The following is a 62106-nucleotide window of genomic DNA, read 5'->3' on the forward strand; positions in this document are numbered from 1 at the left end:
AAAAATCATTTTCAATATTAATTTTGCTAACATTTGAATATTGTTGTTGTAAAAAGAATTCAAATTGTTTTTTTTTGAGATTACCAAAAGCGGGGTTTTTTTTTTTGGTGAATCGCGATGATATTGTCAAGTATTGAAATGATCATTTGAGGTGATCCAAAATGTGGCATCAACTAATGACGTTAACGAAATGCCGAATGCTAATGGCGTTGCTCAGATAACTCGTTTGCCCGATTGGTAATTGCGGGCTGGGCGGGGCGGGACGGGGCGTGGCCGGGGGCGTCACATGCACATAACACTTCCGTAAACTTACGCGCTAAAATAAGCTGAAAAAAAAAAACAAACCCGTACAAGAATCAAACAATAATCGTGGCAGCATTTAATACAGACTTACGTGCGATCGGAGCCGAACGAGGTGTATATATAATTATTATTTAAACCAGTTTAAAACGGTCTGTTGACTGTTTGAATAATACTCAATGATTTTAACTGATTTTTAAAATCAATTTTTTTGTGTTTCTTTTTTTGCCAAGTCATGTGACAAAGCAAATTAAAAAATTTAATCAAATGCTTTTGTCAAAGAGACACAAATTCAAAATAGCCAGAGAGATGGGTAAAGTAATATTCCACAATTAGATGATGATTAGACTTAAGTTTTTGTCGCATCGCATCGCAACTTAAACTCAAATTCAAATTAAGAAAAATGTGTTAGTATATTGGTATTGGTATTTGTATCTGTAAGTGATTTTAGCCAGGCCAAGCCAAAGCCAAAGCCAAAGCCGGCGGGCTCCACGTTGGGTAATCAAATTAATAATGGCCCAAAAATTACATTCAAGTTGTTTGCATAAATTAACAATTATAATAAATAGTAGATGTGTGTATACATTTTGGGGATAAACTATTTTTCTATGTGAGCGACCATATTATGCTTATGCTGTTTATGTATGCATAAACAAGTAAATGTTAAAGATATTCCGGTGGAAACTGTATCCAAACACTCCGGCCACGATCATTAACGAGGGAAACGGCATTTTACTAATGCGTTTGCTAACGTTTAATTACTTGACTTGACTCCGGCTCGGGCACTTAAATGTATCTTTAATTTGGCCCGCAGACATCATTGTTGCCATACTGGTAACTGGTAACAGACAAAAACCAAAAAAATAAAAAAATACAATAATATTAGTCGTGCATATTTTACAAGTGTGTAATTCGAGGGTGTATCGAGTTCCTACTTAAAATTAAAGGCTTAACAGAAAACACAACACAAAACACAAAAAAAATGAACGAATAAGAATGTTATAGTCGAGAGAGCTCGACTGGAAAATACTCTGAACGAAGCTGTACTTTTTGTACACACTCAAATTTAATCAGGAAGCTATGCAAGTCCTATCAATTTAGTATTCCTACCGAAAAAAAACCAGAAACATAAATCAGCTATTTGCATTATTAGTTTGTGCCATATGAAAATCTGTAGTTCTTAGCCGATCTATATGTATCAATAGTGTATATCTATAATTAATCAACAATGTGTCATGGTATGTTATATATCTTTGTACAATTGTATCTTTTATTGCTATAGGTTAACAGTTTATATCGATTGGCAGTTATCGATCAAATTAAATCAACTCTGAGTTGATGATGAGTAGATGCTTTCTGCTTGCTGTTACATGATCTTACACAACTTCATTATACCCTTAAATTAACCATTTTTAATGGGTTCTGTGTACAAATAGGTAATTTATCATAACTTCGTTGGAAATGCCACAGAAGCCGAACAAACAAATTGCAGCAGTCCACAAATATTTAAATAAATTCCTAGAATTAACGAACTTCCGTCAGTTGCCGGGACACAAATAATTTTGAAAATTGCACATGAATTCAGTGACCCTGAAGCTGAAGCTGAAACTTGGTTTATATTTTTTTATATGTGTATATTTATTTATTTGTTTGTTTCCTTGCGGCACGCAGTTCAAGCTGGCAATTGAGTGAGCCCGTTAATTATAGAGCTCGATCAATTATTCATTTGCCAGATTACCTGAGAAGCGCATTAAAAAAAATAAAAATGAACTTCACTTCACTTAAAATGATTCTGCGAATTTCGCATTAAATTTCGACGACGCCGCCGCTGCCGCCAAAAAACCTCAGCGTTCATTTCAATATTTTTATTGTTTGATTGAAGTGTGACGTTGCTGGCTGGCTGCAGCTGCGGATTGAACTCAAACTGGACACCGGGTGATGGGTATTGGGTAGTGGGTACTCAGGGTACTCGGGGTACTGGGCGGCTTTTTTGCTCAAAGAGATTAATTGACCGGTTGGTTGGTTGGTTGCTTGGTTGGTTGGTCGGCTGCGTGCTTTCAAGCGATGATCAGCGCGGGGGAGTCGGCTTCAAGACTGACCCATCCAAGATCGACGTGATGTGGCAGAAACGGTAACTGCATGCCCCAGCAATTCCAATGCCAATACCAAATCCATTTCCGACTTAATTGTTTCGCCTGTACTCCAAGCTGGCATCATCCTTCTGCTTCATCATCAATCTTGCACCGCAACTTCACCTAGACGCAAGCCCAGCCACAGTCCTCAATTAGTCCAGGCAAAAACGCCAACCGCCAACCGCACGCAGCACAAAATTCAAATGAATTAACAACAGCAGATGGCATTTAAAAAGCAATCCAACTTAAGTGAAATATTAGCGCCGGCACACAACGAATATAATTTATTTATTTTATTTTATGTGGCGTAAAAACAATTAACTATTTTTAAAAGAAATATTTAAGAAAATACAAATTAAATTCAATTTTAATTTAAAGCCACCAATTAAATTATGCCAAACTTGGGGCAGTAATTAAAAAAATAAAATAAATGCTTTAATATTTAATATTTAATTAATACAATAAAGAACTATAAATAAATAAATAATAATCAAATATTACATAATTTCTAATTGATATTTTCGTATAGTTATTTTTATTCAATTTACAAGTTTTAATTTTCTTAGTAACTTTCTAAGGGTTGTAATTTCCTTAGAAGCTATAAAAAACTTATAATTGAGCTTTTTAAAATCCGTAAATATATAATAATAATAATAATTAATTTTGGTGACAAATGCTATTATATAATTAAATTAAATTTCCAAATTTTACTATTAATTGTTTGTTTAAATGTACAGTTTTATGCAGTTCATTTTACCAAATTTATTATGGCTTAAGAATCTTAACAGTTTGTGGAGACCGAAGTAGCTATAAGCGGAAGTATTTTGTACCCACCTTCGGGCAGATTTTGAAGGCTGTTACCAGTAATCTATCTACAAAATTGAATAACCTAAATCAAGAAACTTAGAATATATGGAGAACATCGCTAGAAAATCAACTTTTAAAAGGACAATCCACAAGACATTTGGTGACTCTACTTTTCACATTGTGGCAGTTATGTGGTTTTATCGATTTGGACTTATCAATGTTATCGATTTTTCAGCCACGCCAATTTCAACACATTGTCTAACCAAGGCAAAGACGAAAATGTATTCCAGATTTCTAATTTCGGTATCAGGTTAAATTATACAAATACCATTTGAAGAACAATAGACATAAAATTAAAGTTGCTATCGATTGGAATGTTAGCTGAATTGACTGATTTCGTTTGTTTTTTAATATTTGTACCTTTTCAAGTTGTACTCGGTTTGAATGTTATTTGGGCCAACCATGTAAATGGCCTTAAATTGGTCGCTTCGTTTGGCGGCATCTTTTCCAATCATTTCGATAGCTGGACACAAAGCAGAAGGCCGAATTCAGAAGGCAGAACACATTGCGTTGACGCTTTTCACCTGCTCGACTTTGAGCCAAGACAGCCAAATTCAGTGATGACGTCGCGGCCACCGGCGCAGGTGAAAATCAAGCGGCCTCCTCCCCCGTTCCCCGTTCCCCCCTCCACTCTGCCTGTCACTGTTCCCTCCACGGCGGTGCGTGTGAATTTTCAGTTGGACTCAAATGTCTGTGTTCAATTTTCGATTTTCCTGCTTTGCGTACACAGCAAAAAAAAAGGCACTATGATAAATTGGGTTTGTGGTACTTCAGTTATGGTTGTTAAATTTTTTATTTATTTATTTTTTAATTAAATACGCGATTCTTGAGTTGAGTTAAAAGTTATTGAGTTGTTAAAAAAAAAAACAAATATTTTGTGCAAAACAACGATTAAGCTTTGTAAGAATTGAATTAAGGATAAAAGTAAGACTAAAATTACGTGTTGTTAGAGTTTAATTAAGATGAAGAGGCTGATGTTAAGATTGAAGGAAAGCATGAGAGTCGAGCAATATACAATAATTTAAACTAAGACTGTAATGCTAACGAAAAGTTAATTAAAAATGAAGAGTGGATTGATTATTAATTTTTCGACTTATTCAAAGATTTTGTAGTGCTTTTAGTCAAGCTAACTTGAGATTAAACAATGAATTCCGCTCTTGAAAAAATCATATAATTATTAAATATTTAGAATGGAAATTAAAAATACTAAACAATTAAAGTAAGTAGGAATATTTTGATTGTTTTCAAGTGTATGTTAAAACACACACATACAATAGAGAGAGAGAGAGAGATAGAGAGGGAGAAAGAGAGGCGCACACGTGTTGACAGACACGCACGCAGATAGGCCTTTAGAAAACAGGTAGATAATATCCTGGCTGACCCAGTCCCCCCGTCACAGTGACTGCAAATGAAATCATCGAGCACGCCACACGAACCTAGAGCAGATACATGATGTGGACAGTGGTCACGGCCGGGTGACAAACAGCCACAGGTCTAGACCAGAACAGGACAGGACAGGACAGGACGGGCCAGGACAAGGCAGGAGAGTAGAGACCGCCAGCAAAGCAATTGAATAAAATCGATTTTCGTGGCAAACGGAACGCACGCCAAACAAAAGGTCAAATGCAGTGCACTTAGAGAAATTCGATACCGATAAGTGAACAGCAGCAGCAGCAGCAAAATCGAATCCAAGTCCGAGTCTTGTGCAAACATCCTGCAGACCTTCTCCTCTCTGTCAGTTTCTCGGGCATTGCAGCTGCAGAAGGACACACCAACAAGTTAAGAAGATAACACACACCCCCCCCCCCCCCACACACACACCCTCCCCACCCCCAACAATAGTGTGTGTGTGTGTGTGGGAATTGTAATTAGTGGCACTTTCCCAGTTCTTTTGTTTGCGCACACTTGACACAGCAACGATTGCGGTCAGCGAAAGCAGGAAGGACAAAAGACAAAGGACTCAGTGCCTACACTGGAATCATATATATATATATATAATCTATTATGTGTTTAAACTGCAAATATGCAAATAGTGTATATGGATTGAGTTTGCCCAGCCAAAGTGTTTACTTTGCCATTTAATCATCTGCCTTCAACTTTTATATAGAATTACATGGGTATATATATATATATATATATATATACTCTGCAGAGAAAAGTAAAATTTTATCGTATGTATATTCCTAATTAGCATAACTAGCAGACTCAATGTAGCCTGGTCTGCCTGTCTATTTATCCATTTTTTTGAATGAGTTCAAGTTAAGTATGAACCACATTTTAATTATACAAAATATGTGAAACAAACTCACCCAATATGAACATAATTTAGACTAAAAGTAATCAACATCATTATATAGATTTTACATAGGAACAATAGACGTTGACAAGAGTTCTTTTCTGGGCTTACTCTTATTATGATCTTCAGTTGAAATAGCTATTTTCATATTTAATCATTTGAATTCAGAATTAACTTTTATGTAAAACTTTAGTCTAATATTTATAAAGTCTGTATATAATACTACATATCTACTATTATATTCCACAGTAGCCAAATATGTATTTCTACTTCAAAACTTTTTATCCACACTTTCTTATGTTAATTATTTATAAAACTTTCATATTCATAATATAAATGAAAATTGTTTCTCTCTTGATCAAATCTTCGGCATAAATATGTCTTTGTATATATCCAAAATTGTTTATAACTCTAATTTCATTTATTTTTTATATACATATTATTATTTACCAGAAATACTTTTTTCTAATACTTAAACATACGACCTGACAAAGAATAACAAGTTTTTTAATTATAATATAAATAATTTAGTATAAATATTTAGTTATTTTTACTTTTAATCATTTGACATTCTGTCTGGGACGTGAAAAAAACTACTTTTAAAAACAACATAAATATTTTTGTAGTCTTTGAATACAATCTTTAGTGGATGCACATAAATAGTCTATGCTAACCGGAATATTTGGCAAGAGGTGTCGTGAGGGTCGTTTAACACTATCTTCACTTGTGTAGAATTGAAACTAGCTGCGATCTTCTATTGTCTAATATTTACTTTCCTAAAAATTTGTAATTCACTCGGCTCACATCCATCACAACTATATACAAAAATTATGCAAATTCAGTAGAGCTGCACTCAACCCGAAACTGGCAGGCACTTTCCAAAAAAAACTAGACCTTACTTGACCCTAAATCAACTGGCCAGTTCAAGCCAACGGAAAAGGAAAGAGCCCAAAAACGTAAATGAAACTGAGGCATATTTGGAAAATTATTTGCCATTGTTTGTCGCAATTGTTGTCATTGTTGTTGTTGTTGTTATTAGTGTAGTAGTTGTTGTTGTTGTTGCAGCCACTCGTTTCCACCATAATTCTTTTAATTATATGATCTATTACATTAGACATATACTGAATGCATAGCTCAGACATCTTTCTCGCACACTTGTAACACATTTTAGCATATTTTATTAATTTAAATAATTCAACTTGCCCGCTCGGACAGATCTGGGCAACCCGATAAAGCCATAGCTAAGCTGCAAGATCCCCGGGAAGACCCAGACGGCGGCGGGGTTGGGGGGAGGTGTGCGAGGGGAATACGCGTTTGCTCAGCGATGAGTGACGAAATGTCGGACAGCCGGTTGAAAGTCGCACAGAGCTGAAGACAACTCAGCCAGCGAAGCCAGCGAAGCGTCCAAGCGACCGCATCCACCTCCGTTTATTGTGTCGAGGTCGCTAATTAAATTCAGTGGAAAACAGGCGCATTTACCAACAACCTCCAACCCTACAATGAGTGCTCTTCCCCACCAAATATCAACCTTAAATAATAATAATAAACTACTACTGCATGTTTGTAATTTGTTTATTATTTACCGCTGCATCGACACTCGAAAAAAATATATATTCAATTGAAAGATAGAATTTTATAAAATAAAGAAATAAAATTCCCTTTTTTAATTTCTTTTTTTTATTTCTGCAGGCAATAATCGAATTTAGCCACATACAAATTAAAAATTAGAAATAATATTTTTTTTATTTATATTATTATCATTATTCTAAAAGTGTTTCAGAAAAAGATTCTTAAAATATGATCATTATTGCAAGTAACATTTTTCTAAAGTAAAGAAATACATGTTTAAAACTCCATTTCCTTTTATATATACTTAAATAAAATTCCTTAATTCTGCTCAGGTTATTCATATATTTAAAAGAAAGTTATTATTAATATCAAATAAGAGTTTACGCTCAGAAATTTGAGGAGCACATTTTTTTTTACATAGAATATAAATTATTCATATAGACGTTGACTAATTTTTAAATAAGTTTTTGTTGTTCTAAAAAAATCTTACGATAATTTCAATTTATTCCGGTTTTATTTTTATATATATCTATTTTTTCTGAGTGTAGCAAGTCGACGACGCTTTTTTTATCGTGCCCTTACGGAATCGCCCACATTTCGCTGTTTTCTCTTTTGGCTCAGTTTGGTTAATTGTTAATTGTTAATTGTTAATTGTGCTGATGGATTCGTCGACACATGAGTAATGAGTGTCTAAGTGACGATTACGCCCCCTGGCATATGCAAGACAGGAAGTTAAGCTTGTGAATAATACGAAATTTAAACTACACCTATTCACAAACAGTTTGCTGAGTGGAATTTAGACAAAATGATCTTAAACATTGTGTTTGTTTTACTCTTAAATTGAATCTACTGAAAGTGGCTTATGAAGTTGTGCAACAGTCAGAAGAAATCAGTTTCAGCATTAATAAACAATAATCCAGTCAATCTAGCCATGTTGTCAATCTCAAAAACCATGAGAGATATTCCATATTCCATATTTCAAATTTTATATTTTTTGTTAACCCGTTTCCCGAATATTGATCCAAATCGATTACCCATAAAAATAAATACCCCCATTTGAAATAGTTATATATTTTTAATTCTAAAAATTTCATCAAGATCGTTTGAAGAGCATTTTAGAAAATTGTATTTTTTGTTTAAGATTTATGAAAGGAAAATAATTTTGTTGCTGAATTGATTTCTAGTCGAACTCTCTCGAATGAAGCATTCTTACTTGCTGACATGGATTCGAAATGCAAAGCCGTTTCCAGGTTATCATAAAGAGTTGTCCCAAATTCTAATATTTTCATGCAATTTAATATAAACCAATGCAATCGAATAATCAAAAAAGGATTTCCAAAGTTTGTAGAAGGTAAGCCAGGTTTGCGTAAAGAATTATTCCAAATTGTAATATTATAAATATATACCTAAGGTTTTTGGATAACCCCCCTCCGTTCCCCTTGTCAACATGACTAAACAATCAACGGCCTATCAAAGGTCTAAGCCAATTTGTTGACTGTGTCAGAAAGTGTTGCTTCCTATTTGTCAAAGGCACACAAAGCGCAGTTAACCCAGGGGAATTTTTGTTGCAGCTCGGCTGCAGGTGGCAAAAGTCAACTTGTGGCTGGCGCTAAACGTCATTGTTTGCCCAGTGGCAGAGGCGCCACAAATCCCATTAGTGGCACAACAGCAGCAGGGTTATCAAATGGCCGCTAATCCTTCAATGATGCACCATCTGTGGGCGTGTCAAATGCTGCGATGTCAAGTGGTTTCCAGTCTGTGTGTTGCGGCTAATGGAGCGATCTGTGCGTGATGTGCTTTGAATAATGATAGCTGGCTACTGAATGAATGAATGAATGGAAAACCCCAAAAAACGAAACAAAGAAACAAAACACAAAACACAAACCAAATACAAACAAAACACAATGCAACAAGTGTCGCTCCTGACTCTGACTTTGGGTTGTGATCCTCACGCGCCGTCATCCGTCACTCAAACGTTGAGATGTTGATGTTTTGACATCACAACATCATTATCTACTCATACTCTAAGAGACTGTCTGCTGCGGCCTAGAGTCGCCCCAAAAAAACAAAAAAAAAACGCACGGGCAGCCAATCAAAAGTAGACGTCATTATAGACAGATGTGCCTCATCATCATCTTTGCCACAGAGGCAAGAGGCAAGAGGTCAAAACGTTGCCTGACTCTTGACTTGATACCGATCCAGTTGTAATTAGGGTGCTGAGCTAACGTTCTTTTTGTGAAACTCAATTGTTCTAGCTGCCACAGCCTGCATTTAGGCTCACTAAAACATACAACATAAAAACGCAGTCAGTAAAGATTTAATCATTGCACCCCACGCCAAGGAAGTTCGAGTACCCAAATAGAACCAGCCAAGAAACCCATTCGGAGCTGATGCGTATCTGGGCGAGAATACATCTTGTTTTACAGCCAAAAAGAAAGTGTGAATCAATTAGGCCCAAACTGTGGGCTCAATTGTTTGCCTTGCCAAAAACAGAGAACAAAAAACACAACACAACAACAACAAAAAAGAAACAAAAAAAGACAATTAGAGATTTTTATTGAGTTCGATTTAACTAGGAATATCGAATGTTCATGTTCATCATGTTCTTCAGCTTGTTGTTTGACTCGTTGTTGCTCGTTGCTTGTTGTCAATGTCGTAAAATTGTTTGCGGCCAAGTTGGGTGAAAGGCCGGGCTATAAAACCGTAAGTACACACAACACACACACACACAACACACACAACACACTCACACACAATACACACACACACAACACGCTCTGCGCTGACTACGATAAGCACATTAATTACTAGCTGTATCTGGGCAGACCTGTGTACATATTAATTTATTATTTTGTTAACGCAAAATTTGTCACAAAAAAAAAATAAGACAGAAACTGTTGTTTGCCAAACGCTGCGTCATTGTCCGCTACACAGATCGGTTCCGGATCGTCATAGTCATCGTCATCGGCATCGTCATCGGCATCGGCATCGTCATCGGCATCATCGTCACGGTTCTGGGATAAGTGAGAGGAACCACCTTAAAACTCAAATGTGTTTGGCACGCGTTCGCTGCAACAACAACAACAACAACAGCAACAACAACAATAGCAACAACAACAACATCAGCAGCAACAACAATAACAACAACAACAACAACAAGAACTGCGCCAGCGGCAGCACCAATTGAAATGATTAGTTTGAGTTGTCAGTTTTTGACAAGCGTTGTCATCTAGGCTGTCAAACATTTTGGTTGCGGCTGCTTTGCCAATGAAAAATTGACAAATTCCTCAAAATCTTCAATTTCTTGAACGCGTTTTTTATATGTAAAAAATTTACATTTTTCAAATCTTTTCGAATTTAATATGATCTCTAAATTAAATTAAAAATGTATAATCCAAACTGTAGAAATCAAACCAAGAACTAAACTTTGCTATTTAGTTTTTGTTTTTTGATTTCAAAGACAAACTTTTCAATTTACTATATATTATAATATATATTATTATAGTGCATTCAGTTAAAAAATTCATTATCAATTGCAATTGAAATCTTAAAAAAAAATGCCATATTTTTTAAACTTAAATTTAAATATTAAATTTACAATTTGTTGCAGATATGTTTTTTTATTTTTCAATATTCCTAAGTAAATCGATTTAATTTGCATTAACATAACACCAGAAATTTGAGCAAAAATGTCTTGTTTTAAATTGTTTAATTTAATTTAGTTTTTGTCCTTTTCTGGTCGACATTAAGTAAAGAAAAATCTACAATACAATCTCTCAGTGACTGTTGTTGTGTTTAAATATTTAGCAGGCTTAAATAACTTAATTATTTAATAACTAAATTATTTGGCAGCTATCCGTGGCTCATATCAGCTGGGTGCCATCTTACAATGTGCTTTTTTTTATAGGTGCAGCTGGCAACAATGGTATTTCTGCAGGGGGGAGGCCAGGGGTTGCAGCTGCCCCCTTACAACTCAACTTTACACAGAGAGAAAGATACAATTTGGTTGTCCCCTTTACGAAATTCGGCGCCCTCTTCACCAAAAGCTAGGCAATTCTGTCTAGACATACCCTAATATTGGGCTAAGTGAACTAGCCAGTTGAGCTTAGTTGACTGACTGAGATGCTTGGCAATATCGAGCTTCATATGCCTGGTTCAATTAAGAAGTTTGCCCAACAGAAGTTATGGATATATCCATAACAAAAATCATCTTCTGTGGAATAGTTAATCCCTTGAGGGTAAAATCCGACCAAGAAGTTAGATATTGATCTATGCCAGCTAATTTCCTTGTCAGATTTTCAAATACATTTAAAGTAATTTATCGATATCTTGTTCTATACAAACCTTTTATAATTAAGTTGGTTCTTTTTCTGATAGTATTATTCTCACAGCTTATAGGAAACTTATGCATATTTTTTATGATATTAAAGATAATTAAGCTGCCTTTCCAGGAAAATATTATATGTACTCGATGATAGGGTTGTATAACTAAAAATAATATAATATATAATATCATATAATACCAAAAATAGAAGGTCATCTTGAAAAATAATTTCTAGTTCTTGTTCAATTTGTTATTCAACTCACTTCGACTCATTGCAAAAGCTCTCTGTGAATGCGAATTGAGTTATTCCTGCTAAAGATTCCTCACCAAAAAAGTCCTGTATATTATTAATGAAGTGTATAATTAATTCGAAATGTGAGCAGGTGAATCGATTCGAACACGACGTGTATGTAAAGGCAGCTCTTCTTCGTGTTGCTTTTTGTTTCTAGAATTTTTGGGTTATTAAATATATGGGCATGTATGTAATTTCAAAGCTTGATTTGTGTCTAAGCCAACCATAACTGGACTTTGATCATAACTGAGCATAATTATAGTCCCCAGTCATAAAACTAAACACAGACAGACAGACAGATAAAAAGAGAGAGAGCTTGAAAAGTTGCTGTTGCTGTTGATGTTGCTGTTGTTGTTAGTACTATAAAAGTGCTTTATATAATTTTCCCATAGCTGACCGATGCACGGAACGAATCTTTATTTATGGCATAATGATCGCTGCTCTGTCTCCCAATACCAATACTAGTCGTACCCCCTCCCCAACCATGCCAACCAACTCTGATCTGAGATGGAAGGGGGAGAGTCGCCTCGGCTGTGCTGTGTCTCATCGCTTTACGATCAATGTATGTGTGTGTGTGTGTGTATTGAGCATCATCTGGACCCTGTCTGTGGCGAGCGCTTCGATAATTCTTTATTATTTCTTTAAAACTTCACCTTTAATTAAACACGAAACGAAATTATAAAATTGTACCTGCTTTAGCAGCCATACCAGCGCTGTCCAAGTCGGAGTTTCAACTTCTTCTTCTGCTCTGCTCTGCTCTGTGTTGTTTTTGTTTTGTTTTCTCGTTTTCTTCAAATTCAGCCCACGGGGGAATTTCTACCTGAATCGAAACTGTGGCTGCAACACACGGCAACCCCGCGCAACCCGCTCTCATCTCATGTGTATAGCGGCGGCTCATCTGCTCTCGTGCTCGCCCCGGTTTCTCATGTGTGTCCCCAAATTCGATCAATTTAGATACAAACACCCATTTATGCATCAGTACCTTTTATTAAACTACGAGCCACAAACACATGTATGCATATATGTGTGTGTGTGTGTGTGTGTGTGTGTGGGTCTCAGAGCTACGTGCTGCCTTAATAAGCCCGTTAATGGAATATTAGGCAATGGCAAAGAAGAGTTTCAATTCGGCTCGGGGAGACAATCAATATCAATACTATATACATTTTGAGTCGCACATGGCGACACACTGAGCAGAGACACACACACACACACACACACACACACATACACATATATATACTCTAAGCAACAACAACAACAACAGCAACGCGATAAAACAGAAGAAGAAGACGACAACCAAGAGCCAAGTTAAATTTGTCGGCTGCTGTTGCTGTTTGGCTTCTTTTTTTCTTTTGTTGTTGTTGCTGTTGCTTTTGCTGTTTTGTTGTTGTTTTATTTTTTAGAGCTAGTGGCCAGATTCGAGCATCACACGATCGAAAGATTTTAGTGCTGGAATGCAATAAAAATTTTATTTTTGTTTTGTTCGATTTGATACAAGTTTTATAGTTGGTCTGGTTATTGTGTGTAGGAGACACACACATACATATATATGTACATATCAATATATCTGAGTACACACACACACACACACACACACACACATGCACACATATGTATGTTAGTAGCAGTAAAACAAGTCTACAAACGAATAATAAAGTTACTTACGTATATTTTATTATTTGTACATATGCATACACTGAGCACATATTTGTTGAATAAACTCATAAAAACAAATTCAATTTATTTCGACTAAATCATTGCTATATTTGTTCACACTGAAATGCTGCTTGCACAATTTTGACCTACAATTGAAATATATACAAAATATCCACTTAGACAAATGAAGTATGTAGTTTTTCCAAGTTCTTATAAGTTGAAGTTTACAAGTCTTAAATTTTAGCTAATTTTAGTTTTGAATATTACAGAATATTCAAAATATTACACAGAATGAAGTAAATATATTTTTAACTTTATTTCGTAATTCTTATTTTTAATATATTCTGGTGCTATGCATAAATTACAAATATGAATATAAAATATTATTATATCCTATTAGCTTATTGTTTCTAATTTATTTCTAACTGATTGCGTTATTGTTGTTGAAATTGTTTAATGGAAAAAAGTGTTTAAAAAGAATTAAAAAGTCTCGAATTATATAATATATCTATATAATTGTGTGATACAAAAAAAAAAAAAAAACGGTTAGCAAGAAATGAGTCTCAAATTACCGAATATTTTGCGTATAAATATTAATGCATTTGTTTCCTATAATAAATAGATTTCTTTTATTACAGTTTAATCAAAATTGTATGATGCAATTATGGATATATTGATTACAATTAAATCCAAATTGCATAATAAAATAATGTATTTAATTATTATAATGTAAACAACATTTTATAATACTTTTTGCAGATATATTTATTTAAATAATTAATCTTTCCAAATTAACTGTAAGTTTTAGTTTTAAAAATTGTCATATAAAATTACTGGCGCTGTTGAATTGTAAAATTATCCAAAATATGATTGGCGAAAACCCAAAAACAAAAGATCCAATCACATGCCAACTATAAAGAATTATTATTTAATACAGCTATAATTGAACAAGTTTTGTGTATTTTATTGAATGTCATTTTAACTGGATAGTAAAGCTTCTGGGCAAGATATTGAAGCAATCAAAAATTAGTCCGGGATACAAAGTCTGATTCAATTTTCAGTTGCCTGAAAGACCAGGTTACTTAGACAAGTATAAATGGAAAATATGTCAAAAATTGTACATCTGCATCTGTGCTGTGAGCTTTAAGATGTTGCAGTGTATTCAAAGCTTCCGCCTGCATGTTTGTATGTATGTGTGTGTGTGTGTGTGTATGTAGGTAATTCATTGCACAAGGCATTAGTGGCTCTTCGTCCCGCTATCATCCGCTGCGCTGTTATGTCGCTGTAATAAATATTTGATACTCGCACTAAACCCGAATTAACATAATTTGATCGAGCGGTTTGCCGCTGAGCCTCAGCCACTGACAGCGGTGCATTTTTTATGCCCGCTGGACACATCGGAAAAATTATTACATGGAAAACGATACCTTTTATCCCCACCTCTCCCTCCTTCCCTCACTCTCTCTGTCTCTCTCTCTCTCTCTCTGACACACTCTATCTCATTTTTGGTAATAAAGAAGATGCTTTCTTTCTATCTATCGGCTAGGAGGATCTACGTATGTATTATGTACGCATTCCCTAATACTTACACACACACACGCACACATATGTACACGCCAACTAGACTAATGTTATTACCACAAAAGCAGAAGAGGAAGAAGCATAAGAAAGAAAGAAATGACAACGACAACGAAGAGATCTGTAACTAAATTTATTCAAAAGCGATTCAACCAAAAAAAAAAATAAAATAAAATAAACGTCGCCATCGCTCTCCCCTTTCTTCGTGGTGCTGCATACTACTTTAAGAATAGATTTTTTCTTCTTCTTTTTTTTTTTTGGATTCCTCTCTCTTCGTGGTAATGCGTGTGACTGCCATTAGAGTAAAGTACTTTGGATAGTCGCCGACGACGACTGTCCCCAGTTTCAGTTCTATTCCCATTCCCATTCCAATTCACATTCCCGTTCCCACTTCCATTTGTTGTTGTTGCTGTTGTTGTTGTTGTTAGTTACCGATCCAGCATCGGCATCATTTCACTTCTTCTCTTCTTCTTGTCTTTTGGCTTTCTTTCACCTACAAGATTTATCGCTTTATATTTGTATTATTTTTAGTTGTTTTATGTCATCTGCACTCCACTCGCGACCAACTGCTCGGCTTCTCCCCACTCCACTCTCTCTCTCTCTCTCTCTGTCTCTCCCATAGATACACAGTTAGCTTTCGAGGCATTGGCATTGAGTTTTAATTCACGCTGGTCGGCCTAAGGGGCGTGCAGGCAGGGTCGTGGGCGGGGTGGGGCCTAATATAATGCACAACAACACGGCGACATTTTATTTATGTTGCCCGTATAAGATTTGGTATTTTTTCTTTATATTTTCTTCCAATGCCAATGTACAACTTTATACCTAGTCTCGGCCCCGATTCACGTTCCCTAATTATGGCTGCATCTATTTTGGAGCTGATTTTCACATACCCAGGGGTGAATGGTAGAACAGATGCACATTATTTGGAAATATATTTGGAAAAATATTAACTAATTCCAATCAATTTTATGAGAACTTCTGCATAAATATTTTAGTATAATTGATTTTCTATTAAATTAAATACCGCTACTCAGACTGATCGTAATGGATAAGTCGCCCAGAATAACTGATTTATGAAGACATGAATTTTGGCCACAAATCACTTTCTTATGTCAAATAATATTGATTCTCGACGAATCGGGGTCATTCAATACGAATTTGTCAAAGGTCAGCTAGCTGTGAAGTTTTTTTTTATTTAAATATCAATATTAGCACAACATAAATCTAAATTTATCAGCTGACAGTTTTTCACCAACTAAACACAATAAAATAAATGCAAAAGAACGGAAGAAATCGAAGAAAGTTACACCGTGAGGCGAAGGAGGTTCCCATCTGTAGGATCTCAGGGAATATAATTGGAATATAAGTTCTCGAACACCATATAATTTCATCAATAAAATCTTCCGTTTCCAGAATATTGATATGAATCGATTATCGATTAGTATAAAAATAACAATTGTAAATATATATCTTTTCCATCTGGTATAGTATGGATCATCTGTAAAAATTTCATTAAGATCGATTGAAAAGCACTTGCATAAATACATTCTTCAGCTAATTAATGTTTTAAGTTCAGGGTATCTCCTAGTCGAGCTCTCTTGACTACAGCATTCTAACTCATTATTTTTATTTTGTTTTGTAATTTTTCTTATATTTATTTATTATAGCGTACCTTATTCCCCGCTTTGTCTCTGGGCGTCTCAAGTGTTTTTTGGCTAATAGTGCTCAGCGTTTGGAACAAAGAATAACACGTGGATAAATAATGTCTTTTCGCTAGTTTCAAAGAAATTATTAATTAATGTACGATTCAAAGCTGGGTTTCAGTTAGTTGCTTTGCCCCCCTTCTTCAGTGGATGCTGCAACCTATCCAACGTCCCGCCCCGCCCCTGATCTGTTGCCACTTGTTGCGGTCATTCCCATTTTGTATTCCAGTTCATGTTATGTTAATCGGCCAGAGAGTGACCAAAATGATGGAAGAAGCTGACTTTACGATGGCATTTTGGAGACATGTTCTCTGTATAAAATTAAGTATTATTTGATTGCTTTTGTGTAAATCGCCGCTAAGAAATTTTTTCTGTATTTTTTTTCTGTGGTTAGTTTTGTTTAGTTGTGTGTTACTTTGATTCTGTATTTCTTTCGCTTTAGTTAATACTCAAATTTAAATAGAAATTTCGGTCGCTGAAAGAGTTCATTGCACTGCCACCTAGTCATAAATATATATATTTATATATATATATATATTTAAAATGATATATGTTAAATTTATACAATATACAAGAACGACGAGAGCATTGTGCATGAATTTAACATTCCCCGGAACCTAAAGGATTTCAATTTGCTTGTCCATTGTCCAAAAAGAAAACTGTTCAGACGCAGGTGCTTGAGTGTCCTTAAAAAAAATGTATATAATTCCTTTGCAATTATTGCACTAGATTTCGAGGCAGACATGAAAATGGTACGTGATTTCACACTCAAGATAAATGTGGCCTTGTTCGATTCTGGGAATGGAAATGGGATTAGATTTTCAACTCGTTTTGTTGGCCGCACGTCTTTTGGCAAGTGAATCACAAAAAAAAACTGAACTGTTTTCAAATTGCACGTGTGGAATGCCCCAGCTGAACGTGAGAGCATGCCACAACATAGTTTCCCCTATATATACTCAGATTACTCAATAAATATCGTACCTATGTCATCTTAATGTTATTTAATTGAATCTGAAATATTCTTCTTTAATGATCAATTGTCCATTGCGATCTCCACTGTGATTTCCATCGAAAACATTTTCTTTCTTGTAGTGTTTGTCACGTAAAATTATAAATCTTGCTTGGGTTTTGGTTTATTACCTTGATTATGTAACTTCTAATTAAATTAGGCTAATCATTTTTATTGAGAAGTTAGTAAAGTAAAGGAGACATCTGTCACTCCATAAATTATACATATTGATAGCCAAGTAAATATAGAATTATCAGTCTCTCTACCTGGACATCTGTTCTATTCAAACGAGTCTTTTAGTTTTAATCAACAATTAAACTGTTAACATATCTGACATAATATTAATTATTTAACTCCAATTTTTGTTTTCAGAATTCCTCGCCTAAGCTGATTTTGGTCACTTCAAAAGTAAGTAACTAAAACTTAAACTTAAACTTAAACTGATTACTTTCATATTTGTTGCTTAGAGTCTTAGAATCGCCTCATCAACAAAACAAAGGCAAAACATTTAAATAAATCAATTATTTATTTAATTAGTTCAAGGCAAGAATTTTTGCACAAGGTTGTAAAAAATGAATAAATGTTTAATTCAAAATGTATTCTACACTTAAGAGGCCGACAGCCTATGGAAACTATTTGATCTACATAATATAATTGATAGAAAATATTTTTTTTTTTGCAATTAGTAGGTGTAAAATATTACAAGGATTCGGCAAACCCACAATTAAGTTAATTCAATATTCTCAAATTAACTTAATAATTAAGTTAATTCAATATTCTCAAATTAACTTAATAGTGCCAACAATTAATTTCAATTTTTTAAATTTTATTTAACCCACTTGTGACTAACGCAATTATGTTGAAGTATTATAAAAAAAAGTAATAAATAAATAAAGGTTTAACCACTTGCTCAGTTTTGAGTCATCGCTGGCAATGCATGAATTACACATTTAGTCAGAAGTTAAGTTATTGCTAAATTCCTAAATTCCTCGGTGCAATTAGGTTGACTCACGTTCGAGCTACTGGCGAATCAAAGGCGTAACTACTAGCCAGGACATCAAAAAATCAACCAAAAAAAAAAAACAAAATTCTTCAATGCTGCTGACTCAGCTCAAAAAGGGCAGCAACAACAACAGCATGAAAGGAAATGACCCATGTAGCAAGAATGGTGCCTGAGTCTGCAGCGCCAAATGTTGCACCAAGGCAGCATGAGAAATGCACACGCACACACACACACACACACATGAGGCACATTCATGCTGCAAGTTAAGAGGCAGACTCCAACTGAGTCGGTGTGTAAATAAATACATATCTTAGCGTTTTCAGTGTTCACTTTGCAGCATTCATTTCTGCACTCGTAAAAATTATACTTTATATGCTAAATTGGATGCACTGTCACCGCTCGTCGTTCTCCTTCTCCTTCTCCTACTCCTACTCCGTCTCCGTCTCCTTCTCGTCTGTTGTAATGAGCTGGATATGGGTTTTGGGTTAACAGAGATTACCTGGCAGCAGATTACAAATACATATACACACAGCTACGAGCAAAATTATAGCACCACCCTCACAATAAATGTTTACAAATGTGTCAAATTATGAATGCATTTATAGAAGTGGAGGAACTCTACAAAAAGAACAATAAAAGTAAAAAACATATTTTTATTAACCATTTTAAGATTAGCAAATACAAACTTAGCTACACTTTTTAAATGTTAAACAACTTCATCACTGACAGACTAAAGTTTACTTATTTATTTATTTTTATTTTATTTTAAATTTAAATTTAATCACATACTTCATTATTTATAATATATAAATTTAATAATAGATTTTAACATTTTTTACATTTTTGGATTTTCTTTAGTTTACATGAAATAAATTAAAGTATATTTCCTGACACATTATATTGCTCATTTCGGATTTAGCAAAAACTGTGGTTTTTGCATAAAATTAAAATTTAAAAATGAATGTTTTTTAAATTAATGCAAAATTTAATTGTTCTGTTTTTTTATGATCAAACTGGTACTATTTTCTTGTGCACAACTGAATGCATGTATTTAACTGGTAATTGCAAGTCGTCAAGTCGTTAGACCCCGCGAAATGGCCGCACACTCAGCGAAATTCTGCTGAAGATCAAGTCCAAGTCAAAGCCCAAGCGTGAGGCCGACAGCACGAACACGAACACGAACACGAGCACGAACACGAGCACGAACACGAACAGTGGAGTAGCAAAGGAAGAGCTGTTGAGCAGCAGTGGAGTAGTCCCAGCTTGGCGACCTTGAATGTTGGCAAACTATGCCGCGAGGGCGCTACACACACACAATCACACAGATGCCACACACACACACACACACAGACACTTGAGAACAGAAATCTTGAGAACGGGAACTTGAGCAAGGCAAACGAAGTGTGTAGTGTGTGTGTGTGTGTTGTCCTATCTTGAAGATACAGTGCCTAAAAACAAGTTTCGCTACCACTACAAACTGCATCAGTATCCGCATCTAACAGATACGCGAAAAAATACGCCACAAAAAAAAACGCGGAAAGCTGCTGCGAAACTGAAACTGACTTCATGCATTCGAACCGAATAAGAATAAGAAAGAGACCAAGAAGAAGAAGAAGCGGCGCAGAAGATCCCAGCGAGCAGAAGAAGAAGAAGATGCAAAAGTCGGTCTTTGTGCCAATAGAACTTAGAATGCGGTAGGACGACGAAGACGATCTTCTTATTTTTTTCTCTTATTTTTGTATTTTTGCCCTGATTTTTTTTTCTTTCTTTAATTTTTATTTTTATTTTTTTTATTGGGGCGCGCCACAGGAAACGGCAATATTGCCAGTTTCAGACTTTGATCTTCATTTTGACGGTGGCATAATATTGTTGTTGCCTTTGTGTAGTGTGGCAAAGCATCTAAACACAAATATACAAGACTCAACACACATGTCAATGCTGCCTCAGCTCTGTCCCAGTGCAAATCGCAGTCCCGGCGATATGCAAGATTTAATTTGCTCTCATAATTCTTTCGGTGGGTGTGCAAATTGTATTTATTTCATTAAATTTGACACATTTCACTTCAGTTCAATTTGGTTGGGGCATATTTAGATCTGTACTTTATAGCTTTAACTCCGAGCAAAGCGCTGTTCTAAATCGCAATAGAATTTCTACTATTAAATACAATAAAACAAACTATTTTTAAATAAAGCGTATTCTTAATAGAATAATACAATTTATTCTTGATTTTCAAATCAGTAATTTTGATATTACGACAATCAATATTCAAATCAACAACAACAAAATCATGATACAAATTTTTGTGCTACAGTTTTAAATGTTCAAGTGATTAAATTAGGAAGAACTTTTAAATAAAATCCACTTATTCTTGTTTCAAATAATTTGAAGCTTCGTTCTTTTATAAAGAGTATATTTATACTTATTATACTTATTCCTAATGAGTCTTATCCTTCGGGCTAACATAAACCATTCTTGAAACAGAAACCTTCTCAGCTGTACTTGGATTTTGACAGCTTGTTTACTCAACTATATGTTTTTGTCAAAAAGGTACAGATGTATAAATAACAGGTGTATTCTATTTAAGCTGTAACTCTTTTAAAACGGGAAATAATCCTATTTAACTTAAAAAATTCTTAAAATAGTTACAAAGTGTTTCTGATTTTTAGAACTAATTTCTAAAACATAAAAAAAAAAAAAAAAAAAATCTAAAAATTATAAATGCTTTTTCTACTTTTGAGAAATGCTTGCTATTATACAGAATGTTCCCATATATTTATTTATGAAAAAACACCCTTGAATTTAAACATATTAATTTCTACATTTTAGAAAAAGTTACTTTGGAATTAATAAATAACCCGCAAATCCAGAGCTGTACTATTATTTGTAGATATTTTTGTGATTGTGCCAAACTGAGTTAATCCACAAAGTGCTCGATTTGATATTTTTGTAGTAGTATAAATAGCTGAGTGCCAATAAATGCATGTTCAATTAGTTCACAGTGCGATCCATGCCGGCTTCCAGGAATACATAAAAACTACAATACTAAATGCCGGGCTGGATGTGCGCAGTGACAGAAATGCGTTGGAGTGCAATACATATAAAGATCAACGTTTTATGCATCCTTAACTTACACTCTATTTTAATTGCCGAGAAATCCACACAATCACAGTTGGTGTGCCTCGGTGCCTCGTTCTTATGTGCAATTAAACAGCAAAGGACAGGGGGGGCACCAGTTGCCAGCCAAGACACAGAGAGAGAGAGAGAGGGGCAGAGAGAGGGAGACAGGGGCAAAAGCAAAATTTACGTTCGCTGTCAAAAGGCAGCGACGTAGCGTATTTAATATTTTTCAGCGTGTTTTACCATTTCATGTTGTGTCATCATCATTGTCAGCCGCCGTCTCAGTTCTCAGCCTCAACAGAGAGCGAGAGAGAGGGAGTGTGAGAGATAGAGAGAGAGAGAGAAGTGATACAGTCGGTGTGTGTGTGGAGTGGTCAATCCTGTTCCTGTTTGGGGCTTCTGTGTCCGCAAAAGGGGCAAGCGTAGAAGGGGGGGTGGCACACAAATTTGTACGCCTCAACTACAAACTAAAAAGTCTTAAAGTCTTAAAAGCATTTGCAGAAACGAAGGCAAAGAGTAAACACAATAAAGGCATAAAAATTGCGAGTGAGCAAACAAATAAAAGGGAAACAAAACTGCGAGGACAGACGAGGACTGCACTGTATGTGTGTGTGTGTGTGTGTGTGCGTGTGTGTGTGGAGGGGTGTTGTTGTTGTTGTTCTGTATCTGTGCTGCTCATTTGCACTTGGAATACAAAAGATACATTTTCGTAAGACCATTTTGACATGACAAGATAACGACAAGCAATCCCCGACCAAGCGTCCACTCAGTGCAGGGGGTAGCTGGACGCGAAGCGGGTGGAGAGGGAACAGTGGGAAGAGTGGAGAAGGGGAGAAGGGGGGTGAGTTGTTGCTGCTGGGGTGCTGCGCCTGCTCATTGGCTCCTTTTTGGTCGACCTTTTGGGTAGAAGAGTGTTTCGTATTTTAATTTTCATTACGGCCACACCGCATATTGGCAAGGTTCTTGAGAAGCTGCGCGACGGCAGCGCATAAAGTCAGCGAGTATTTCTCAGAAATTGCAAATTATTTTTGAGCTGAGCGCCTGCGCCTGCGTCTGCGTCTCGCAAGCTGCCTCGTCACAGGTACAAAAGCAGGCAGCAGGCAGCAGGCAGCAAGCAGCCGCCAAAATGAGTTAGCATCCCAATCCTCAAGATTGTATGTGTGTGTGTGTGCATGACTTTTGCTGAGTGCCAGCGAGCGAAACAAATGTGCAGAGATACTTTTGCCTCATTGACGCACACTCCCGCACACCGCACACACCCCGCACCCACGCGTTGCGTTGCGACGCTCAACGGCCATCAAGTGCCCCGGCTTTGGGCGGCTTGCGTGCCCCCGCTCTCACCCCCCGACCAGCCTCCTCCGCTACACCTTGCCCCGCCTCTCCTCGCTTCGTGGAGTCGTCTTTATGCACTCTCATAAACATTTTTATTTTAATGATTTTTATTATTGCGCACATTCGTTACTTTTTATGCGACCGCGAGGATCATGGCTGAGGATCATGTGTGTGGCTCAGTCTCTGTGTGTGTCTGTGCGTGTGTGTGTTGACTTAAAGCATTGCATTGCCTTAATCTCAATCGTATCCTGATCTTCGTCGCACTGAGTGCTGTGAAAGCTGCCATTTGCCAAGTTGCAAGTTAAGCTATGCAACTTGTCCCACCAACAAGAACAAGCATAACTCGTATTATATATTATAATAGTGTACTATTATTACAACAATTTATTGTACCATTTTTTTTATTTTTTTAGTAGCTTCAGGTATAATTACTGATTTCTACAAGTAGTAGTTTTCTTCTCTTGTGTTTACAATTTATTTTTTTTATTACAACAACATTTAATTTAATTATTAGATCTTTGGTAAAATATCGTTCCTCAAATTGTGTATCATTCTAGGAAACAGGTAATCAGCTCCGATTTGTGCATTCATTTTAGTGGTAATGGAAGAGCCATAAGCTCAAAAGGAGTGTGAATGAAGAGTTGAATAATAATAACTATTCCCTTGATGTATTTCCGAGTCGACCAGGCACTTAACCCTCAAGACTCAAAACTCTTTACCCAATCAATCTCCTCTAGTTACAAAATCTTTGCCAGTCTAACCAACTTAACAATACCCAATCATTTCAGTACTTCAAAATATAAGAATCTCTCTTAATTACATTTTGGTATATTGAAAACCTCTCTTACCATCAACTCCAATGAAAATTCCACACTTTTTGCGATTTATGTTTAAATTTAAATTAAATTTAAATTATAATGTAAAATTAACTTATCTAAATTATTATTTTCTTTTTTGATTTGATTTCTTTTTTCGCATTATGTATATGTAATTTATTAACTTTATATCCATATTCACTTTCACTACTTTTATTATTTATATTTCTGATTGAATTATACACTTTTGCTTTATATGAAATTTACTTCATTATACATTTCAATTTATTATATTAAATTATAATTATTTTCCCCCAATCAGCAGTTAAACAAATCACAATCTTTTTATAAAGACGAATTATTATAAACCTATTATTAATTTTTGATTTTATTTGTTTTGTAAATAAACTATTACTTTACTTTACTCCATTACAATATCTATTTTGTAGAATAAAATTGATAAAATATTATATAATATTTGTGGCTTATTTTGCTATCATTTTCATGAAGCAAAATCAAGTATTTTTTCCTGTATGTGTTAAATGCAAAGAAATGCTACAAAATTAAGGTCCTTTTTATAATGATTAAATAAAAAATGTAATTTGCTATCTGTGTATTTCATTTGTGAGTTTTATATATCCATAGGTATACTTAAACATATCTGAGTCCTTCTTTGAGTGCAAATTGTTGTTGTTGCAGCTGTTGTTGTTGTTGTTGTTGGTGTGGTAAGTAGCTTTGGCATCGCCTCACCCGTCCTGGCCATAAAAATTAATTTACGTTCGATTGCAAAGTTTTCGCCTCGAAGTGGACAACTCCGAAGCCGTTGCCGTTGCCGTTGCCGCCTCAACGGATGACACATAAAATTCCACATTTACGACCCCTTAAGATACAACTGTGGTGAATCTGTTGCTGTGCGCGTGTCTGTGTGTGTCTGTATGTGTGTGATGTGGATGGCAAATCTGTGCGACCGTCACGACAGTTTATCCCTTGTCGGTTTCATTAAAAAGTTCAGCTCCATAAAATGACCAGTGTACAACACACGAAAGCAAGCCAAACTCTCATTTTTCTACCTCGAAAACCAGGCAGGCATTTTCAGCACAATACTCAGTAATAGTCCATTTAATTAACCCCAAATAGTTGCTAAGCTAAGCTAAAAGCTATTTTATTATTAAATCTAGCACATATTTTAGCAAAGGATTAAGCGTATTTGCTAACAATTATAAGTAAATTATTATCTATTGTTGGTTATTAAGTCCACTCCATTCAGGGAATCGGACGACCGCAGACACGTGCGACACTGCGTCGCGCATTGATAATCTTGGTTCGCAGCTGGTCAATGGAATTCTCTTCAGCTGGGGCTGGGTCTGAAACTGCAGCTTGAGTTGGAGTTGAAGCTGGTTGTGTTGGCGCTGGCGCTGATGCTGGAGTTGCAGCAGCGGCCAGCGGCAAAGCACCGGCCACACTAGCTATAGACAAGTTGGGATGTATCTGAGGTGTGGTTATGTTCACGCTGCTGCCCTCAGGCGTTGCAGCAAGAGAAGCTGGAGTAGGAGTGGGTGTAGGAGTAGCAGTAACAGTAGCTGCAGCAGCTGTTGCAGTAACGGAAGCTGAAGCTGGCGCTGTAGTTGTGACAGTGACTGCTGCTGTGTTCTGTGCAGTAGCCGGAGCAGCAGGCGCTGGGGCAGCTGCAGCCACTGCAAGACCTCGATGCGTTGCTATTAATTTCTGCAACTTAGCTATGGCACTGTCGCGCTGGGAGTCCAGCAGCACGCGCATAGCTTGGGGATCTTCTGACTTGGCCTTTTCCATGGAGTCGGAGCCCTCGTCTATGAACACATAGTTGATGACGTGCGCATGGGTGCCAGGCTTAATCCGATAGATGGGTTGTCCATTGCTGCCGGCACCGGCGCCGCTTGCCGCTGACAGGGCTGGGATGTCGCCCAATTTGGCCATTTCGCCGCCCACCTGGAATATCGATGTCTTGCCATTGATCACCAGCGGCTTGGGAATGATGTATGGGGCCGACACAAACTGCGAGCACTTGCGCTTCGTCACTTCCACATATTTGCTCACCTGGCAGCCGCTGATGCTGCAAGCCCGCAATGGCATTGCTATTGCATCTCCGGCGGCGCCGGTTGCGGCTGCTGCTGGTGCTGCATTTAAGCTCGTAGCTTGCATCTGCAATTGGTATTTAAAATATCACTTTAAAGTCTAAACAAAACACTGTCTCTAACTTACTGAATTTTGATTTATTTATTTATTTTTTTGTGTTTCGCTCAACGCGTCTTCGATTTTTAACACAGAACTACCAGTGCATTCTCTGGTCACATTGATTGTACTCTCAGAGAGTGCGGTTTGCTTTATTGTTCACAGTGAGTTAGTTCACAGTGTTCGCTTACAATATTGCTATTTATTCCCAACTATTGATTTCTTTATTTAGGCAAATTAGCGTAATGAACTGACTTATTATTTAATGAGCAGTGAAACTACTGTCAGTATAGTTCAGCATACTAGTTTTAAAGTTACACACTCATGAACCGAACCAAAGATACTTGTTCACTAATGAACTTTAGTTCCGCTCTCCGACAGGCAGAGAGACAGTGAGAGCAGCGCTAATGCGCATGACTGTTTATCGATTGCGAGTGTGCTCGATAACCTAGACACGTTTGGCGCCAAAGTAAATAATTCAAACTAAAACCGCATACAAAAATTAATTTTGTTTTAATTTAAAACCTATTTAAAATGAATACTTTAAATTATTTAGAATTACGATAAAATAATAATAAATATATGTCATGTGAATTGTGTGTGTAGCAATATTTAGCAACAAATAAATTGTGGCCAAGCGGTCAAGTGGCAAGTGGCAAGTTAGCTTATGGAGTGAGTGCAATGACCCAAAAGACCTCGAATTTAACATTAAGCAGCCGTTGTGAAGTGCAGCCGCTACAGACACCCGCTTCATTTACATTCCCGAGTACTTAAAAAATGAGCATTCAGGACAAGCCAGAGCAGGCCAGGCCCAGGCCAGGCCCAGGCGAGGCAACGCCAAAGTTGAGTCGTTAAAAGCACTGAAAATGGTTATCATGTGAGCCATGAAACATAAGGCGGACGCGGACGCGCATGCGGTCAATGCCTCGTCCTGATGCCGCTGCCAGCTTCTTTAATTTCCACGTCCATCTCAGCAGCAGTCGCTCAAAGCGTTGACCAGACTTTTGCAGCCTCATTGTTGGCTCAAATGAAATAATTACTTTAGCACACATTGACTGACGGACTGACGCTGAATAACTGCCCTGTTCTCGTTATATGTGTGTGTGTCTGTGTGTGTGCATCCTTAGTCATGACCAATATATTGACTCGCATTAAGCAACAGCAACAGCCTCAACAACAATGAGTATGAGGCCTGCAATAAAAATCGTCGGACATATCCACGTCGCGCCCAGTCCGACAATAATAAGAAATGAAATGCCATTTATTAAGCATTAATAAGTGCAAGCAGGCCTCCATCTTCTCATCCTCATCTCCGTTGCCATCTCCATCTCCATCTGCATCGCCAGCCATACATCCATTTGCGCTGCACTTGGCTTTGACCGGGACCGGCTTGCTGCAACTTCAACTTCGACTCCAACTCGGACTCGGACCAACACTGACTGCGAGTCTGACTCAGTCTGTGGCTCTGACGATGCCTGTGGCATTTGCAGCTCTTCACCTCCCCTTGTATGCCTTACTTTTGCCGGTTTATATGTGTACTATAAACTTTCGTGAGTTAACTCTACCTGTAATTATCATTAAGGCTTACTCTAAAATTCTATACTCCAAAGTGAACCAGTTGTTAAAAAATAAAAGTCTGTACTGAGACTACTTTCTGCCCATTTTTTAACTAATCAAAATTCACAACGAGTACCTGAGTAACAGCCCCCCAAAAAAAAAGAATGTTACTTTTAAGCAGCGGCGATCTGTTATTAATTAAATTCCATTGCGTTTTGGTCAAAAATACGCAATTATGAATTATGAACCGATTGATATTAAAATGCAGAATGCGGCGAAGATCGCAACGGAAATGTTTTAGCCCCCAAACATGTTTGAGCCATTCCATTCCGAATGCGAATACATTCAAGGTTAGGCAACCAATCGCAAAAACAATGACTCAAAGAGAAGATCTTTTCGACACTGTTGCCAAAAGTACCAAATGCTTGAAAGAGGTGTTTTCAACTTAATTTTTGCTCTGTTAGATTTAATTCACAAATGAAATAATAAATAAATATGCTAGTAAGTGAAGTGAATAAACAGATTTAGACAACTATATTTATTAATCCATTGATATTCTGCTGAACCTGGATTCATAAATTCAACTTAAACAAATTAGGCTTTTCTGAGATTAAGATATGAAGAGAAGTAGCAAAAACTTAAACTAGTTCTAATATATCCCTGTTTACAATTTTATCGTTATCAAACTTATCCAATATTATTATTATTAGGCTCCTCAGATTTGCACAAAAAATGATCAAAATTGAGCAAATATATCATATATATTTCATGGAAACCATTCTTCGATTTTTGTGATTTATAGTAAGAGTTAGACGCAGATAGGTTGGCTCCGGTCTTGAAGGGTACATAATCTTTCTGTAATAAAAGTTTAAATCGTTGAGCTTATTGTTAGTTATGTTTCAACCTATATATTTAACAATAAAAAGAACTCCTGGATATTCAAAAATCCCAACCACGTCATTTTTTTAATATCGCTTTGTTGTCGGTTGTATGAGTAACAGCTGCTGTTCGCTTGGGCCATTGAACTGATGACTTTTACAGACTGTAACTGTAACCATTGTGCAACTGCAACTTAAATAGCTGCATCTAATGAGTGTGGCATGCATGTCGATTTTTTGTCCTACGACATTTGAGCAAAACAGTTTTTTTGTGAATCACTCCTAAAAGTTTTGGGCTTAAAGAAAACAGCAAAATAAAAATCGAAATTGGAATTCCTTGTCGTGGCAGACACTGCACACTACACACACTACATGCCACATACTACAACACATGGCATTCATGGGATGGAGGACTTTGAGAATATGAACACAAAAAAGCAACAACAGCAGCAGCAGCAGAAGCAGCAGCAGCAGCAATAATGAACTGAAGGCCCTCGAGCGCAGTACTTGTGCTTGATCAAGTGAACAGCAGACAGCAAAAAGCAGACACAACAACAACAACAAATACAACAATAACAACAACAAATACAACAACTGCAACAACATCACTGCGCATGCTTAGCTGTTAGATATTCGTAACAGGCACAGACACAGCTGCAGATACAGCTACAGCCACAGCTAAAGATACAAATACAGATACAGATACAAAAGCACGTGCAGTCTTCGCTTCAGCAGACAAAGAAGCAAATGTTAAAAGGCAAACCAGAAATCTGCAAAAACAAGAAAAAAACAGAATTGGAAGTCGAAGCCAAAGTTTAGATACCCTTGCAGACTGCTGTCAAACTGCCAACAACCAAATTTTACTATATATTTAAAAAACCCGAATGTATTTTTCTTTGAATGTTATTTAATATATAGATAAAAATATAGGTGATTGTTTTTTTGAAATACTTATTGGTTAATTTTGGCTAAGATTACTTGGCAAACAAAAAAGTTTTTCTTAAAAGAACATATCCATCAACTGATACATATATGATTTAGTAGTCCGATATGGATTATATTTTGGGAAAATATTAATTAGAGTGTTTTAAAATTTTGGTAAGCATGTGCAAATTCCCTTCTTTCGACCAATGTGTTCCTATGGCAGCTATATTATATAGTACCCTGATCTCAATAGCTTTAGGACAACATTTAAAAAACACTGAAATGAGAATATTATTTTAGATAACTTTTGCATAGCTTAGTAAATGTATTTTATAAAAGAAATCAACGCACGATCTATTCATATTATATATATATATATTTATAGAATATAGTAAGAGCATAATAATAATCATATAGCTTAAGATTTTGCATAGCTTGCATCAACAAAAAACAACTCATCCTTCGAGCGATTTTTCCATCAAAGCGTCACAAACTTGACGACAAAATCAAATTACCCTCTACAAAGGCAATAAAAAAGGAAGCCAAATGTTTTACTTGACCTTGACTTTGAAATTCTCATTGCAAAAGCCAAAAATGTACACACTCTCACACACACAGATATATATATATATATATATATATATATATATATATATATATATATATATATATATATATTTATTACATTTTGCCTGCCTTTTTTACTTTACTCTTTTATTTGAAGCTTTATAAGAAAGTTGAAGTGCAAATGCCTGAATTCGCGATTTCGACTCGTAGTCTCCATATTTAGTAAACTCTTTTTGGACTATACCTATCAATAATATCCTATCCATTATCTGTTTGTTTGTTACCTTTTCAGATGAGTGCAGCTTCCAGCGCCAAACACTCAGCTGATAATACCCAATCTTAAGCTGAACACAGAAAGCAGTCAGTCAATAGTCTCCTACTTACACATACACACATATATATAAACCGATATGTGCACATAGAAGACCCCAAAAGATCTCTATGCAGCTATATGTACAGTAGATAATACGAGTACAACTGAGCAACTCAGCAGCAGTTTTGTACCACCAAGAGAATTGCGGAACCAACAGGTACGCCATGAAATATATCAAAATAGGTTTTAATCTTGTTTATACTTTTCTTGAATCAAATATAAAAAATTATAAGTTAAATAAATAAATTGCATAAACATCTAAAAAAAAAAAAAGACCCTTGAAAGAATCGCTGTTAGAAGTAGCCATTTATTTTGCGTATAAAATCTTTTGTTGACAAAAGATAATTAAAAAGTAAACAAACAATAACAACTCAAAAAATAACGAAAAAATTCCAAAAATAAAAACAAAAAATAAATTCGAATTAAATCTAAATTTAAATCCAGAATTTCAGAAATTCACAAAAAACTTATCTGATTATCAGACTTTTGAATGTTTATTTAGATTAATAATAATTTTGGAATTGGAAATAATAGAAGATTCAGAACAGGCAGAAAATTTAATTTATTGAGATCACCAATTGATCAATATATTGACATATCTGATTAGAAGTGAATATCTTTAAAAATGTTGCTTTCATTGCTATCGCTAATCGATTTGTATCGATATTAATTAAGGAACTTATCGAACACATGAAATAAATTTGATCTGCATTTGGGAATTGGAACTGTCCAAATGTCATAGTCTCTGAAATCGACTTGTTTTAAGAATATATATAAACTTTATTTGGGTCGGAGAAACTCCCGACTTCCATTAATTTTTGTATTTCTTTCTGGGATTACCAATTGACATACATCAAAAAGATTAAATATCAATTGACAATTTATAACGGTATCCAGCACACCCAAGACACAAAAGTGCCCCAATATGCGATCATGTTGCCTGTTTCCTGTGCCACAACGTAGGCGTTAGCTGCAATGTTGCAGCTGCCGCTTTGGCTGTGGCACACGACACAAGTCCTTAACGCTTGGCTGTTGTTGTTGCTGTTTTGTTGTTGTTGTTGTTGTTGTTGTTGTTCTCTGCTTGTTATTCAGTCAGTGAGCGGAAAGGTGTTGCCTCAGACAATAAACTAATTAAATTTAATTTAAAACAGTCCCTGGCATTTCATCAGCCATCCTGCGGCCAGCCAAACCTTCAATGCTTCACATTTAATTGGCCGGCTGCCGTTGCCGGTTGCTGTTGCCGTTCCTGTTGCTGTTGCAACAACAATGTTTTACGTTAAAAGCGAGTGGAAACGCCGCCAAATTAGAAGCAATAAAAAATTGTTAGACTCGCGGGGTTGCACCCGAACGGGGCTTAACGGGGGTGGGGGGGCAACACGGCTAAGTACCGCGACATGTTCGCTGCTGCCTCTTGTTGTGTATTGTGTTGTGTTCCCTTGCACAGGGTATTATTATTTTGTCGTGAGGGAGATATATCTGATCCCTCAAAGATATATATATATATATAGTTATTCATTAGCCTAATCGTTAGAAACTTGAATCTAAATTGTTCAACTATCTTGATGACTAAAAGTAATAATAATTAAAATAATAACGTAAAAGCTTTCAGTTTTCATTTTCAAATCGACAATCTAAATGCTCCAATTTGCGAGATTGGAAAAGTTTTCCGCAAACTGGAGCACTTCAAATTGAGCTTCTCTCTTGCCATCAAGCGTAAAATAAGTGCTTCTATGCACAATATTTTTTTCTTTCTCAAAAGAATCCCAACTAAAGAATCTCACTATAGACGAGAATAAATTATGCTCTTAACATTTTGGCAAATTTTAGCTGTCAAACCGGAAAGCAATTATAATTCAGGAGCGAAACTGGTATCTGAATCGAGATTCAATATTCCAAAGTACCAAAGTTCAAAGTACCAGTAACCGAAAGCGATGTTATTATTAGCCAAAACAACCGTACCGGAACCGGAACTTAAATTCGATTCGGTTTGACACACTTCAAATAAAGAATTACAAAATCAAGCAGTTTTCATATGAGAAAATATCATTTTAGCAGCATGTCTGCAGTCTGCAAAAGTATTCGAACTTCAATGTGCCTCAAATGGCTGCTGTTTCTTATTGCAACTTGCAACAACAGATGTTTGCCACATTGCAGTTTTGTGTGCCTCTAAGCACATGGCAGGTGCTAACTACAGTTGGAGCCTACCAAAAAAGGAAGGTAGCCAAAGTCAGTGGCCTCTGCAGACAGTACCGGCGGCAAGTCAAGAAAACTTTAAATTGGCTTTTCCTACAAATATGCAGGCATTTTCCTAAAGCGCACACATTCACACACACTCAATCAGAATCAAGCATTTGTTTACCGTTAGCAATCGAGGGCAATCAAAACGGCTGCACTACCGACTGCTACCTGTATCAGTGCCCTACTGCCAAGGCCAGCACGCACACACAACTGTATTGAACCCTATGATTATTTTTCAAAATTAAAGTCTCGAATTTGGAACGGAACGCTTGCCGCATGCCGCATGCCGCTTGTTGCTTAGTTGCTTGCCACTGGGATCTGCATGTGGATAATTGCGGGCTTTTGGCTGCCCGAATCCATCGATACATCGACCGAAATTAGAATTTTAGCCGCTGTCTTTGGCCCCTTTTTACCTGCCGACTGCTGCAGGCAGTTTATGTTTATGTAGATCAAGTCCAACAAAAAAAAATACACACACACACACAGATCATCAAACTGTGCTCCGGATTGAAATTTACGATCAATTGCTATAGTATGCATATAGTTTAAAGCAACCGAAGCAGACCAATTATGCCTGCAATATCCAAAAACTGTTCATTACTCCTCCAACTATTCAAATCAAATTGTCAATTATGACTGACAAATGTGAGTTTGTTTTCAAATCGATTTGCATTCTACGAATAAAATTTATATTTAGAGGGAAACCGTTAAATATCGAGGAATAAATATTGTTTGGCTTTTAAAAAGTTTTCTTTTGCTTTTTTGTTTAATAATATCTGTTTTCTTGAATTAAAAATTGTACACTTGGTCAGTTATTATAAATAAAGCTATCGTTAAAATGCAATAAGCTTGATTTTCCTTGGGTCTAAATTTGAAGGAGGATTTGAGGATTCCAAAGATTCTTGTTTAAATCTGGTGAAGGTTCATAGCATTCAATAACGACAAGCGAATGGTCCTTAAGTCCTTTTCCTTCTGATTAGAGTTGGTATAACCAACAGTTACAACTATTTTGACCCATGACTATTTTCACAAAATGTATCTGACTCACATTCCCCAATTAGAAAATCAAGGGCATGTCGTTATAGAAAAGACACTATATATATAAAGTTATTGGTTGGCAATCTTGACTAATTGTTTTGCATGTCACAAAACACAGTTTTTTAAAGCTTTACATAAATTATCGTTATATTTTTTGGCAGCATTTAAAGTATACAACTAATTCGGAACCATGACAAAAGCTGATTTCCTTTTGAAGCTAAAAATACTAAATATTACCGCCTAAAAGTATGCAGCTTAGAATAATGAAAGAGGCAAAAGTATGCTCTAAAATGTTGGCATAAATACAGATTCAAATAATTAAATATATACGTGCGTAAATTCGAATAAGAAAATCTATAGAAAAGTACAATGATAAACAGCCTGATTATTTATTTTTGTTTTTTTTTTCCTCAATTTTTTGCAATTTATAAGTGTTAACCTTAAATGTAGTATAACAATTTACATTTTGTGTTGAACTTTCCACTCAATTCTTAATGATTACCAAGCAGTTTTTTGAGCATAAAAAGAATGCAAAACTTATAAGTTTTTTGCTATAAAATTGCTTACAACTTAACAAATAAATGCGCATAAAAACTCACGCCCACACTTACAAACTTAAAAATGTACAAATATATATATTAATATATATATATATATTGAAAGCTGAACCGATTTTGCAATATATCCAATCAATATGCGTGCTTGCAATTTTGCAAATTGGGTATAAAATGTGGACAGTTCGTATTTAGGGTTATCAGTGTCTTATTGTGCGACTGATCATGAAGTCGATTGTGGTGTTCCGCATCACGATGTGTGCCACATTTGCTGGCATTTGTGGCAACTGTTCGAGCTATGGAGGAGATGCTGAAGATGGTGTCCCCCCTCCCACTCCTGATGGATCTGCTGGCGCCCATTCGCAGCTTTTAACCTGAATAGACTGGGCTATAAGTGTAGTCAGCACTAATATGGATTATCGGATGACAAAACGTGGACGACCCGGATTAAATGCATATCGGCTTCATATTCAACATATTCTATATACACATACATACATATATATAATCATAATCTCTCATTTACATGTATATACACATATAATGTAATTTCACTTAGGTAGGCTGATGACACTAGATGAATAGGAATATACTTGATTTTATTTTACTTCTGACTTATGCAAAATACATATAAAGTATACGACTGGTTGTCCTTTCTAAAGGGGATCTTGATGCGAAGCGGATTTGTGTTGCGATCATAAAGAGAGGGGAATCTTCCCTCTTTGTCTGGCAGCCCGCTAAATGCGTCGGCTGCCAAAAATAATGTCGCCTCCAATTCGGCATCAACTCGACAGCGACAACATCATCAGGCAACATACAGTCGGAATTGATGTCTTTGCGTTTGTGGTCGATCGCAGTTCGTTTGCCGCTCATCCACAAAAAAAAATTGAATTATTATTAAGAATTTCCCGCTTTCGATCGCCGAGTTTCACCCACGCGAAAATTTGAAAATTGCTCATAACATTCCAATCAGTGTTTGTGTCCCGCTTGTGACCCAGTTCGTTAAACTTGAAATCGCCGCCGTTGAGTTGATTATAGTTTATGTGCCGTTCAATTTAATGATGGCCATTAACTCATTTGGCCATTTCGCCCGAGTGTTTGTTTATGTTTGATTTGCGATCTATTTGCGGTAAATGATATCGAAAAACGATTGCATAATTTGTATGTGATTAATCTGCCGCTGGCTCTACAAATATCCATTCACACCTACCACAAACAAACAAACACACACACACACACACACACAGCCACACGCACAGAGAAAGAGAAAAGAATCCAAAATGAAGAAGCTGCATCTGGGCGCCAAGCACAAGGCGAAACAATACAAACCCTTTAGGAATAACAATAAAAACCGTCGGGTAAGTTTGTCTAAAGTACGAACCCCAGATACGACATACATACATAGGTAGACCCACTCCCCCCTTACGCATCCACACTCGACCCGGTTCGTTTATTTTTATACACTTGCGCTCTCAACGATCTGAGAGCACTCTCTCTCTCTCTCTTCTTCTCTTTACATTTCCCAGCAGCGAAAAGACCACATTATACTTTGTAAGCGGTGTAGCTTCGAATCCATACCACGACACATATAACGTTTGTGTAAAGTAAGCAATTTACACACTACATTACTTATTACTAATAATATATATATTAAAAAAGAAATTAATATATTGGATTATGTATATTATGACCTATTCTATGGTAACACTTGCTAATATAAACACAAATATTTATATTTAATTTTTCATTAAGCAAATTATAATCAGCAAAGTTGCACCAGCGCAATAGTTAAAAGAGATACTAAATCAGATTAGAAACCAAGTGCTTAGAAGCAAGAGCATTTCTAGGTAAAGAATTACATTGTATGCATATAGAAGGCATTCGGTATTGACAGGGTCATTCACCAGTTCGCTGCTGGGTTCTCTCGTGCTTTTTCTCAGTACTTGTTGCTTGGGCATGTTGAAGATCTCTTCACTCTTTGTATTTATTTTTGTTTGTGCTCATTTGAATAAAAAAAACATGCGAATTTATAGCACAAATAATGCTGAACTATTTTATATGACTGTGCAGATTAGCACATTCCGGTTTTTCCAAGAATTTCAAATTTATGCAAAATCAAGTGTAATTGTAAAAATCCTTTTCCAGTCTTAAATGCTCAATTTTGCATTGTAATCATGTCAATGTTATCCACTAGTTGCCAGGCACTGACAAATGTAGATCAGCTGATAGCTGTAGTAACGGTTACACACACACACATACACAGTTGTAAATAGTGAGTGCATTGGCAACACAATGGGACACACTTTTAGAAGAAGCGGAAAAGGTAAACAATAATTTGCCACAAGTACTTTGACCAGCGAAAGTGACCCAAGCATGGAATTGGGGTAGAGGCGGAAGAGGTGGCAGAAGAGTTGGCCAACGCACTAGCAAATGACATTCGCATTTCTCTCTGTGGCATTGGGTTTACACACCACAAAACAATGGGACAAAGTGGCAAGAAGAAGCATTAGTGGGAGAGCGCACTCTCCACGGCACAAATAACATTTAAAATTGATCAACGCCTGCGCATACCAAAAGTGGAGACTTTTTTCATTACAGTTGTCTCGCCTTCGCCTCACTCACAGTGCCTCGGTGCTCATCTGGAAATGTTCCTTCTCTTATGCCCTGCCTGCGCCTGCCAGCCTGTGGAGATGAACAACATAATGTTTACGTTATAGCGCACATTGTGTGTTGCATTCAATGGTTCAAAATTCCACAACAAAACTGCTGTCTTGGGCATATAATGAAATTCACAACATTTCATTTATTTATGTATAAGAGTTTTCGTGACTCTTGTATTGGATTTAATATTTGGAGTTAACGACTCGTACACAATATTTACTATTCATAGATTATTTAGAATTGAGAAATTTAAAAATCTACCCAATATTTTAAAATATCACAAGAAAATCTCATATACATATATATATAGCATGGAATAAATATTATGGAATGTATTATTCTGAAACCTATATAAAACCCAAAATGTATTTACTGCAATATCTACAAGCATATAATTAAATAGAAAATTCCTTTCTGTGAAATCTACATTTAATATTTCTGTGATTCTAAAATCAGCTCTAGTTTAATAACCCCAATTGTGAACTCACATACGCATACACATGCATACGTGTGTCTGGGTGTGTGGACAATAAGCGTGGCTTGCCCAACAGGTGGACGACCCTTTTGCTTAATATAGACAGATATCGATTTTTCACACATCAACAGAACTCTTGGCAATGGAACTGTTTACTTAAAATTACAAGCACAAAATAACAACATTTGATAAACATATATATGTATATACCTATATATTTAAATATATATGTATATATCAATACGTATTTATGTAAATTCCCCCTGCACACTGAGGCAAATGGCATTGCACTTGAATTTCCAATGAGCCTAAAAAAAGTATTTTGTTTACATTTCAATTTGGCAAAGTGTGTTGTGCAGTTGTATTGGAATTGAACCCACATAGTAAGTAGTACTCGTGTACTCATACTCATTCAATCTTTGTAATCACTTACACACACATCCACATTGTGGAAGAGCGCGCATTGTGTGTGTGTGTGTGGGTGGGAGGGAGAGGGGCAGTGAGGGGCTACGCGCGAAGCGTACTCCCAACAACATTTACGCACTGGAAATGAGGGAAACTCTACACAAAAGTTTTCCCGAAACGAACGAATCATGAACAAAAAATTTTTTGTATATTCCAAATACAGAAACGGTTCAGTTTGCGTGCGGAATTGAGTTCGAGTGAGTGTTGAATGCGAATATGCGAATGCGAAACTGAATGTCGTGGCAAATTGGGGGACGACGCGGTATCTAAATCGAAATATGAATCGAATGTGGCCAAACTGTAATAAAATTAAATAAAAAATTAGATAAAATCACAGCACAAGTTCACACACAAAAAGCAACCAAACAGGATAACAGGATAACAATCAGAAGTGATATAGCAAAAAGCAAAAATAGCCACGCAAGCTAAAAAAAAAAAGCAGTAACCAGAAAGAAAAAAAAAACAAAAATAAAGAAGAAAACTCTCTCAACAACTACACTCTCCGGAAAGCAATCGACAGCCTTTTTTTTTTACTTTTTTTGATTTTCCAGCAAATACTAAAAAATTGAAATGAGCCGCGGTTCAACTTGACATGCTAAATACCTATTTTTAGCACACAACAAAGGAAAACTTGGGAGGCGTCAATACGGTCTCGATTCGATTCGGCAGCAATAAGGCGTCAAACGCGTTGCAAAAAAAAAAAAACAGAAAAAAAAGATTTCCGAGATTCGCCTCCTAAACGTAAGAGTCGAGAGAGAGAAGGGCAAGCAGTCAGCGGCGGAAGTCTAAACAGCGTGTGTGCCTTTCCAGTTACATTTACCATTTGCCATTTACCATTCACCGTTTACATTAACTGTGCCTCTGGTTTCCAGAGTTCGTTATCTCTCTCTCTCTCTCTCTCTCTCTCTCTCTCACGCACTCGTTGTTGTTGTTTGTTTCGGGACACGCCAATTGTCTAATGCGAATTGTGAATTGTGAATTGCAGCAGCAGCAGCAGCACCAGCTGCAGTGACAGCAACCAGTGTGAGGAAGGTGCTCGCGGCAATTGTGCTTATCTTACGTCTCTCTTACGCTACGTAAACGTAGTGTCCACTGACGTTATCAGTAATCAGCTGTGCAGCGTTTTGATTGTTGTTGTTGTTGTTGTTGTGTCGCTGTGTCGGTAACATTATCAAAATATCTTCATTCGAAGAAGATTATCGGGCTGACAGGCCCATGGTGCAGCGTGCATCATCCTCAGATGCTCCCTCAATCCAGGGCGGCCAACATCGAGAATCTCGATTTGGCCTTGGATATACAACATATCAAAGCGGATACAATAAGCTATTCACACAGGTGCAACAAACAAGTCAAATAATAATACATTCCACAAGATTACAAAATGTACAAAGATACAATTTAGTTTTGCCTATGTGAAAATTACAGTAATTAATATATTATTACAAGACAGTAAAATGAATAAGAATAGTACCAATTAAAAATAGAAAAAAATATAAAAACACAATTCAGTTTTGTCTTAACACCAGAAATAATAATAATAAGAGTAATAACTATTTTATTACCAAAAAAAAAGAAAATAAACAGAAACACAATTAAAATTTCGTGTTTGTGAAAATAATAGTAATAAACGTATTATTCATCAAAAAATAAAATGCATTCTATAACAATAGAAACAATTAAAAATAGCAAAAATGTTCAAAAATACAATTCAGTTTAGTGTTAACAGCAGTAATAAATATTTTATCACCAAAAAATAAATCAAGAATGCATTTTATAAGTCTTGGCTTTGCGGAAATAACAGTAACAAATATATTATTACAAATTTACATATACAGTAATAATAGTATTATTTATTGCATTCTTGAATAATGCCTTTTGATACTGTATTTAATAAACAGATGTATTTTAATGGCGTTTTTATGGCATTGTTTGTTTGACCCAGAGACTCTGGCCAGCAGCCAAAATATTTAATTACTTCTAAGCAGAACAATGCATTGTGGTATTACTCACGTACATACTTAACATATTTGCCTCGAAAAAACTAGAGCACATGATTTATTTATCTTTTGTTCCTTTTATTTTCTAGGGTTCTGCCGACTCGAACTACTCACAACCGTCATCCGATCTGTCGCTAGACGAGGAAAAGGAATCGCTTCGGCGAGAAAAGGAACGTCAGGCCTTAAGCCAGTTGGATAAAGCGAGGGTAAGTTTGTAACAGCAGATTGCATACATCGATAATAATCGATTACACCGTAAACACTTGGATTCACACAGAGCGTCATAACGCATCAATTATCAGTTTTAATGATGCTCCACAAGGATTTGCTTTGCCGAAAATTCAGCATTTTTTCGAGTCAGTAGGGGATGTTCCTAAATCAATACTGACAGTGTATTTTGTCCATCACTAATAATAATTGGCATTCACTGCGAATATGTAAGCAAACCCAGCGCAAAAAATTGAAATTAAAATATCAAAATGGTCGATAATCAAGATAAATTAAAATAAAATCTAATTTTCAAGATTATTATATTTATTACATGTATTTTAAATGCATATGTATCTTAAATAAATTAACGGTATTTGAGGCAACAAGGAGTCGCATTGACTAGACTGGCTTAGAAGGTATTTAAGCAGCATAGTTGATGTGAGATATATTCAATTAATTTCTTAAATAAAACCCTTTATAGAATGGCTTAAAATGTGCTTAATTATTTATTTGAATTGAAAAATTGCCCACAAAGGCATTTTACATAATGCGTCTGGTATCGTTACTGTGCATACCTTTTTGATCCATCCCTTCTTTCTACATTGACAAACAGACCTTGCAAAGCAGTGTAGAGCATTCAAAATAGAAACTACAGCTTCTAATTTTTTTTAAAAAATTCAAATGTCATTCAAATTGTAAGCAAACTAACAGCTGTGGCTGATGCTGATAATGATGCTGATGTTGCCTGTGTGAACAGTGTTTCATATCCTTGAAAAATTCCCATTCATTCCACAAGATGGAACACACCGTAGATATGTGTGCTTATTGGTACAATCAAGTTCGCTCACGAATCAGGCTCGTGTTCGGGTTCGTTCATTGATCGAACTAACGAATCGAAACGAACGATCGAATTGAAACGATTAATCGCCATCGAATAATCGAACACACGTTCGCTTTATCGTTACAACTCTCTCTATGTTTCTATATTAAAAATCTGTTTACATTCTAATTGCATTTGAATTTGCAGAGCAAACCAGTAGCGTTCGCAGTGCGAACCAACGTAGCATACGATGGCGCCATCGATGACGATTCGCCCGTGCAGGGTGGTGCGGTTTCATTCGAGATGCGGGAGTTCTTGCACATCAAGGAGAAGTACGACAATAACTGGTGGATCGGCAGACTGGTTAGGGAGGGCTGTGATGTGGGCTTCATACCCAGCCCCGCTAAGCTAGACAACATTCGCATGCAGGTGAACAGCACATCAACATTTCTTCCACACGATTTCGATTTTCTCTAAATGTTCTTTAACAAATTTACAGAATCAAACTAGACCCTCAAGACTGTACGGCACAAAGGGCTCCTCCAGCGGCAATTTAGGTGCGGGACAAGCAGGTGCGGAGCCATCACGAGGTAGCACACCCCCCACACCTGGTATGACACACATTTCATTCTCCTGATTTCTTTTTGGTCGAGGTTTTATTTCGTATATCGTATAATCAAATTTGATTTCTAATCAAAAATTCTTTTCTTTGTTTTGTGCGACTCTTTCAAATGTAATATTTACTATTTTTGTTGTTTGTTTTTTTTTTTTTTGGTATTAATGTCGTCTATATAATTTAACGTCGTTCTCGACGTCGTCGTTGTCGACCGTCTCGTTACTCATAACGAGCTACCATTTTACATAACTTAAATTACTATTTCTACATACTACTACTACTTCTACAACTATTACTACTACTACTACTACTACTACTGTATACACGTGAGTTCGTCTGTCGATAGTCAAGGGTTCTTCCCAGAGGATGCAAATCGAAAAGACCTCTTTCTTTTTTTAGCTGAGAACTTCATCAGTTGATCGACAAGCAGCTGTGTAAGGTCGTCCGATTTCAGAGTCACAGATATTCTCAATCAAAAATAATTTTCATTTCTAGAAACCTCGAATCTGGCAAAAACACTGGGCTATAAAAAGTGAATCGTAGATTTCGTACATTTTGTGTTATTCAATTATATATCATGCTACATCCCACACAATGAAACTGCAATCAGGAAATATATTTTGTATATAAAAAACATTTGTCAAATGTTTGTCCACTGGTCTACTACGGACATAGATATCTCTTTCTCTTTTCCCTGCATGACAACCACTCAGCGAATTGGTCCAGAACGCATCTCTCTCGCTCTATCACACACATACATATACACACATTTGTATACACCCCGCTTTCTTATAGAGATACAATTAATAAGCACGTTTTTAAACCATTTGCTAGAATTCTCTCCTAATGAAAGTGTGAAAATCCTATTAACTGCACTCAACTCTCTTTTACCACCCAACACAAATGTTACATTTTCAAATATGCAACAACAACAACAATAATAACTACAATCACTTACAACAACAACAACAACTACAACAACAACAATAATATATATGTTCCTAATACCAACTGTGTGTGATATAAACGTGTTCCAAAGACCCCTATAGTACAACACCGCGCAAGAAAAAACAAGGTTTGTCAATGACACTCATCTGGTACTCAGAATACTCATTTTCAATTCCACGTACGCTTGCGCTCGGAAAATTCTGTAACTTTAACCGTTAATCCGTTAACATTTCCCATCTAGAGATGAGCAATATTGGCATTCCAAATACTCCATTTATTCATTTGTTTTCTATCTATCCAAAAGCTATATAGTTTGAGCTTATTTTCGAATGTACCCTGAACCCATTAAGTATAAGTTGTACAAAAGTATGTATAACAGGCAAAAGGAAGCATCTCCGAACCAACAATCGATACAAACTCTTGATTAGCATCAAAAGTCGAGTCGATGTCGATGATAGTTTGTCTATCTATCTGTCTGTCTGGAAGATACTTGAAATTTGCCATATAAGATTTCGTATACTGTACGCAGATCAAGTTTATTTATTTTACTCACAATTTTAATGATGGGTCTTTCTAATCGGGTATGTATATACCCTGACATTATATTTGTCAACTCTAAAAAGTTCATTAATATCGTAGAAAATTGTACTTTCCCAGATCATGTCTTGGGTTCAGGGTAACTCCAAGGCGAGCTCTCCCGACTAGCGCAACAATCGTTTAGATTCTGTCTTGTACACACTAGATCTGTCTCTGTCTTCATCTGTCTCTCTCTCGATCTCTGAATGTGCATCTGTCTCTGTCGTAGCTCTGTCTCTAGATGGGTCAGTCAGTCATTTCAGTCACACACTTCACACACCCTTTAGTTTTAAGGTATGCTCTAGATGAAACCGCATCCTCGATTTGGCCATTTCATGCAGCATTTGAAATCGCGTGGTACGGTTGCAATTTAAATTTAAAATCCTTTCCAAGCACACGCACACACAACGCACAGAGATACACAGACATAAATATAGAGCAATATACAGCTAAAAATTGTGTGTGTAAAATGTATATATATATATATATATATACTATATATTTGTAAATATAATTTAGTTGTAAATTGGCTTTGTGGCAACGCCGTAGCGCTCGATCGTCGCTGATAGCATAAATCATAAATCATAAACTCGCTCATCCGTTGCCATTATTATTATCTCTTTCGCAATGATACTAACGAATCAGGTGACGAATCAGATTCCATGGGACCAGGACGACATGGCAAAACACCATTGGCAACGCCACCCAACAAGGAGAAGCGCATACCGTTCTTCAAGAAACAGGAAACGGCCAGCCCCTACGATGTGGTGCCATCGATGCGTCCCGTCGTCGTAGTGGGTCCAAGCCTTAAGGGTTACGAGGTAACCGACATGATGCAGAAGGCACTATTCGATTTCCTCAAGCATCGCTTCGAGGGTCGCATCATTATAACGCGCGTCATGGCCGATATATCGCTGGCGAAACGATCGATTCTCAACAATCCATCGAAGCGGGCGATCATGGAGCGTTCCAGCAGTCGTTCCGATTGCATGGGCAAAGTGCAAGAGGAGATCGAGCGCATCTTTGAGCTGTCCCGTTCACTGCAGCTGGTCGTACTCGATTGTGATACAATCAATCATCCGTCACAATTAGCAAAAACTTCATTAGCGCCAACAATAGTTTACTTAAAGATTAGTAGTAGTAAGGTAAGTAACTACAAACCATATCTCAACTACTAAATATAACAACAAGTTTTATTTATTTGTACAGGTCTTACAGCGTTTAATCAAATCACGGGGCAAGTCGCAAGCTAAAAACTTAAACGTACAAATGGTTGCCGCTGAGAAACTCACCCAATGCCCACCCGAAATGTTCGATGTCATTTTAGATGAGAACCAATTGGAAGACGCATGCGAGCACATCGCCGAATATTTGGAGGTAGGGCAACTTAAAAAAACGGTGTGTCAAACCAAAACGAATTAAAATTCAAGTGGAAAACCAACGGCGAAGACAGTGAAATGTTTTCAAATCTATTTCGGAATTCAGTTTATGTGTCTTGAAAAAATGAAAGATTTCTAAATTTCAATCGGTTATTTTGAGTTAACGCTGTTAACGGTTAATAGTTCTTAAAAATAAGTTGGAATTTCAATCGGTTACTTTGAGTTAACGGTTTCGTTTTCGGTTTGACACCCTGCTTCATATACATATCTACAAACTTATATCTAATGCTTACTCGCACTCCACACGTAGACGTACTGGAAGGCAACGCATCCGGATATTCGAAGCGGCACAGTGCCGGCCATTGCCAGGCCGATACCGTCTCAGGAGGTGTCCGCCTCACCGTCTGCAGACCAGACGCACATGGGTCCAACACCACCAGGTAAAGTCGATGTTTCTGTAAATTGTGTTCATATTTCAATGAGCGCATTTGTCATCTTCATACCCGTGCGTATCGTATTCCACCCACCCACCCCCTACCCTATAGCCCCAAACACCCCTTCGGATCGCTGAAAGTCGTCAAATTCTCAAGAATTTTCCAGTCCAATTGCCCACTATATATCTGTCTCTCTTTCTCTCATCCACAATTCGTTTGGCAAATTCAAAAAAAAACAAAAAGTCAAAAAAAACCTATCGAAAGATAATCGGTTCAAGAGCCCCATTACCATATTAAGAAGTCACAAAAGCGACACTTTTATCAGATGATATTTGATCAGTTAAACTAGTTATGCATTTATTTCGTTAACTCGACATAAAATACAGTAAATTACTTACATATATACATATACATTCTCACAACTATATTCACATAATACTACTACTACTATACTCGTACAAATACAAATACAATTCTAAAAAATTTGTCTTTCTCAAATTCAAATTCCCATGACTGTACCGAAATAAACCAAAAAAAAAAAAAAAAAAAACAAACAAACCAATCGATGCTTCTTCTTGCTCTCTCTCCGCATTCGCACGTGTCTGTCTGTCTGTGTGTGTGTGTGTGTGTGTGTGTGTACGCGTGCGCAGTCGATGGCGAGGAGTTTGACGAACACGAGCCACGAATGGCGAGTGCCGAACGCGAAGGTAGTCGGGAAAGGGATCGGGAGAGGGAACGGGATCGTGGCAGTAGGGAAAGAGAGCGAGAGAATGAGCGCGACTACTGGGATAGGGAGTTCAACAGAGATCGCAGTTCGAAAGACAGAGAGAGAGATTTGGAGTGGGAGCGCGAGAGAGCACGCGAATGGGAAAGAGAGCGAGAAAGGGATTGGGATAGAGAGTTCGATTGGGACCAAGGTAAATTCAAATGTTACTTTTAATTTGATTATGTAATCGCATAATTTCAACAGCAATTTTTATAACTACTTAACTCTGTACTCCCAACTAGTTTGTCATAATCATATTTCCCAAAACAAACCCCCCTTCCCCTATCCAAGTAATTCTTTTTTGATAGCACACAAAGTTTATAGATTTCAATTAAACCAGTAAAAACTTAGAGCTATAGAGTCTTAAATGTAGCACCTAGTTCCAGGTCAGCTTTTCTCACACAGTTCTACAGTAATTTTTGATTTTCTAACTTATTAAATAGTTCATAGATTAATCACTCAATTTGCTTTTCAATTATTTCCCAGGGAGGAGTAAAAAGTTAAGCTTTGGTTTATTGTATTTTAGCCCTAGATTTGGTAGTAGATATTATAATCATTTATTAACAAATCATCATCGAGGTAAAAAACCTTCTATGTTTTCCTCTTCTCGGAGGATTTACCATATTTTAATTAGATTAAGTTCTTTACCTTTTATGTTTTTTGTTTTTGGTTTTCTGTTTATTTATTTTTTCTTTTATGCAAACACTTCACAGCATTCACAGCACGAGACATACCCGGTTCCTTTACAACAATGCTATAATTCAAATTACCAATTGCCAAGATCAACACAATATCGATATATATCAACAAAGTACAAAGCAAAAGACAAACTATATATCCAAATGTCCAAATCGTAACAATAATCAGAAGTCGGTGTCGGTTCCAGTTTAGGTATCTAAAAAATACTCCTCAACCTCGACGAACAACAAATGCAACACGAGATATAGACACACATATATATGTAAATATGTATATATATGTTATATATATTTCAAGTTGTCCAGAATTCGAATGAGGTGCTCATCCATATCAATGGAAACTTTCTGTTCCTTTCGCCTGTTGCCTGCTCCGCAAGGGAGCATATTAACCCTAACAATTAAGATTCTATTTCAATAATAATATTTTCTGCTTGAGTTCTAATAACAACACTAACCTGAACAACCTTAAACTCTATGCTTTACCATATTCATAATGACCATTAGATTAGGATACAAAAAAAAAAAAATGAAAAACCAAACCACAAACATATTATTGTCTAAATGTGTTTTGTACTCGTTTCTAGTTACTGCTGGCGTCGTGCGCCTCTAGTGTCCTACTCGTCATACTTCTACTCGTTATACTCGTTCTACTCGTGCTACTCGTTCTACTTGTTCTACTCGATTTACACATTGTTTGGGTCCTCCCGACCCAGGCTCAGCAACAGCAACTCAGTTCAGTCAAATTGTTGAATATCTTGCGTTCTTTAATTAATAACATTTCAAGTTAGCAAAAAATCCAACTCATTCAAATTGTAATCGTTACTTAGAACACACCCAAACATATACACCCGCACACACATGTTGGCTTAGTGAGTATGCACTCGCCAAAAATGTTCGCATTTATTTGTTTCGTGCTGTTTCAAATAATCTCCCTTGATTTTTAATTGTTTAATTATTGATTCATTATCAGAGCGGATATTTGCGTTTTGCACAATTCCATTAATTTGCATGCTGAGGCATAGTTCTTTATTTCCTTAAATCCCCATTTCGTTTGCAGTAACGATTTCGTAATTAATTTAAATATTTTCTTCATGCTGGCAACGAAGTCAGGCTTCATTGGTGCTAAATTGTTAACAGCTCCTAATTGGGTTGCTTTATTTTGCTAGACAAAAGAGTTCACAACAAAGTGTTCGGTTGTCAGAAATTATATCACATTAAATGTAATTGGACAAATTATTTGTATACCTAAAAATAATCTGTACAAATGCAAAAAATTCACATGAAAAATATAAAATTTTTAACGAAATATAAATATATTATAAAAGGAATTAAATTTGTTTAATCTTTGCTGAGCTCTCTATTTAAAGTAATTCCAGGAATTAAGTTGAGGCCTAAATTCATCAAACCGAAGCGAAATTCTCTGTACCGAAGCGAAATTCTCTGTACGATAAAAGAAAAACATTTATTTATTTTAAGCTTATATATTATTGCTCTAGTTAGAGGAGGAAGTTAAATAAATGAAGTACAATTTTAAGTATAAAACTATTTGCTTCAATTCTAATTAATTCTTAAATTTTGAAGAAGTCTTTTATATTTAATTGTGTATTTTTAATTGTAATTATGCACTTTTGCATACAAATATTCGCTCTGCTCATTTAAATTATTCCAACGACCCAATTTTGGTTATAAGTTATTTGCATTTATCCTATTTTCCACTTCTGCAATCGAAAGAGAAAAGATACGTTTGCATATTTAATACGCTCATTTGATTCTCCTGTGTTTAATCTTTATCCAAGTGCAGCTAGTAAGACTCTTAGCATTCTTTACTTTACAAATGTTTTTCACTTGCCTTAAATATCAGATTGAATACAAACAAACATATGAAACTGATATGAAATGGAATTCAAGTGAAAATTGAACTTAAATATCAATTTTTTCTTTATTTGTTTTCACATGACTAATACAAAGGAACAATTTGATGTGTATAGGCTTACACAACTATTGATTTAACATTATTGTTAGCTGTTGCTTTTGCGTTACCAAAATCCTAACCCCAATTCCCAAAATTGTTAGTACTAATCGTTATGGGCGCGCCCCTATTATAAGATGGCTCAATTGCAATACGAATAGCTAGAAAAACCACTCAAACAAAAATATATGCACTCCCGTGTTACTAAAAATAAAAACAAATTAAAAACGATTGTTTAGTTTATTACTTTTGTCAAATGGCTTCAGGGAATTGTTTACCTGCTGTCATTTGATGCGTTCGAATGCTTTTGCTTTTAGTTTGGTTTACGTTTTCGTTTCAGTTTGAGTTTATTTCTTAACGCTTGAACACTTTATGTAATTTGCGACTAATGCGAAAGTGTGTGTTGACCAATATTGCAGGAGGTGCCTCTTACCATCACAGCCGTCGGCCGGCCACTGGACGTCACCAGGAGCGGAGCGGGGGCAGCGGCGGCCCGGCGTCCCATGCCGCCACCTACGAACGTGAACGGGAGCGCTACGAGCGAAAGGCGCAGGAAAGAGAACGACTGCATGCCCGTGATCGTGATCTCATGCACTACGATCTCAACAGCGATGAGATGCTCGACGAGCGCAACTTTGAGTATCCGGCGATGCGTAGCGGCCCCAGTGGCGCCTCCCATCACGGCCATCTGTCACGCGGCGGCCGTCTGCTCGACTCCGACACCGATTTTGAGCGCGACGATCGACTGTTGGGCGCCAGTTCGAGGACACGCTACGGACCGGGACCATCGACACGCATCGATGATCCGCGCATGGATGTGTCGCGGGCGGCCGCTGTTGTCGATCGCGATCGCGATGAATACAGTCCGCACAGAGGTGGTGGAAGTAGTAGGAGAATGCTGAATGCCATGTAGGAATCGTGGATATAGGGGTGGGATCAGATCGATTCGAAAGCGCCAGGTTTGATGGAAGCACGTGACAATAGTTTTGATCTTGCCACAATACACAAACCCAGACAACAACAACAACAACAACACCCGCTGACAGGACAGCACACACTCACACAACAAGAACCCCAACTCTTTCATCCTTCGGCACCCTCATTTCTGGCCCGTCAACGCAGCGGCCAACGGTGGCTGTCATCGTCGTCGTCGTCATCGTTCTCTATGTCGACAACGGCACCGCCACCACGCGAACATTATCCGTTGCGGCACCAGCCAATGTCCTATCCACAGGCACGACCACACACCCAGCACCCACACACGTACACCCATTCCTTTGCGCCTGCCACACGCTCCCATCATCACGAACATCAGCGCAGCACATCATTTGTGAATCCGGCGTACAGCAAAGGCGGCGACAACCGAAACAGAATCCGAGCCACTGGCTCGGCACTGGACGACCACGACGATTGGTCATCGTCATCCTTCTCGAAGATCGAGGCAGTCACGCATGGCATACGTAATAAGATCATTGTTGAGGAGGACGAGGAGGATATACAGAGCACGGATCGGTTTTATTGAAGAGATTTCAGCGAGACAACAAAACACGGGGCACAAAAAATAACAACAAAAAAAGAGCAGCTTTCATTTATGCATACATCTATATATATATACTTTGAGAAAGGGAGATAAAGATGCACAATATATGTTTATGTAGATTCTTTTCTTGAAATTAGACGAATGATGGTAAAACTCAAACAGTATAATATATACACATATATACATATATATATATATGTGTGTATGTAAATATGTTTATAAGGCTAGTCATTCAAGCGTAGAATACTTACTAATTTCAGTGCCAAAACACATTTGTACATTTCCATTGCGGAGAGAGAGAGAGAAAGTAGTAGCAGCCCCAGTGGGAAAGTATGTACTTACATATATACACACATACATACATACTTACTACTTACATACATAGTTAATGAGAATAGCACAATGCTAATAAGTACAGCCTTATGTGTCTTAATTACTATATATGTAGCTAAGTGTAATGAGATTTTATTTAACTAAAAACCAAAAACAGAATAAAATATATATACATACATACATACATACATAGATGAATTTAATGAGAAAGTAAGCATAAGATTTACACCTAATGCATTTTGGCCCAAAGCCTTCCGGGTTGGCTAATCCCATTAATGTATGTAGTTACGGTAAGCCGTATATATATATATATATGTGTATATATATATACGTATATATATATGTATATATATATAAATATTTTTATGCAATCGGTAAACTAAGTGGCAGCTTTAATAATTTAGTGAACGTATAACATAATCTAAGTAAATGCAGCAAAGAGGCAAACACACACACACCCATCACACACACAGACAGAATCTCTCGCTTGAAATCTCTTGCAATAAAGCCATCTGTTATCAGTTAATGTCTATTGCTGAAAAGTCGATGAAAACTCCTCTTTAAATACTAACAAATATGCTTAGCTTTCCCATGAAATTGTGTATATTGTTATGCTACCATTCGAATCTTGACGCATTTGATTCACTTGATCCTGTAAGTGCTATGATAAATTGTCTTCACATAATGTTGCTAACAAATCGTAGTTGATTTATGCTGTGAGCTATGTTTATAATTTGTATACCCTCAACCCATTGAAAATGAGTAGAAAGTGTATAATGAAGCCGTGTATACCAATCCTATACAGTATATGTGTTCTTGATCCCCTTCAAAAGACGTGTCAATCTAGCCACGTTCCTGTCTGTCCGTGTGATCTCAGAGTCTATAAGAGAGAGGGAAATCAAATTTCGAATATTCAAATTGTATCAAGATCGCAAGAGGAACATCAAAGTTTGTAGCCAAAACAGAAACCTGGCAAAATATGTGTATTTATATTCTGCAGTGTTCCGAGATCAATGCGTGAATTATATATATCTATATATAGATATATTTTCAATATATTTAACAGCTGGCTTCCTGGCTGGGCATCTCCTAAGCGAGCTCTCTCGACCAGAGCATTCTAATTCATTTCTTATCTCTTTTGGTATGTCTTTGTACTCTTAACTGTTTCCTGCTAAGTTGGTTGCTTCAGTACAGCAATTAATACTACCAGTGCCTTAACAAAAAGAAAAACCACAACAAGAAGTACACACACACACACACATATATATATAATTATTGTACTTATTAAAATTGTATCCTCGTTGCCCTCAAAGATGATCACGTTTTTTGTGCGCCTGCGTTCGATTCAATCATAATCCATCAAATTATGGAGAAACTATTGTAAGTATGTTTGTTGATCTGGCCCATTCCAAACGAGCACTCTTTTTACAATTCCAACCACCTGTATATGAATTGATTCAATGGTTTTTTTTTTTCAAAAAATTCCAAACACAAACAAAACGCACTGAATTCAAATCGATCGCGACTCCAAATTGGGTAAATCGGGGGAAAAAATATGGGGAGTTTTGAAAACTGCCTGCACTTCCAGCATTGATTGATTAGCGCTAGCAAGTAGCCCTTACTTCCACACCTTAAATGAAAATCAAGGCTAACTACTTAATACATATATACCATACAATAGTATATACATCTATGTGCTAACTAACAACATATATTGTGACTAATTGATTGATCACTGCACTCCCTATAATTACATAAAACATTTCGATTAAGAACCAAAGGGCGATCCATTAAGGACTGTTGTTTGAAATAAAACCAATTTCTTTTTGGTTTTTGGCTTACGGTTTTCGTTTTTGTTTTCTTAACAACATTATATAACTATAAAAATTGTGATATTTTTCAATTTCAAAATGTCTTTGTACACAACGGTACTTTCTGGATTGCCCTTATCGAATTTAAACAAACTTTAACCAAATCCAAGTGGATGATCATAGCACACAAAGAGCAGCATTCTGAACTATATAAAAACAAAAACAAAAACAATTTAATTACGTACTGGCTGAGGGAATATGTATTGTAAACGACGCGAATATTAGTTAGTAATAATATTGGGAAAAATGCCTCTAAATACGTGACATTTTGATAAGAATTATGTATTTAGCTAAATGCATATTTAACATGCAAACTATGGGAAAAATTGTCAAGTGTTCAACCCCCCCATACACAACTTGTAGGCAAATATGAGCAAAAAATGTATAAACACAAAGTATGTAAGTAAAAAAAACACTATACTATGATGAACAAAATGTTAGATTTTAATATTGGTTTTATAATTGATCCGAACAAATCATAATACATAAGTATCCTGGCAAATCGTAGAGCTACAGGATAATGCTCATTTGCATTCGGTGCAGCTTATAAATAAATCAATGCTACACACATACATGCATATACCCACATACATACAAACATACCAAAGAGCTACCGAACATAAGTTCGTAATGATCGTTTGATCGGTTCCTTTCGTGAACAATCAGAAAACGAGCTCCAACCCGAATGCGATTCGAGCTTGAACAGTCAAAGAACTGCAGATCTATGAGGGTGTTATCGATTATGATCGATCATGATCGAGGCAGCTCTCAGCTCTCTTTGCATACATACCTAACAGATTTGCACGTCGAAGCATTTTTCATGACTTTGAAAAGGATAAAAACGATTACGATTTACACCCTGTTGCTAAGGGAAGAACGTGGACAATGCTGGAGCCATATAATAAAATTAATAAACCAAAATACTAAAGATGCAATACACAAACAGTTCTTGTATAAAGTGGCAACAAATTTATTTCTTAGCTATAATTAAATATATATTGAGAATTACTTTTAAATATTAGCTTGAAGTTAATGGCAACCATGACAGATGGGGAAACTAATTAAGTAAATCATTGTTAAACCAAAAAAAAAAAAAAAAAAACAACAAAAAAACAAAACAAAACAAAAATACACATATACAAAACAATAAAATATACATATACTAAATATGGTTATACATAGTACATACATATGTAAATTATACAAATTTGATTCATATGAATACATATGAGTGTATTGTATTTAATTCACAGAACTGGTAACTCACAATAACAAAATATATAATAACTATGTAAATGTATCCTGCTATAAATAACAAAATTTAAATACAACCGTCAACTGGCAAAAAAAAAAGAGAAATGCAAATAATAATAATAATTGAAAAACTTTACCAATAGTACTCTTATGAACAGAAAATTACCTTGAAAAAATTGAGAAAATATTTCAAAATACAAAATCAAATAAATAATAATTTCTAATGTTAAAATGATTTATTTTCAATATTGCAATTATTTCAATCTAATCCAAACAAAAAACAAAATTGACAAAAAGTAACATTACATAAATTAATAACAACAATACAAATATTAAACTTTGTTGACTTACTAACACTATCACACACAAGCAATTTTATAGCGAAAACAATTTCAAATACAAAATGCATATTTCATCAAACCAAAAAAAAATTTCAAATTTCAATTACATTTACATTTACTAAAGAAGACTCCTTTTGATTTTAAGAAGACACTTTAATAAAACGAATGCAAGCATTATTTTTTTATCAACAATAAGTACTATATGCAAAAATTAAAAAACAAAATAAATTAAATAAATAAATAAAGAAAAAGAAGTAAAGAAATGGCAATTATTTAAGCACGCCTGAAAATTCGAATTCAAACTATTATTAAAGCAAAATGGGTGAAATATAAACCGCAACCAAAAAAAAAACAGAATATGAAAACTATTTGTGCAAATATCAATCCAAATTTATATAGAATATTTTTTACGCATATATATTATATTGTAAAAACCGATAACTTTACCATAATCGTATGTAAATAGTTAACTATATTTCAATTTGTTTCAAAATGTTTGATTTTCAATTCCAAAAAGGGGGACAAATGTTGCAATCTTCCCTAGTTTTATATGGTTTCCGTTGTTTTGTTTGATACATTTTGAATAGTATGATTAAAAAATAAAAAACAAATACGAGTATGTAGTTAAATGAACGCTAAATTGCAAATAAAACCAATTAAAATAAATGAAATTTGAACATTACTAAATTTTGTTTTTACTCTAACAAATATAGTTTGAAATATTCCATTATACATATTTTAACGATTTAATGGGTATAAACACTAGGCAGAAATTCTTATCAAAGCTCAAGTGCTTACTTGAATAAATGAAATTTGATGATAATAGTCAATAATAGTTTACTTAGCATTCGTATCAATATGATGACCTTTCTATACATAGACTGCATTTGAAATTGTTGATCAGCAAAATAGCTGTGACTTCTTGAAACCCTTGTGGCGATTGATGGGTTAAGCTTGTTTTCGCACAGTCCGGCTTTGTTCGCACATGTACATGTACACACACACTTATACTAGTATGTGTGCCTGTTTATTTGATTACACTCGGCTTTTGAATGCGGGGTTACCTTGTCTGAGCAACATGACTGAGCGTGCTCTCGTTCTCCACTTCACCACCAGTGTGGCCAGTGTTGCCAGTACTGCCAGTACTGCCAGTACTGCTGATCATCCGATCGGAATTCGCTCAGCTCAGCTCGTTAAAGTTGTTTGCTGTCCAGTTGGTTCGTTGGTTCGTTGCCCGTTGGCTCTCGCTCTCGCAATCAGTTGAATTATTACAGCCAGCGCGACAAGTGCGTTCTCTCCATCTCTCACTCTGTGTGTGTGTACTCGAGTAAAGCCCTTCAACAACAATTTTCAGTAATTGCATTTAAATTTGATTAACAATTGAAAAGATGCCTCTGAATATTAAGAATGTTTTAGTCTGCGATGCAGTCGATAAGTCGTGTGTAGAGCTCCTCGAAGAGCACGGCATCAATGTAAGTTCATCTACAGCTATGCATAAATATACATACACATATGTATATGATAAGCATACAAAGTATACACACATATGCATATGTATGTGTGCATGTACTTACAAGTAAGATAAAGGTGGACAATACAATCACACATTGTGCTTCTATTTACTTAGGTTACATACAAGCTTAAGCTGCCGGTTGATGAGCTCTGCCAGGAAGTAAAAGTGAGTAGATAATTCAGATAATATAAATATATATATATATATCGATGTACATATGTATGTAGTTACTTGCATGCATAAGTATCAAATATATCAGGTGTATAAATATGCATATTGTTGTCAACTGAGAACACGTGCATGCAATATTATTAACCCATTGACACGCTTGTTGTGAATTTGTGCATTTGCAGCTACATTCACTGAATAATTAAAGTACATTATTTGTTAAATTAAATTTTTAAAAATACATAAACATTTTCCATTATTAAATAATTGTCGTGTAAAAGAAAAAATGAAGATTTCTAATCAATTAGATAGTATCTGTAATTTTTTAGATAAATGCCTTAAGTTTTTGTCATTTATTCGTATTTTTTAAACACATGCAAAGTTTTTGATTAAGAAAAGAAGCAATTAATTCATATATATATACATATATGTATATATATATGAATATGTATTTATTATTGATAAGTTCCATTTAAAAAATATTAAATTTAAATTTAAAAATAAAACATTTTAGATTAAATTTTGTTATAAATTCGATTTTATTTTCAAGTTTTAAAAGTTTAAAACATAAAAGGAACATTTCGTATTCAAGTAGACAGCAGCTATAATTTTTGACATAAATATAGCCATTTATACGAATTTTTTAAAAATTCGCAAACGTTTGAATTCAAATTTTTCTTTATATATGTATGCACATATGTAATTATTACTGATAAGTTACCATCTGACTACGTCATCTGGCATAATCTTATTTTGATTTATCAAAAGAAAAACAAAAACATAAAATACTGAAATGGTTTCTTAATATCATTTGCAAGTGCAAAATGTGATTCGAAAAAGGTCTTTAGTGAATTGTTATTTACGGTTGGTCAACTTTTTGGGCGTCCATTTCAAGCATTTGGGGTCGATGCGTATTTTGCGTTTCTCCATCGCAACGCGATGCTTGGCGATGGTGTCCGCGTTGATGCACAGCCTATTATTACCGTTCAGGTAGTTGATGATCTTAAGCGAATCCATTGCAAAGGTAACATCCTCCTTTCGAATTGACGTCCGCTCCGATATATCATTGATGGACACAGAGGGCCTCTCGCCATTCTTATTGCTGCTCGTGCCGATCAGCAACTCGAGTATGGTCTCCGACCAATACGAACGATACGATAGCAAACCCAAATCGGAGAGCGGCTTTTCTGGACAGCCCGTTTTGCCCTCGATTTTAGAGAGTTGGTAACTGAAATCAATAAGTAGCTTGCCATAGCCTTTGCGCTGATAGGGTGGCAATGTCAAGATGCAGGACAAATTGTAGTCATTGTCACTGTGCTTCTCCTTGGAAAAGTAGCCGACAATGTGAAAGCCACGTGAATCGCTCTCAGTCATCACATAGAACAAAAATCGACTCAATTTCACATCAACCGATTTGTGGTCCAGAAACAACTTGGTTAACAGGCATAATTTCCGTGCATACAGCTCGTCACGACTTCCGTCAAACTCGAAAAAGGATATAGTGTCTTTGCGATAGATCTCATTGCCAGGTGGATGCCGCAAATTGCATTTCTTCAGGTGCCGTCCAAGACAGAATTGGCTTGGGCAATACTTGAGACAGAACTCGCACAAGTAGATGCAATCCATTTTGCACAACTGCTCGGGATATGGGGAGAAGTACCAGGGTTTGATGCGATGGCGACCCAACTCAATCATTTTCACATTCTTCATCTCTTCGGCATCCGGTTCGTCCTGCTCTCGTTTTTTATTGTCCATCGAAAATTGCACACTGCTCAAATCGAGATCATCATCGTCGACCCATTCATCCAGCCGGCGGTTAACGTTCACGTAGTGCACATAGAACTGACGTTTCCCCTTTAACTCCCGAATGCTAATAATATCCGCCAGTTGCCATTCTTTGGTCTCCCGCATGCGTACTTGCAACAGGCAGCCGACTTTGAGTGCCTCACTCGATTCACATTTAACCGCAAAGCTCATGTCCCGAATCTTATCTCTCAGTTGATAATCTGCGATTTATCTAATTGATGATTTAAATCTAAATAGCTTATACTTTAAGCCACTTACGCAATAAGAACCCGATCAGGCGTTATTCGGTTCAAACCGGAAACAGGACGCCATCTGCAAATAATGCAAAAGGTATGCTGTGACTTCCATTCACAGTCAACAATATTTATCCTACCAGGATGACATTAAGCAATTTCAAATTGTCTTCAATATACACATAAATACCGCTCAAGTCCCAATAATAAGAGTTTTAATAGTATTGAAACCAACTTTTGGTGATCATCCTGTAACTGATTGTACTATGTGATTGTTTAAAGTTATTGTTTAAGAAATTGTTATTATGTTTACAATCGTCAATTGCTTACAAGTCAGTCTTATAGGGCAGAAAAAAAGTTATCGCAATGAGTTATCGATAACAAAAGGACGGTAGCCCAAATTAAAAAAGAAAATTGAATGGGATGAGTTGGTTTTCAATACAATGCAGATTGTATCCAAGTCACTGGCATCTCTGAATGATTAACATATTTTAATAATAAAAAACACGATATTAAATCGATAAATAAAGTCGATCGCAATCGAATAGCTACAAATAAATGTATAAATAGAAATAATATCAATTATCGATTACAAAATTCAGATAAATCGATCAGGAAATCAATGTTTTTCTTTTGAGAAAATAAGATAAAATAATTGAAGGACAAAGCAAATCTTCAGCTAATTAAAATTAGAAAGAGGCCAAAATGCCAACACTAGTTGACAGTTTCTTACAATAAAGCGAATATTCTGGAAAGCACAACTTGAACCGCCCCCATTCAAAAACACGAATTAAATTAGTTTTTTTTGTTTTGTAAGTTATTTTTTAATCTATATGGCTTTAGATAATGTGAACATATTTCGGGATTTGCAGCCATATCGAGATCATGCTCATGATTATATATACATGTCAATATTGTTCTATATATATATCACTTTAAAGATACTTATGCAATTAATGTTTTTCCCACCTTTATACAGAAATATGATGCTGCCATTGTCCGTTCGGATACGAAGATAACAGCGGAGGTGTTAGCAGCAGGAGCGGGCAGCCTGAAGGTTGTGGGTCGGGCGGGTGCCGGAGTGGACAACATCGATGTGGCTGCAGCGACGACGCACAATGTCGTTGTACTCAAGTAAGTAAACAACATTAGGCAATTACCTGTCATCCGGAGAGAACGAAGGATGGGGCATAATCAAACGACTGACATTGTCCCTTGAAATGGTGGAAAGTGGAAAAAGTGGGGAGGGTTTGGGGCACTTTATGGCCTTTGAGCCTTGTGGACCGCCAATAATAATTATATACTCACCATTTCCATAACGCTGTCTACACTCAGAAAAAAATCAAAATCAAAAATTTGAGAAGTCATCTTTTTGGCACCAAAATTAACTCACTTTATTATTATTTTCTAAATTGCAGTGTTTTTCTTAAACTTAGAAAAAATTTATAGAATTTTCAAAGTGTTCTTTCACATATTTACAAACAACTATCAAAAAATTCAATTTGTTTGCTTAATATTTATAGTTGTTATTATTATAGACATTGGTTTTTAAAGATATCACATACAAAAATATTTGAGATACTTTCTAAAATTAATATTTTCATATTTCATTACTGGTTTTTTTGAGTTTTAAAAAGAATTTTTCAAAGTTTGCATTTATTCTTTTTATAAATTTATTTCTGAATGATAGAAAATATTTTTAACAAATGAAAAATACCTTTCCAGTTTTTAGGCAATTTTGTGCATTTTTTATTCTGAGTGTAGTCACAACAAGTGCACCCCATTCCCCTTACTCCTCCCTGTTTGTGGTGTATGCATAACTACATCAAATTTGCTTTTTACCTTCAGCACACCCGGCGGGAATTCCATTTCGGCTTGTGAACTGACATGCATCCTAATTGGAGCTCTGGCGCGTCCCGTCGTGCCAGCCGGCCAGAGCATGAAGGAGGGTCGTTGGGATCGAAAGCTATATAGCGGATCGGAGCTCTATGGCAAGACGCTGGCGGTGCTCGGGCTGGGTCGCATTGGGCGCGAAGTGGCCATACGCATGAAGACCTGGGGAATGAAGGTAAATAAATATTAGTTGACACTCTCACACTCTCCAATTAATGTTCAATATCTAATATCCCAGGTAATTGGCTATGATCCCATTACGACGGAGGCCGAGGCGAAGGCCGTTGGCATAGAAAAGCTATCCCTGGAGCAGATTTGGCCATTGGCGGACTACATAACAGTGCACACACCACTGATACCAGCGACCAGAAGTAAATACCCATAGCTCATCATAATGTTATATCAAATCTAAACTTAAGCGCTTTCTTTCACACAGATCTCATATCTACGGAGTCGCTGGCCAAGTGCAAGCAGGGTGTTAAGGTTATCAATGTGGCACGTGGCGGCATCATCGATGAGCAGGCTGTTCTCGATGCCCTCAAGAGTGGCAAATGCGCTGGCGCAGCCTTCGATGTGTATGCCGAGGAGCCACCCAAATCGGAGGTTACCAAGGCACTCATCAATCATCCCAAAGTGGTGGCCACTCCCCATTTGGGTGCTAGCACCGCAGAGGCACAGGTTCGTGTTGCCGTTGAGGTTGCCGAGCAGTTCATTGCGTTGAATGCCACCTCGTCGAAATATACCAGCTACGTCGGCGTTATCAACAAGGAAGCACTTGCCTACTATCAGTAATGCATAGTAATGTCTCTATGCTGCATTTTGAACTGACATTTTGACTTGATTTTGTTATTCATACAACATACAGCCCACATATTAATTAATAAATACTAAACGTCTATAACCCAGAGTGTGTAATTGACTGATAAGATAAGCAAAGCGTCTGCGAATAATGGCAAACAATATTTGTGTACACATAGCAAATCAATTCAGGTAGCATGTTTGTAACTATTTATTTAAAATATATACATAAATATGTTTTTTTATACATATACAGCGTCCATTAAGTAAGAATATATATAGTAGAAATGAATACACAAATTCCCATTATACAATCAAAACTTGTAATTCTTAAAAATATTAATTAACATAATGGCAGTTAAGCATTTGAAAGTCCACAGAGCTAAAAGGAGCTATATAATTTGGCTCCCTTTCGTATTGTTTGGGCCAACATGCACTACAAAGCTGTAACCAATTGCTAATATTAATTTAATCTTGACCCGCTTTAGTCAACTGCTTAACTATTTGACAAGAAGCTGAAGTTGGCAAACAGCATATAGCTTAAATAGATGAGGATTATAGCCTCAATTAGGCGAGTAGTAGAGTAGTAGAAAATAAATAGACCACATCCTTTTCCATAGTCAATTCGCATTTTGGTTTTTATTCAAGATTTACACAAAGCTCTCGGAAGTGTATATAATCACTAAGCGGACAACATTTTGGAAGGAAATCATCGCACTTTCCTCATCAAACATCAGTATTTTGAAGCGACTATTCCAGCTGTATATAATCCATATTTGATGGAAGATTAAAATGTGCATAACAACCATAATGAAATTAAAGCAATTAATTAATAAATTAATTTATATAATATTATTAGGCGAACAATATCTAGAAATCGAATCATCCATTTATCATTATTTTCATAATAATCTATATAATCGTACAATCGCTAATATATCTGTTACATATGTGTGCCAATTCGGCGCTTGTTACAATTAACTTAAAGTTTAAAATTTGTAATAAGCTTCACTTCAAAAAAAATTAAGATTATTATTATTAAGCGAACATATAAAGTTCTTATACACTGAGACAAATTTCTAAATAAATATACATATTCCAAAACAATTGCAAAAAAATTAATGGCCTTTTTTATAAATTATATAAAATTTGCTTAGCTAAAATCTGTTGCTGACTATAAATATTTGTATAGTATTTATATATAATACTGATTACTCTTCCTCTATCGATCATATGTATGTGTATGTATATATATATATTTTACTGATTACTCGTCCTCTTTCGATCATTTAAAAATATATTTTGTCTGATTTAAAAGGTAATTAAAAAGTGAAGTATATTTTTGCTATCTCTTAAGAACTTATTTACAGCAGTTGTCTTTTTCCCAGATTGTTAATTCACACACTATAATTTCATTTATTTTCATTTTTATAAATAAATCAATATTAATGTAAAAAACCTACTATTTTTTTTAGTTTGTATCTTATATTCTCTAACTGATATATGTAAATAATTAAATTAATATAGCGCTGCTACCATTTACCTGGTATATACATTGATTTGTTTTACTTGATGATACCCTTTAATCCCATTTTAATGGGTGTAGAATATATTACAGTCAGACAATCAAAACGCAGACAGTTCAGCCTGCCTTAAGGCTGACACATTGATAAGCATTTGATAAGAAGGCATTGCCCGAGATTTTTGAACCATGGATTTGTCGACCGATTAAATAGCGTATTTCTTGATTTCGCACTTATTCGACTGGTGTGTCCGAAGAATTATGTCGCGATGCCTCAAATTAAATAATAGATTAAATACACATTAATTAAAATAGGTAGGGCAACGAACACACAAAACCTTATCAGTGTCGATAAGCCACAGCAGGCGGCTTCCATTACGGCTAAGACATATTTTTTGGAAATTTTTGACAGGTCTGTTAGTTGACGAAAGCCGTGCGTTCGATTTGGATGACTCGACTACACATATACTACACATCGACTCGTATATAT

At 36.0% G+C, this 62106-nt stretch overlaps 5 protein-coding genes across 24 annotated transcripts; 3 read left to right on the forward strand and 2 right to left on the reverse strand.

Moving 5' to 3' along the window:
* Positions 1–25096: 25096 nt before the first annotated feature.
* On the reverse strand, positions 25097–26364 carry LOC6566763 (translation initiation factor IF-2). The gene is made up of 2 exons (XM_001992866.2): positions 26232–26364; positions 25097–26171 (listed from the first exon to the last, which is right to left on the reverse strand). Exon 2 carries the CDS (start codon positions 26169–26171, stop codon positions 25257–25259), a length of 915 nt encoding a protein of 304 aa, XP_001992902.1. The 5' UTR covers positions 26232–26364; the 3' UTR covers positions 25097–25256.
* Positions 26365–35191: 8827 nt separating this feature from the next.
* On the forward strand, positions 35192–49269 carry LOC6566764 (voltage-dependent L-type calcium channel subunit beta-2). Of its 20 annotated transcripts, none has more exons than XM_032739098.2 (10): positions 35192–35688; positions 40018–40134; positions 41166–41387; positions 41458–41569; positions 42614–42649; positions 43744–44243; positions 44308–44475; positions 44788–44917; positions 45562–45828; positions 48764–49269. In XM_032739098.2, the coding sequence occupies exons 1-10, from the start codon at positions 35611–35613 to the stop codon at positions 49255–49257; spliced, it is 2124 nt and encodes a 707-aa protein (XP_032594989.1). In that variant the 5' UTR covers positions 35192–35610; the 3' UTR covers positions 49258–49269. The 20 variants fall into 20 exon arrangements, with proteins under 20 accessions (XP_032594989.1, XP_032594996.1, XP_001992903.1 ...); XM_032739094.2 differs by lacking the exon at positions 35192–35688 and adding an exon at positions 38118–39266; XM_032739095.2 differs by lacking the exon at positions 35192–35688 and adding an exon at positions 38118–39266 and having other exon boundaries at positions 43756–44243.
* Positions 49270–49308: 39 nt separating this feature from the next.
* LOC6566765 lies at positions 49309–49866 on the forward strand. Its single transcript, XM_032739113.2, has one exon. The coding sequence runs from the start codon at positions 49309–49311 to the stop codon at positions 49864–49866; it is 558 nt and encodes a 185-aa protein (XP_032595004.1).
* A 4940-nt stretch (positions 49867–54806) lies between these two features.
* LOC6566900 (D-3-phosphoglycerate dehydrogenase) lies at positions 54807–60197 on the forward strand. The gene is made up of 6 exons (XM_001992869.2): positions 54807–55155; positions 55311–55361; positions 58383–58537; positions 59252–59471; positions 59535–59667; positions 59733–60197. Exons 1-6 carry the CDS (start codon positions 55072–55074, stop codon positions 60086–60088), a joined length of 999 nt encoding a protein of 332 aa, XP_001992905.1. The 5' UTR covers positions 54807–55071; the 3' UTR covers positions 60089–60197.
* Positions 56044–57509, reverse strand: LOC6566901 (histone acetyltransferase Tip60). The gene is made up of 2 exons (XM_001992870.2): positions 57429–57509; positions 56044–57370 (listed from the first exon to the last, which is right to left on the reverse strand). The coding sequence occupies exon 2, from the start codon at positions 57339–57341 to the stop codon at positions 56220–56222; it is 1122 nt and encodes a 373-aa protein (XP_001992906.1). The 5' UTR covers positions 57342–57370; positions 57429–57509; the 3' UTR covers positions 56044–56219.
* Positions 60198–62106: the final 1909 nt, after the last annotated feature.

Source organism: Drosophila grimshawi, unplaced genomic scaffold (genome assembly GCF_018153295.1).
Source record: "Drosophila grimshawi isolate 15287-2541.00 unplaced genomic scaffold, ASM1815329v1 contig_1377, whole genome shotgun sequence".
Lineage (NCBI taxonomy): Eukaryota > Metazoa > Arthropoda > Insecta > Diptera > Drosophilidae > Drosophila > Drosophila grimshawi.

What these genes read in the sequence shown, in the direction of transcription:
- LOC6566763 (XM_001992866.2), bottom strand. Translation starts at nt 26,171, where the DNA reads ATGCAAGCTACGAGCTTAAATGCAGCACCAGCAGCAGCCGCAACCGGC.
- LOC6566764 (XM_032739094.2), top strand. Translation starts at nt 39,147, where the DNA reads ATGGTGCAGCGTGCATCATCCTCAGATGCTCCCTCAATCCAGGGCGGC. An exon ending in TAGACAACATTCGCATGCAG is followed by an intron (nt 41,388 to 41,457) that starts GTGAACAGCACA and finishes ACAAATTTACAG; the next exon opens with AATCAAACTAGACCCTCAAG. An exon ending in TAGCACACCCCCCACACCTG is followed by an intron (nt 41,570 to 42,613) that starts GTATGACACACA and finishes CGTGTTCCAAAG; the next exon opens with ACCCCTATAGTACAACACCG.
- LOC6566765 (XM_032739113.2), top strand. Translation starts at nt 49,309, where the DNA reads ATGGAAGCACGTGACAATAGTTTTGATCTTGCCACAATACACAAACCC.
- LOC6566900 (XM_001992869.2), top strand. Translation starts at nt 55,072, where the DNA reads ATGCCTCTGAATATTAAGAATGTTTTAGTCTGCGATGCAGTCGATAAG. An exon ending in TCGAAGAGCACGGCATCAAT is followed by an intron (nt 55,156 to 55,310) that starts GTAAGTTCATCT and finishes CTATTTACTTAG; the next exon opens with GTTACATACAAGCTTAAGCT. An exon ending in AGCTCTGCCAGGAAGTAAAA is followed by an intron (nt 55,362 to 58,382) that starts GTGAGTAGATAA and finishes ACCTTTATACAG; the next exon opens with AAATATGATGCTGCCATTGT.
- LOC6566901 (XM_001992870.2), bottom strand. Translation starts at nt 57,341, where the DNA reads ATGAGCTTTGCGGTTAAATGTGAATCGAGTGAGGCACTCAAAGTCGGC.